General features: G+C 30.8%; 7 protein-coding genes across 8 annotated transcripts; 3 read left to right on the top strand and 4 right to left on the bottom strand.

Annotated features, from left to right (window-relative positions):
- Positions 1 to 446: 446 nt before the first annotated feature.
- LOC124932959 lies at positions 447 to 1,987 on the bottom strand. The gene is made up of 2 exons (XM_047473678.1): positions 1,569 to 1,987; positions 447 to 772 (listed from the first exon to the last, which is right to left on the bottom strand). Exons 1-2 carry the CDS (start codon positions 1,910 to 1,912, stop codon positions 721 to 723), a joined length of 396 nt encoding a protein of 131 aa, XP_047329634.1. The 5' UTR covers positions 1,913 to 1,987; the 3' UTR covers positions 447 to 720.
- An 845-nt stretch (positions 1,988 to 2,832) lies between these two features.
- On the bottom strand, positions 2,833 to 10,729 carry LOC124929450 (V-type proton ATPase catalytic subunit A). The gene is made up of 21 exons (XM_047469812.1): positions 10,594 to 10,729; positions 10,428 to 10,525; positions 9,573 to 9,699; positions 9,187 to 9,242; positions 9,041 to 9,097; positions 8,835 to 8,946; positions 8,692 to 8,729; positions 8,480 to 8,581; positions 7,379 to 7,435; positions 7,203 to 7,274; positions 6,995 to 7,096; positions 6,831 to 6,893; positions 6,614 to 6,746; positions 5,969 to 6,075; positions 5,167 to 5,361; positions 4,454 to 4,540; positions 4,237 to 4,341; positions 3,735 to 3,832; positions 3,581 to 3,659; positions 3,276 to 3,364; positions 2,833 to 3,194 (listed from the first exon to the last, which is right to left on the bottom strand). The coding sequence occupies exons 2-21, from the start codon at positions 10,503 to 10,505 to the stop codon at positions 3,080 to 3,082; spliced, it is 1,872 nt and encodes a 623-aa protein (XP_047325768.1). The 5' UTR covers positions 10,506 to 10,525; positions 10,594 to 10,729; the 3' UTR covers positions 2,833 to 3,079.
- A 4,805-nt stretch (positions 10,730 to 15,534) lies between these two features.
- LOC124930863 (putative GEM-like protein 8) lies at positions 15,535 to 18,509 on the top strand. Its single transcript, XM_047471232.1, has 3 exons — positions 15,535 to 15,894; positions 16,094 to 16,380; positions 18,109 to 18,509. Exons 1-3 carry the CDS (start codon positions 15,684 to 15,686, stop codon positions 18,289 to 18,291), a joined length of 681 nt encoding a protein of 226 aa, XP_047327188.1. The 5' UTR covers positions 15,535 to 15,683; the 3' UTR covers positions 18,292 to 18,509.
- A 624-nt stretch (positions 18,510 to 19,133) lies between these two features.
- LOC124930862 lies at positions 19,134 to 29,529 on the bottom strand. 2 transcript variants are annotated; one of them, XM_047471231.1, is made up of 9 exons: positions 29,077 to 29,529; positions 28,296 to 28,974; positions 23,741 to 25,058; positions 23,029 to 23,308; positions 22,098 to 22,205; positions 21,745 to 22,023; positions 20,608 to 20,751; positions 19,443 to 19,714; positions 19,134 to 19,353 (listed from the first exon to the last, which is right to left on the bottom strand). In XM_047471231.1, the coding sequence occupies exons 1-8, from the start codon at positions 29,443 to 29,445 to the stop codon at positions 19,526 to 19,528; spliced, it is 3,366 nt and encodes a 1,121-aa protein (XP_047327187.1). In that variant the 5' UTR covers positions 29,446 to 29,529; the 3' UTR covers positions 19,134 to 19,353; positions 19,443 to 19,525. The 2 variants fall into 2 exon arrangements, with proteins under 2 accessions (XP_047327187.1, XP_047327186.1); XM_047471230.1 differs by having other exon boundaries at positions 28,296 to 29,529.
- Positions 29,530 to 32,993: 3,464 nt separating this feature from the next.
- Positions 32,994 to 40,664, bottom strand: LOC124929525. The gene is made up of 7 exons (XM_047469910.1): positions 40,034 to 40,664; positions 37,522 to 37,751; positions 36,031 to 36,715; positions 35,039 to 35,396; positions 34,712 to 34,806; positions 33,888 to 34,082; positions 32,994 to 33,816 (listed from the first exon to the last, which is right to left on the bottom strand). The coding sequence occupies exons 1-7, from the start codon at positions 40,217 to 40,219 to the stop codon at positions 33,184 to 33,186; spliced, it is 2,382 nt and encodes a 793-aa protein (XP_047325866.1). The 5' UTR covers positions 40,220 to 40,664; the 3' UTR covers positions 32,994 to 33,183.
- A 649-nt stretch (positions 40,665 to 41,313) lies between these two features.
- Positions 41,314 to 42,302, top strand: LOC124929972. Its single transcript, XM_047470348.1, has 3 exons — positions 41,314 to 41,701; positions 41,848 to 41,923; positions 42,072 to 42,302. The coding sequence occupies exons 1-3, from the start codon at positions 41,691 to 41,693 to the stop codon at positions 42,300 to 42,302; spliced, it is 318 nt and encodes a 105-aa protein (XP_047326304.1). The 5' UTR covers positions 41,314 to 41,690.
- Positions 42,303 to 42,474: 172 nt separating this feature from the next.
- LOC124929971 lies at positions 42,475 to 48,534 on the top strand. The gene is made up of 3 exons (XM_047470346.1): positions 42,475 to 42,815; positions 43,652 to 43,743; positions 48,251 to 48,534. Exons 1-3 carry the CDS (start codon positions 42,763 to 42,765, stop codon positions 48,532 to 48,534), a joined length of 429 nt encoding a protein of 142 aa, XP_047326302.1. The 5' UTR covers positions 42,475 to 42,762.
- Positions 48,535 to 60,948: the final 12,414 nt, after the last annotated feature.

Genomic DNA, 60,948 nt, shown 5'->3' with positions numbered 1-60,948 from the left:
AAGCACATTCCAACTATAAATTATGTGTCCGTCCATGTACTTATATACAAATATTAATTAAGTTTAGTGTCAATAAGATGAGCCTAAAATATTTTATTATTCTATAAATACAATTTTATATAGTGTTTTAACTCTAAGGGTGAGATTAATATAATCAACCGTACTCCCGAGGACATAAGCACTTTGATCAAATCTCATTATATTTTTTATTCTTTCTTTTATTTTTCTCTATTATTAATCTACATGTTTATCGAATTATATATATATATTATAATACAAATATCATCTATATCATCTAAATCATCAAATAGCTAACCTATTAATTCATACCAAACAATTTAGTTCATAATTATAAAATTCTATAAATCTTTTAAAATATTTGTATGTTGTCTTTAGACAAAAATGGTACATTATTAAAGTTTTATCTTCCAAATTCATCTCCAACAATATTTTGTATACTCTAACTATATAATAATAATAATAATAAAACAGTAGTACTTAATTATCTCTTATAACTAATAGTGGAAAAGTAATTAACTCTTCCCCAATTAGTGTACAAAAATCAAGAAAAAAAAAAGAGAGCATTGAATTAAATGTATTCACAAATAGAGTCTCCAATTATTTGTTTGTTTGTTAGGTTAATTGGTAGCTAAGAAAGAAAGAAAGAAGACCGTCTGGTTTGAATTAATGATCATGCCTGCCTGCCCCGGTCAGTCGTCCTCATGCTGACCAAGAGTTGCAATTACAACATTTTAACACCACCCATTCTAACCTGCAATTTTATTTCATTCCAAAAACTTCTAATAATATTACAATTGCACAATTTTAATCAAATACCATATTTTCATTTACAAATCTACATTCAAGATATATTTAGTTATTGACTTAGAATTTATTAGTTCAAACTTTGATGAGAAATTCAAACCGATACGAACTGTTCAATTGTTATACCGATCCAATTCGAATTTGAACTAAAAATTCAATCAGCTCAAAATATAGGATTTTAATTAATGAAACCGATCTATTAAAATTTATTCAAATAATCAAACTAATTGAATATATTAATTAACCAAATTTTAGGTTACCTAAATGAAAATAAAAAATTTAATTTGTTCTATTTTTTTTCATTAAGTATATTTTATGTTAGGTTGAATAGTTATAATAATTTTATATTATATTCTAATTTATATAGTTAAAAGTGGGTTGATGTTGTTATTATTTAAGTGTTTTTTACTGGATTTAATTAATTTATTTAATTAATTATTATTATTTAAAGGTAGAAAGTTAAAATGACAAATATAACATTTGATATATTATACACTATTTCTATCATTTGACATATCTTAATGGATTATTTGAATAACTTATCTTAAAATTACTTTAAAAATATCAAATATGAATTATTAAAGTTATAAAAATTCAATAAAATTGAATTTATGGTCTTAACTCTTAATAATGTGCAACTTACTTAGATATAATTTAAATTTATTCAAAATATCGACATAACAATATCATTCTCGAAAAGGCATAGATCTACGTAAAGGAAATGAAAGGAATTAAGAACTCACAAGTCTTTGAGACAAGAGCTTTTGTTGGATTGCAAGTGATGATCATGATGATGATCCTGATCCAACCAAAATGGAGTAGGAACTGGTCTATTTTTTCTTCCAAATGAAGTGAGTGATGATATCCCTTGCTTATTATTCAGAAGTGGACCAATTTCATATTCTTCAGAAGCATCATGGCTTATAGAGAATGGCGGCGAAGCTGACGGCGGAGAAGGAGATGAGGATAGCGAGTACTTACGCTGCCCTGGTCCAATGCTTATCGGAAGTGGAGATGTTGGTGGAGAAGAAGATGACGATAAAGATGAAGAAGACGATAATGGTGATATTTGGTGTCCTTTTTTCATACTTTTAATTTCTCTTACCTTTCAACCATACCATTTAAGATCGATGGATGGGAAATGATGATGATGATATGATGATAAAGACAAAGAAGAAGATGGTTTTTGATCATGTTTTTTGAAATGTAGGTATGTGTTCTTCACCTAACGGTCATCATAGAGCTAATATGTTTTTTTATATTTTGATCCCTAAACTTTAACAAGATGTTGTCTAACTCAATTTTATTATTTTTAAAAAATATATTATTTGTTATCAGGCTAAAGAAGTTCGCTTGACAGTCTCGAGTAAAGTTCAAGTTCGACTCGAATATTGAACGTGTCAGCTCGACCTTAATTAAAGTCTAACTCAAGACGAGTTTTGACCGAGCAACTTCACTCATTTAGCACTAGCACTAACGACACTTAATTTTATTGTTAATTTGGAATCCTAAATTAAACTTGTCTCAATTTGAATATATTGATTTGCCATTATTAAGGGTTAATTTGAATATATATGTTAAAATTCAAGGGCGAATTTGTATTTTCAGCTACAGTCTCACCAGTTAAACAATGCATCATCACGTGCTCTTTCAACTTCCAGTCACCTATCACGTGTTTTAATTAACTGTAAACTCAACTCTAATTTTTCTTTATTTTAGTCTCTAAATAGGTGTTTCATCAAGATGGACAAATAAATAATGACTTTTTATATTTTAAAAATTTGTATATTAAAATATTAAAAACAAATTGAAAACACATACAACAGGAACGAATTTGTTTTTATTAATATATATAATTAGAAAAATTATAGCATTTAAATCAATATTCAAATGAGATACTTAAAATAAAATAAAATAATAATATATATATATATATATATTGTACTGTTCAAGCTCTTATTAAATTCCAAATTCGGGTTCCAAACAAAAATTAAAAATATATGTTCATCCGAAGTCCCAATTTGGGTGATAAATTAAAAAAAAAAAAGGTACAAAATAATCTCAAAACATATAAAAATGATGGCTGTCTGCCTTATTTACTGAGACTAAAACTCCATATCACTTATTTCAACAATCAAATAAATCAATAGAGCCACACAAAAAACAGACAAAAATAATGTAAAGTGATGAAAAAATACCAGCAAATAATGGAATTTCGGATAAAGAATTTACCCTTTTTTTCGGGTCTCTGATATCAACGAGTTTCATCCTCGAGGTTGCGGAAACCAGTAGTTAGATCCTCATGGAGCTTAGTGAACTTGGCCACTAAAGCTTCTTCACCTTCAGCTGGATCTTCAAACTTTTGAGATCTGCATTTACATGTCACGAGAATGTTTGAAAAGATCATACATTTTAAACTATATTTTAATAAGATTATAGATAATACATACACCAAGCGATAGAAAAGATCTCCTAAACGATGCTTGATAAGAGTGTACGATATCTTTTGTCCATCCATACCAGCTGCTCGCTCTACTGCCTGCAGTTTAACGGAAAAAAAAATCATCAACCAAAATAGTTTTAAGAATAAATGTGGGTAAAAAGGTCTTGCAAATTTTAAACAAACTTGGATAGTTTGACCCCGAAAAAAGAAGCAATGACATCAAATAAAAATGGGGCACTAAAAGAACATATTTTTATTGCATAAATGGGGAGCAGTTACAAGAACAATGAAGAAGAAGGCGAGAATTTTTACCTGATTTGCCAAATTATAGAAATGGATTATGTTACGCATCATCCAGACAGACTTGTAGAATGGGCAGAACTTGTCGTACCTGTGACAATGAGTTTAATATATTTATATATACAAATAAAAATGCACAATTGTATCATTATTTTGAAATATTTACGGCGTGAAAGCATTCTGGGCAAGATAATCCTCTCGCAAAAGTTTTGCAGTCTCTAAAGTGATTTTATCAGATTCTGCTAAAGCATCCTTTCCAACAAGCTGCAATAAAGAAATAAAAAAAAAATTATAAGTCTTTTTATTTAACAGACAAACACATAAAAATCTCAAACTGCAATCAGTTTCTTGCTAGCAAACATGATAACAATAACATACTATTTGTGGTTTGTCATGATAAATCAAGCCTGTTATCGTATTTGGATATGAATCCAAATCCAGATGAGAATCACCAATAAATTTTTTAATTTGTATCTATCTAACTAAGTTCAGTTTCCAAATGTGATCTCATCTAGATTCACATCCTGATAAGATATTTGACAAAAGAAAAAGTGTTTCCTAATGGGGCCACACTGTTGATGGACAGCAACTTTGTTGAGCAGTTTGAACTCATTTAACAATTTAAAAAACAGCCCAACAATGGTGCGATTCAAGAATAAAAAACATACTTGGACAATTTCGTTCAAATCATCTTCTCTCTGCAACACCTCGCGAGCTTTTGTCCTGATGTTGATAAAATCTGAGTCAAATTGCTCATAAAAGGATTCCAATGCCTGAAACATGATAAAAAATACATATTCCAAATTATGTTAAGGAAGGGGGACAAAACATATATTGGTTCATGTTCCCAAAGTGTATACAAAAAAAGATTGAGCTCAAACACACCGTTGAGTATTTTGAATATGAAATGAGCCAGTTTACAGAAGGGAAATGTTTCCTCTGTGCCAATTTCTTGTCCAGACCCCAGAAGACCTGCCAATGGGAAGAGCATCAAATTGAAAGACCGGAAACTTATGAAATTAATACTTTGACTCAGCCACCCAAAAATGAGAGAATAGCCAATAGGGAAGATGTGTTACATCTTCCTTATAATAAGGAGGAAATATGATGTATTCTATCTATATATCCTTAATAAATTTACTTCAGCAGCTAGAAAATAATAATAAAGACTAAAACATAATCTAGGTCTTCCATCTTCTGAAAATAGCATATAGCCTATTTGGAAACTAGTATTTTGTCAGTCTCAATGCCAAAGTTAAAATTGAAATAAATTTGTTTTCTTTTGGTATAAGATTTTCTTTGAATCATCATCAGATTATTTTTCGAATCATGATCCAGATTATAGTGTAATTTATTTTGTCAAACAAAATAAATGCAATTTTTTCCGGATCTCAATGCCAAAGTTAAAATTGAATAAAATTTGTTTTCTTTTAGTATAAGATTTTCTTTGAATCATCATCAAATTATTTTTCGTATCATGATCCAGATTATAGTATAATTTATTTTGTCAGACAAAATAAATACAACTTTTTCCTGATCATGATCAACATGTTTTTTTCTTATAACAAAACAGTCCATTGTTTCTGGTTTTGGCATACCTGGACAATGCTGAGGGTAGCAGATGTAACAGGATCAGAAAAATCTCCACCTGGGGGAGAAACAGCACCAACAATTGTAACACTTCCAGTACGTTCTGGCCCACCAAGACATTTCACTTTACCAGCACGTTCATAAAATGAAGCTAAACGTGCAGCCAGATAAGCAGGATATCCACTATCTGCCGGCATTTCTGCCTGAAACAGGTTAAGGGAAACATATATATCAGTGATGTTAAATCATCCAATTGAAACTTCACCAATTAACTTGATATAGTGCTATGATAGAGCAGGACTACTTAAGTACGGCCCGATTTGTCTGTACGAGTGGAGGAAACACTTTCTGGATCTGAATCTAGCTGAGAAACCATCAATAAAAAATTTAATGTGTTTGACTAAGTTCTGTTTCCAAACATGATCTCATATCCACATCACATGAGACTCCTCATAGAAAGAAAGAAAAAAAGTGTTCCCAAATGAGCCTGGACAATCAGGCAAATATAACACATGAAGACAAGAGAATAATAATTTAAGCAGCATTCTGAGATTGCTGATTGTTAAACAATACAGCTTACAAACAGTTAAAAGCTACTGTCAAGAGAAGCACGGTGCTCCAAGGTGCCTAGTAAAGAAATAAAAAGGAAAACATAAATAGCAAGTAAAAACTATAATATGAACACCGCACATGTGAATGGAATGAATTCCCTAAGACATGAAGAAATAAAATTTCTCATGGAATTGGAGAGGAACTCTCTGTGAGCAAAGGATAATTTGGGGAAGGAAAAAAGTTAGATCAGTCATTTACCAGTCGACCAGAGATTTCACGCAATGCTTCTGCCCAACGGGATGTTGAATCAGCCATCATGCTGACATTATATCCCATATCTCTAAAGTATTCAGCTATGGTGATTCCTGAGTATTCACATCGATGTAGTTAGGATTACGGCTTAATGGTTCTTAAACAATGTTTTCTTTTAATTTATATTTTTTGAAAGGAACCAACTGCATAACAAACTGCACATGAGATGGAAAAGTTAAAGTAGGACCTTGCTCTATAAAATAAGGTTGATGAAATTCATTGTGGATATAGTCTTGTCTGGAAAATTTAATTTTTATGGAAGACAAATTAAGATTACCTAATTCTTCAGACGGTTGAAAAGACAATAAATGGATGTGATGCATTTGACTTTAGTGCTAAAAATAAAGCTGCCCCTTTTGTCTCCATTTTCCTTGATTTTTTGCTTTTAATGTTAGAAACTTCCTACCTAGATTGCTTGAAAGCCTATTTTCAGGTCTTCTTTTTCTCTTTTTCTCTTTCTTTCTTTCTCACTCTCTATTTTTATTTTGTTTACTTGCTTGTAATTGTGAACTCACTGTCTTTTTGAGTACCCTTTATTATACAAGCTTTGTCTTTCCAAAAAAGAAAAGATGTTAACTAAGATAAGTTTACCTGTATAAATAGAAGCCTCACGAGCTGCCACAGGCATATTTGAAGTGTTCGCCACAAGTGTGGTACGTTTCATGACAGATTCTTCACGGCCATCAGGTAGTGTCATTGTCAATTGAGGGAAGTCCATAAGAACCTAGAATAACCAGTGGGTCCAAATGAGAAAAACTCAGTTCACTTTGAAACATAGAAATGAACAAAAATAGCAGCATACACAGACCTCTGCCATTTCATTTCCTCTTTCTCCACATCCAACATAGACAACAGTATCTGAGTTAGAGTACTGCATATGCAGATATAAGTTCAAAGTAAGCAATCAGAAAAAGGAAAAAAATATACTCAAGGAAATATCTAAATTTGAATCATAATTAAAAAATTCACCACCTTTGAAAGGGCTTGACTAATCACTGTTTTTCCACATCCAAATGCACCAGGAATAGCACATGTTCCACCAAGAACCGAAGGGAAAAGTGCGTCAAGTACACGCTGATATGAGTAAAGGTAAAAGGGTTAGCCAATAATATAATAACATATATGTGTGTATATGTGTGTGGAGCCCTATGGTGGCCAATTCAAATCTAGGCAAGTCCACCTGTCCAGTGAGAAGAGGAGTGTCCGCAGCAAGTTTTGCTGCAACAGGACGAGGTGTTCTTACAGGCCATGTCTGTAGACAAAAGAACAAAACTATGTAATTACACAGTTCATATGAAACCCATTAAAATTAATACTTTAATAGTATAGCAAGATATGCAGACAAAAGCTAATGACCTGAAGCATGGTAAACTTCTTTGTCACGCCTTGGAACTCAAGCTCTAGAACAGTATCCTGCGTAACATATTAACACCCAATAAGCAAACTTTAACAAAATAAACTTGTCCTACTAGTTGAAAGTGAACTCTGGATCGTAATGGTCACTTGGTGCCAGTTTGATGTGGGACATGTAGAGGATATTAAGGTGACTTCTATTCTACGAAAAATAGTACAATGAGAAGGACATTCCACAGAAAGTGGACAGGGAAAGAGAGGATCAAGAGGTTCTCCCTCCGCACATTACATTCGCCTCAATCAAGAAATAAGGATTTGCATGGGATGGGATTGTTTGACTTGACCGGAATCTAATATTGTTGTATCTTGTCTGTGCTTTTTTTTAAACTCCTTTTTTGGTAAAATCATTGCACGGTTTGCTCCTCGCATTCATAAACATTTTTAATACAAAGTTGACCCCTTTCAAATATACAAATATAAAATATAAAACATTGTACAATGAGATGACCGATTATTTTTTATGATTAATCTGTCATACTAAGAGGCATCCAACATGTAACTGTTCTGCATTATTGATTTTAAGATAGGAGGAGATTGTTTCATGTTAATTCCCAGAAAGAGTTGAAGGATTTCTTTTTAATAATAAATTTATAAATTAACCATAGTAAAAGCGAAAGAAGCATCGGCTATGTAGAGTTACAGCCTGGTGAACACAAATCATGACTAGTGCAGTCACGAGTTGAAGGATACTACAGTGACTTTACTTGATTAAATTTTTACCTGATTTAATTAAAAATAGCTATAAAAGAAGTACAATGTAACAAAAAGTGTGACTAAGAAGATGAAATATGTGTCATAGAATATGGGAGGAAAGGAGGATTAAAAATGACTCAAATTTCACAAGATTATTGTCAGTTCCCAAAGTAATACTGGAAAGGCCATGGCTCTCTTCTGTAGGTACAGGAAGAAATTGTTCAATGATTTTTGAGAACTTAGGTCAAGAAAGGATGATGTCATATATAGGAGTAAAAAGAAAACATAAACTAATCCATGACAGACAACAGAATAATAAAACAAAGATAAAGCAAAAATATTAATGAGTACCTTCAATGAATATTGTCCAGCGGGTGCTAAATAGGTTATCTTTCCCATTGCATCAGGAGGAAGAGCTACATGATGTTGCATTAAAGTATTTTCAAAGACATTCTGCATAAGTTCATGGCAAGTTTAGATGAAACTGACAATAATAAGTAGTATTCATGTGAACATACGGTACTGTAAAAAGGATTGACATTCACTGGGAAAATTGAACTTACAGCATATAAGTCTCCACCAGTTAGAAGATCTCCCTCGCCTGCCACACACATATGATATTAGAGTTAGACACTTAGACCACTGCTATAAGATCAAAAGCAACACAAAATAACAAATGGCCTCTAATAATTAGAAGAGTGGTTACCTAATTTTTTAGGCTGAAATTCCCAAAGTGTATCTTTATCAAGAGCTGGGACAGAAACACCGCGAGGAATATATACATCACCAGATAATTTTGCTATGGTTTTTAGGGGCCTCTGCATTGATTTTTGAAGAAGAAGAAGAAAACAATTCATAATCATGGAAACAAAGTAATAATGTTCAATCATTTGCAAACAGGAATTTCCTCACCTGTATACCATCAAATATATTCCCCAGGATTCCAGGACCCAACTCCACAGATAAAGGCTGAAAAATAATATCCAATTAACTCATTAGCTCAACATTCATTTTATCGGCAGAAAGATAGGTTAACTTAGATGACACTTTATGCTTACTTTGTGAGTTCGTAGAACAGGATCATTCACCGTTAATCCAGCCGTTTCTTCATAAACTGGAGTAGAAATACAATATGAATTTGTGAACATCTACAATTTTTTAAAATTTTCTTCCAGAAAGCTAGATAATAAAACAGTTTTGTTATCAACATTTTTCATGTTCATGATCAGGAAAAATCTAGATTTGTTATTGTTTGCCAAAAATCCCAATGATCTAGAAAATAATTTGATCAATATTCAAGATAGAGAAAAAAAAATCTTATATCAGTTTCCAAATAAGACTTTCCTTCTTTTTTTATTATCACAGAACATACTTTGTTAAGTCAAGTAAACATCAAAGGTAACATCTTTGATGATGCATATGTAAAAAGAAAAATGTGGAATACCTTGAATTGTAGCAGAATCTCCTTCTAAACGAATAATTTCTCCAATAAGATTATCATGTCCAACACGAACCAGTTCGTACATGGCAGCTCCTGCCATTCCATTTGCTATAACAACTGGTCCTGACACCTTAGAGAAGGCAATCAAAATTAGACATGAACTCATCGAGCAACAGTCATTTACAGACATTACAAGGGAACATCAAGGATATCAAAAGAAGAATCAGAAGAAACTCAAGGAAAAAGAAGTCCATTTGCAATAACACCAAAATTATTGATCAAAACATCAAAAGGCCTTATCTGTTTATGTGTAAAATCAAAAGAATAAAAGATTTGTCCTTCTTGAAAAAGCTTCAGAAATGCAAAATCCTATATGTTGAAAGCTTGCTTGACTATAGTATACAGAAATTTGAAAATGCTGAAGTCGAAACAAAGGGTTACTTACTGATTTGGTTATGATTTTTACATAAATCTCTTGCATATAACAACATTCAAACACCTCAATCGTCTTAATACTAAATAACAACCGAGACTAATACCAAAAATGATATAACATTAATCCTGGATAATGTTTTATACAATACAACTATATTATCATTTTCAAAACAGGAATGAAACATGTTTATTGATATTAACTCTGCGAGATTACTTAGATCATCCTTATATTGCTCATTTTCTCATAGATGAACAGAAAATGTACAGAAGAAAGTAAACAGAATTCAGAATCCATAGCTTACAGATCAAATCGAGCAGAACTAACTAAACAGTGAAAAATGTGCTTTATGAGGACGAATCGCATTTTAGAAACTAAAAGGAAAAAGGTGTATCAAGCTTTTGTAGAAAGAGGAGATGATATACCTTACGCACGTAGCCATACTCGCTCTCTTTTTCCGAATCTTCAAACGTTGTCAATCGAGCACCGTAAACGGACGGCATTGTCTCAGATCAGGATGAAACTGGTCACGAAAGTTCAAATCTAAGATTATTGAAGAAGATCCAGTGAGTTTACCAATCGAACACGTACCTATTCAGCAGATTGGAGAGGAAGAATACGAATCTAGAGCCTTGAAATGGTTTCTTCTACTCTCACAAAATTTACAGAGAAAACCAGTCTGACCCCCGCAACATGCAATATTGTCCTCAAGTTACTCAAATGTTTGTCGTCTACTAATTTATTTCTAATAATTTCATTCTTTATAATATGATTGGTTTTTATTTATTTATTTTATATTTTTTAATGCATTATATGATTGATTTGATAACAAAGAAAGTAACATAAGAAAGTGATCATAGCAATCCATGAGATTTTTTTCTAAATCATTTATTTACTTTGCCACATAAATAAAATAAAATGTTATCAATTTCTTTTATTTAATAATATATAAATATTTATAAAAAAATAGAGCCCAACTCAAAGCAGCGGAATAACTGACGTGCCTGAGCGCTAACGGAACGCACAAACGCGACGGAACGTCCAGGCGTTCGCATTTCAGTCTGAAACGACGTCGTTTCGCCTCTAGTTTGTCTTCTTCATGGTGACAAACAACCATCATCATCGCCCGAAACTTTTGATTTTTCAAAAGTGGAACTTGGTCGATACTCAATCAAAACGTCTGATTCGGAAGTTGAAATGATCACCCTAACACGATGATCATTTCACATACAATCATATATTTCATCATCGCCTATGTCTATCAATTGGACGAAGAACAGACAAAACGTCATTAATGGTTTTTGACTGAAATTCGATCCACTCGGTCGATCAACCGACCTTATGAGGCTATAAATAGTTTCCTCTATTAAAATTTTCAAGTTTTTCTTGAAAATTTGGAAATCTTGTGTAAGGCTGTAAAACTCATATCTAAAAAGTTATAAAGTTTCTAAAAGAGTTCAGGAGTCTTCTCTAACTCGCAGTAAGTTTCCAATCATATTGTAATTCGATTTACAAGTTCAAATTGAATTTTTTACATTTCAATTCGACCAGTTCTATATGCTGCATGATTGTCCAATTTTTTTATTAAAAAACGATCATTTGGATCATTTATTAGATTTCTGTCGAAACTAATTTAAATCAATTGATCCAAATCAAGAATAACGAAATTTGATTTTGAAAATTTTCAAAATCGGGTTTCTATTCTATAACTCAAGAACAACACCACAGAAACATTCCCAACACGTTTCTAAAGATGTTAAGAGTACATCTAGACCAATTTCAAGCAATCCGGATCATATTTGATCAAAAACTAACTTTTTTTAGAAAAATAGAAATTTTAGTTATTAAATTGGTCAAAATAAATAGTCAGTGTTCATGTTTTGATTTCATTCAATCATATGAAGTATAAGGAAATTATTGGCAGACTCTTTATGCTTCATTAAACCTTAAAAAACGATAACACTTTTTTCACTTCAAAACTATTATGATTTGAATGAAACATCATCCCGATCTAATAATGCATCGAGATGATGTTATAAATGATCATTGAGACTAGACGAAGCTTCTTATGCCTTTGGATCGAAGGATTATGGCCATAGTCGAATTCATCAAACATGCAGTTTGATGTTCTTGACACCGACCGAGGGCTTGACTTGGGTTCGATTTCTGACCGAAAAAATTGAACCCTCCCTATACTCGACCGAGGAACCTCGCAAACGACCGAGAAAATTCTAGCTCGGGCTTGATTTTCGACCGAAGATTTCTAGCCCCGACCAATGATTCTTAGTCTAGGACCAAGAGCTCATCGCGTCTCAACCGAGGAATCTCGCACCTGACTGAAGATTCCTAACCTAGGACTGAGATTTCCTCGCACCTCTACCGAGAATTCCTCACTCAGGACCGAGAGCTTCCCGCACCTTGATTGAGGATCTTTAGCATAGGGTCAAGAGCCTCCCGCACCTCGACCGAGAGTTTCCCACACCTGACCGAGAGGTCTCGACCCATGACCGAGGGTTTTAAACCGAGAGATAGACACCCTAGACCGAAAAGACTAGTCCTAGGGTCTATTTTGTTGAGATTTTGAATTTTAATTTTTTTTTTAATTTGAAGCTCTAAACTATTTTTAAAAAAATTGAAAATGTAGAAAAAAATTTCAAAATATTTTTATTTTTAGAATATTTTTATAAAAATATTTTGATAAAGGTCTGTTTGAGATTTATTTTTAGACCCTAATACCTTCAACTGATATTTTTTAGATACTTTTCTCAACAACCATCAACATCAATTGTAGGTACCAGCATTTAAATATTATTATATAATTTTAAATGTAAAAAACAAATATACATATTTAGAACTTAAAAAATAATTAGTTAAACAAAACATAATAAAACAAAATTTTATAAAGTAGAGAATATTTTTTAACGAGTACGGAGAATATAGTGCGAAAGTGATTTCCCGAGTATCACCGAACACCAAATTTAAAAGAATTTCTAATTAAATATACGTTTGTATACGTATATATTTGATTGATTTTAAATTTAAAAAAATTAATTGACAACTTTTTCATTAAATAAATAATTTTTAAATTAATTTAATTACATATTTCAATCAAATTATGATTTGATTATCCTAAATCTAAAAGATTGTTTAAAATTTGATAATAATTAATTATTATAACTAATTTCAAAATATCGGGACATATTTTTATAAAAAAAAATAATAATGTTTTATTATAAAGATTTTTGACATTTTATCCGATGTTGAACTTTCTTAAACTTTAAGCTATTCCGGGAGAAAGCGGTTTCCATGGTTACAAATATATTTTTTATATTTAAATTATAAAATTGAAATAATAATATTTTAATGTTTTAATTAATGAATTTAATTATTAGATGATTAAAAATAATATTGAGATAGTTAAATGTTTAAAATAAACGATTAATCCAATATCAAATGAGATCTTGCAATGTAGAAATGGCTTAACAAAGTTTAGTTAAAAACTATGTAAAAAATCTTCATGGTTAAAAACTGTTAATGTGAAAGTTAATTAAATGGACTTTATTCCTTTCATCTAAAAAAACGAGTAAATTGAATTCATATCCATCATTAAGTGCAAATTTATAGTTTAAATAAAACTTAAAAGTGGATTGATATTTTACCTTTTTTAAATTAAAATATAATTTATATTTAATTTAAAGGACTTATTTAGAAGTTTATTTAATGACAATTCAAATAATTACTCTTTTCCCTTAAACAAATAATTACAGACCACTATTGTTAAATAGTTTGCATATTTAAAGTAATTACTAAATTTAAAAATAAAAAATAAAAGTATTACCAAGATATTCTTTATTATTTTATTTGATATTAAACAAATTAATATACTTTACTTAGACAAATTAAGGTTCTTGATTTTTATTATATTATCTAAGTAGACAATATTTGAGATAACTTATTGGCTTTGTTTTGGAATATATCTTACAAATGGTCAACAAATTAACAAAATTTAATATATATATATTGAAATTTCAATGTATTAATGATACTGTATACTTATTTAAATTTGTATATAATTGTCAAAATAATATAATTTAAAGTCTTATTTGAATACAAAATATTTGACCATTAGAAAAAATATGAATTTAGAATATATTTATGAGATGTATATTAGCACGATAGCTATGTAAGATGCATTATGGTCTTCTCACATGAGCCTACCATACATAGAATAAATAATTATTAATCTTTAACTAACTACACTAACTCTAAGAGTTTGTTTGATTTCTTTTATATGATTTTTATAGTTTTTTTTTTATATAAATTTGTTCGATAAAATAATAGGTTATTGGAGATTTTGTAGAACCGAAGTATTAATTTTTATTTAATTAAAACTTAAATTTAATAAAAATAAAATAATAATATTGTAATTAATGAATAAAATAATCCAATGATTATAATTACAGTAGTGATATAATAAAATAGAAAAAATCAAATTAATTTATAATGTTAATTTTAAGAAAACTTTTATATTATATGAAAGATAAATGTAGTGTTATGAAAAAATTGTGCATGTCGAATTATTTATTTGATTTTGTGACTCTTTTATGAAAATAATTAAGAGTTAAATGATAAAAAAAAATGCTTTTAAAAGATTAAAAAGTCACCTATTCAATTTTCACACTTAAATTATCTAATTTTTTAAATAAAAAAGTAAATAATTTAATATTTTTTATTAATAATTTAATTGATAAAGTAATTTTAATAAATTTGTTCTTTTAAATTATGTCAGATTAATTCAAAAAAATTGTAAGACCGGTCTAATAAAAATAATACTTAACATTTTTCCCTAATTAACTCAAACAAATAATTTTTTCATAATTTCAAACAAATATATATATATATATATATATATATATATATATTTTTGGAATACTTTCAAATATTTTTTTAAAAAAAATTAACCGAACTAATTTGATACATTTAAAAAATATATATTATTAGTGATACAAAATTTAGAATTGGTTCGAATTTAAGTTAACTTAATAATATGATTATTTCAAAAAATAATAATTATGGATGATTTTAAAGAGATTAGTATTTTTTAAAATAAAACTTTAAAATATTAATATATATAATAATCTAAAATATAAATGAATTGATTGACGTAAAAGAGAAGAAAAAGTGAATAACATGATTCGAATTGACTGAAAAATAAAATAATTTATCACTCTTTTTTCTTACCCCTACCTTTTTTTTTCTTTTTTTCCAATTAATGTCAATGTAACTAATCGTAATTCTCTTTCTCTCAATTTCCTTCCCCGATATCACTCGTCATCTCAAAATAAAATAATTTGTTTTTAATTAAAATAAATAAAATTATTTTCTCTATATAAATAATGATGTTTATGTCAGCCAACCAAAGAAGGTTAATTATTTGACGCGGCATTTATTGGAAACATGTGGTGAGTTTTTGTATGTATCTTCAAATAAATGGAACTTTCTCTCCAAACTTCCCTTATAATAATAATAATAGGTCAAAAGGAAAAGGAAGGAGGCTTTTCAATTATATTTTCTAACAAGTTCATTCAGTATCTTCCAATCCATTCACCATTTTTGTGTTCATCTCTAAACAGAGAATTTGAAGTTCAATCGCACTGTTTCAGTTTGAAGCGGACGGGAAAATGAAGGTAGATCAGGAAGATATGCAGCAATTTGTGAAATCTCCGGCAGCGGTTAAGTCCTTCGAGACAGATCCACAGGTCTTTTCTCCATCTGAATCCAAAACTTCACCGCGTTCTTCATTTTCCTACGACTCTTCTCCTTTCAATCACAAATTAAAGAATCCTACCAGGAAATCTTCAAACGGTTACGTTTACAGAATTCGCGAGCACGGTACGTATATCTGTTCACTATCCACCTGAATCTGAACTCTAGATCTATTCTTCGATTAATCCAATTTTCAGAAGAATGAACTTCTTAATATCTATATAATGAAGAATGAATTGAGTTGAATTGAATTGAATTGAAGAGTTGTGATTGTATGGATGATTAAAGTATTTGTTAATTCATGATGATACATACATACATACAGTGAGAATGGGGACAACATTTACAGAGACTGTGAAGGGGAAATTGAGCCTGGGAGCGAAGATTGTAAAGGCAGGAGGAAGGGAGAACATATTCAAGCAAATATTTGGGATGGAGGAAGAAGAGAAGCTACTGAAGGCATCACAATGTTACTTGTTTACAACTGCTGGTCCTATTGCAGGCATTCTCTTCGTTTCGACATTGAAGGTTGCTTTCTGCAGCGAGCGTTCAATTCCTGTGCCTGCTGCTTTTTCGAGTCAATCCTCCGCTGGTACCGGGACACCATACAAGGTGCGTTACTAAACTACCTTTACTAAACAACTATCATCACAATTTTCATTCATATAATCAATCAAACAAGCTGTGTTGGGAATTAGATAACTCTCAGGTCTATTATAGATGTAAATAGGTGTATGAACAAACATAAAGGTAATCAAATCACACAAACTTCAAACAAGCTACATGGATATCAAACAAAACAACCAATAACTTTATCCCTTTATCTAAAAAGTTCTTACTTTTATGAAACAAATCTTTTACGCCTATTTCAAATTAAAGCGTTTCTATTGAAAATTGAATTTGGTTCTCATTCAGAATGAGAATCAAAGTTAGGGAATTGAATCTAAGACTTTTGATTTCTTAGCTTGAGATTATACAAACTTATATTTTGTTTCATTTTCGTAAAAAAAACTAAAATTTAATAACTTAAAGAGTAACTTCAATCTGTTTTTCTTCAAATCATATATTAACTATATGTTCTAATTATAAATATAATTCAATCATTTGAAAAGATCCTATGTCTGGTCAGAAATTCATTTTACAAATTTGTATATGGGTTTAAAGTTTAAACCAAAATCCCTACTTTTAATATCAATATAAAGATAATAAATAAATAAAAATGTGAAGAAAGTGATCTTTTATCAAATTTGTATATAATGGCAACTTTTTGCCAAATTAGATTTTCTATTGATTTTATGCAAAAATGGATTACAAAAGGCTCAATATTTTAAAGGATGGATATTTACTTACATGAAAAAAGTTCTTATATGAATTTATAATCAATTAAAGTAGTCAAATGTCATTTTTTGTTTTTGTTTCAAATTAAAAAAGCTAGCACTATTTTTATTTTCGTTTTTCAAATATTTTAAGACCTTTAATTTTTAAGGCAAGATTTTTGACATTTGAGATACCAGTGCTACATTTAAGTTACAAATGAACATTTTTTTTGTAGAAAAGGTTGAATGAAAAAATAAGTGAAATTGACTTGAAAACAAGAAAATGAAACTATATAAAATATTAAAATTTAAATGAACAAAATTTGAATAGAGCTGAAAATGAACATTTATAATAAAAGAAGCACTTCCCTTTGTACAAAGTTAAAATTTAAACTATGCTTTTTGTATATTTGAAAAATGGTATTTTGCTAAATGGCAAACTTCTATTCTAATAAAAAGTCATCAAAATTTAGAATTGTAAATGATATTTTATTTTTTGGTAAAACAAATGTGATTAAAGTTTTGCTCAAAGAAAAAAAAAGGTTACAGTTTACTTAACAACTTGGCTAACTTGTGATTCATATTTTTCACATTTGTAGTTTTTTCATTATTTTAATATATAGTTTTATTTTGTAATTTTCCAATTTCACTTTAATATATAATTTTGTTTTTGTAGTTTTGTTCAGTACTTTTAAGTTATAAAAATCATTTTATTTATCTTTATTAATACTGTACACATTTTAGATGTACTAATATAATTAGATACAAGTCCATACAAATAATATAATACATCTAATAGTTAAGAAAAACCCAAACAATATTGAAATGATACAACTGATCAAATTTCAATCAATTAGATAAATAGTGATGAATGTTCAAACTGATGAGTTGTGGTCATTAGGCTTATGATTCTATCACTTTGGATTAATAATGTTTTTTTTTATATTTTTGTAATGACATTCAAAAACATGTATATATTTTTTAATTATGCTCTGATTACAAAATGTGAAACACTAAATTGCAGGTTGTAATTCCAATTAGAAAAATAAAGAGAGGAAATGAGAGTGAGAATGTGAACAAACCAGCAGAAAAATACATTGAAATTGTGACAGAAGACGACTACGAGTTCTGGTTCATGGGTTTTGTTCGATTCGAGAAGGCTCTTTTCAATCTACACAAGGCCATCTCAATGTCCACCACCGTATGAAGAATGTGTTTCTTTCTTTATTAGGGTTTACAGAGATGAATATATGTGTTTGTGCTTCTTTTATTAGGGTTTAGAATCATGCGAGTCTAAATGAAAATTTAGGAATGTAATATACTTTCTTATTATTGGATCTAGTAGGTTAAAACATTCTTAAATGTTGTTTCAAATTGGTCTTTTAAAATTTAATTTGGTTGTGGTTCTCATTCCTATTAAAGTAACTTGCCTTTTTGAGTTCCTATTTTGCTACATCTTCATGTTGAACTCATGGAATAGCTTAATTATTTCACCATGCAAAAACTAAAATATATTTCACCCTTTTAAAAAAATACTAAATACTTTTTTGGTCTAACCTAGATTAATATCAATAATTATTTTTTTATTATTATTTAAAATATAAAAATAATAATAATAATTTTGCTTCTATTCATCTAAAATTCACATGAAAATGAAACTACAATTTTTGTTAATTACATAGCATTTGACAAATAATTTTACCAAATCATAAAACCCTTAAATCAAACTCAATAATTTGGTTGATGATGATCATAGTTAAAATTTAAAAAGTATACATAATTTGAATTTAACTTATATTCCTATTTCTTTTAATAATTAAGTTGAATTTGATACTTTAAATTTTAAAGGAACAATCTTCTAACCCATAAAACCGAACCAATCAATAAACAAAAACTACAACAAAATATTTCATAGTATAATCCGACCTAAAACCAAAACTTACTAATCAGCTAAATAACACACAACATACCATACAATACAATAAAACAAATCATCAGATGATAAAAAAAAAAGCCCCACCAGAATTTTGAGCAAAGCAGATAATCTAATACACAAAGCAGCTATGACTTGTGTATTACCTGAAGAACAAATTATCCCCTAAAAATAAAACACATCAATCTACTAATAATACCCCCTAAAGAATAATCATCATCACATGTACAACACATATAGAATAAAATACGTACCATCACGATCTTCCATAAACGAAGAACTCCAAAAATACGGGAACTACATACAAACCGACTCCAATGAGTAGATTCCCAAATTCTGTAGAAGAAGAAAAATACATAAAACAGTTCAATATTTAGGTTTGAGAAAGACAATGAGAGTGTCAGACCAGACCAGGCAAGGCCAACCTTAGCAATAACAAACATCAGTTCCAGATTTCCCCACTTCTTCTCTTCTTCTTCAAATATTAAGAATATGATACATGATTGTTTTACGATGATATGGGTTCATAAGGATACGATAGCCATGGATGTTTCAGAGCTTCCAAAGCCGAAGGGCGTTTCTTTGGGTTTATTTCTAGAAGATGAGATACAAAATCGATAAACCCTTGATCTCCCATAGGTAACCTGTGCCTTAGTGAACTCTTCTTAGGAATCAAATACTCTAGCCGATTACTTTCCTGAATAGATCAAGCCATTTCAAATAAGCGTTTAATGCACATTTTTAGTCCATAAATAAGGGATTTGAAAATTATGGTTAAAAAAATATATGGAGCAGCTATGTTAGTTTATTTGAAAATGGTCATCAACCTTATGATTATGATCATAGTGCTCTACCACTCGGCTAATCGAGCCTTCAGCTAAATTATGAATTTTAAATTTTTTATTTAAACTCTCCAAAGGCTGATGGGAAGGTATATGCACTACAGGTTCTATGCAAAATTCTGGAGAATTGGGTTATTTTGCTTCCTTTAACTTAAGAAAAAAAATTGAACTTTTTAAAATTCTTATAACATCTCTAATCAATTTATACATATCTTTAATCTCAATCATTGACCAAAATATTTATACATATACATATCAAGACATTAATGGAAGTTAACCAAAAAATGATGATGGGGAGTAATTTTGAGCTGTGTTTTAATGTTCATAAAGCCAAACTAAGGGGGGAAATTTACAAATGTTTTTAAAAATGATGAAAAAGACACTATAATTTGGATCATTTCTAAAATAATAATTTGTATACCAAATGAAGCAATAAAAATCACAATACATCTGGATCATGATTCAAAAATAATGTGATCATGATCCAGAAAAAATCCTTTACCAAACAAAAAAATATAACTTCCAATTTTAACTTTGACAGTTTTCCAATGAAGTCGTGATTGTGAAAATATATCAGTTTCCAAATAGTCTCAATAAAAAATTGTGATATGATTGAAAATTGTGACGAGAATGGAATTTATATCAAATAGAATGGAAACAGGAAAATTAGCGTTTATGTCCGATTCAAGATTTCCTGCATTCGATGAACACTTGAAAAGAAGAGATAAACAAGTAAATGAAATGATACCTGGTTACGCTCATAAAGCATATGATTTTTTGTGAAGAATTTGGAGGTATCTTTTCCAGTTGCTAGCATTTCTTGGTCAATTGAACCTATAATTCCAATCACTCGAGAAAGTAATGTAGCAGGTGAATCATTTTGGAAAAGTACCTGTTCATTGGAACACCTTACTAGCATTAGTAAAAGAATTGTTAATTACAAACCAAAAATGAAGCAAATTGCAGCAAAGCATTAAAAACCAAATACAAAGAAGGTAGCAAAATAACAAGAGATTAACATGAAATTTTAGACGAAGAGGCTACGAAGTAAATAGAAAGAGCCTAGTAAATTAAAGATAGATCGTATTGACACAGACTACAATGTTAAAATGGAATTATTTTAGAACAAGAAGAATGATGCCAACCCATCACAATCTATGTATTTCAAGAATGAGAAAAACTTGTGTAAGGTTTCAAGAAAGTGCAAAAAAGACAGAAATAATATTACTAAAAATGAAGGTCATGGACAAAACTTTTTGTCCTTAAATTTTGCACTTAATAATGGATATTAATTCAATTTACTCGTATTTATTTTAGATTAAAGGAATAAAGTCCATTTAATTAACTTAATAATGGATATTAACAAGGTTATTTGAAAATAACCACTTGGTTATTCAAATAATCCTAGATCAAACAAGGCGTACACAAAAAAGATTTAATGTACAGTGCGTAGGACGATAGGACTGGAATCAACTTATTTCTTCATGCAAGGGTACAATGACACAATTTGTCATTTTCCACAACCGTGATGATAATTTTGCTTGATTATAACAATAAATTAAGAAAACCATTTTCCAAAACTTCTTGAGCCCTAACTAAACTGGAAGCAGGAGGTAAGACCAAATTATCAAACAGAATACTCATAATGGCCGAGTGTAGCTTGTGGCGATAAAACCTAAAACAACGGGTGATTATCAGAATACAAAGATAAGGTACTCCAAAAAGTGGAGGCAAAGCATACAACATCCTCAAGATCATCGTATGGTCAAACCTCATAATAGTAAACCACCAATCCCTACTACTCAAGCCTTAAAACAAAGTAATGAAACAACCAAGTAATAGCAGAGATTCTTTTACTTGTTCATATGAATTTATAAGAACTCACATTGCCTGTACAAAGTTCTGCCAAGATGCAACCAAGCGACCATATATCGATCTTCTTGTCATATGGAACTCCAAGGATAACCTCTGGTGCACGGTAGGATCTGGACTGAACATATGAACATAGATGATCTGTCTCAAAACAACTACTACCAAGGTCAATGACCTTAATTTCACACCGACTGTAGCTCTTAACCAAGATATTCTCAGGTTTCAAATCACAGTGTATCAGCCCAAGGCCATGTAAAAATTGAAGTGCTTCTAGACACTGAATAGTAATTGACTGCAAAACCAAGTTGGACCCAGGTAAATAACAAGCACATAAAAAATAAAAAATAAAGGAACTCAACCACAAACCTGTAGCCTGGGCATTGTAAAGTACACCTCTCCTCCTGATTCTCTATTAAATTTGTGGAACTCATACAAGTTTGCCTTAAGAAGCTCACATACAATTAACAAATGCTCCTGTAGAGAAAGCAAGTAGTCGAGCAGAAAATTTAGTAGTCAGTGTAAGCGAGAACAGATTGAGGAGTGATTCTACTATATGAAAAGGATATCTAAGTTCTTCTCCAAACCTATATAGCCATGTCATGTCAACAGATAAGAATTGACTTTCGAAAATTGCCAGAATTCAATAACCAAACTCAGTGGTAGAGATAACTTTTGCAAGCAAAACCTAGTCGTAGTTACAAAACATATATTTAGTTGCTATGGTAGGTAAAGTAAATGAGTATTACACTTAAGAGGAGAGATGTTATGAGTTGCTTTTAGAACAATTACCAGTAAACGTAAAAGTACAATGGACATCCTCAGATAAATGCCAATCATTTGCAGACTAGGCAACAAATTGTCTTAAAGAACATTTATCAGACGAGGTCTCAACGTAAAATCTGTAAGGGTGTGCATACCCTTTACCAGCAAGTTTATGCAGTGTTGATTGATTCAAGTTATTTAACAGACTAAAACCAACAAAGTTTAGGAATAATGATATACTATTTAGAAGGAAAAATACTCCATAAGATCCAGAAATGGTAGCTGTTCAGATAGGGTGTAAAAAAAACGTGATTGGAGCCACATATATCCAAGCTTCTGAATAACACTTTAAGCATGCACCAGATAAGGATCATTACTTCCCTAGGCACGAGTAAGCTCCAATAGATGTAAAGGTGTCATACAAAAGAGTAAGACAAATAAAAGCGCAAAATAGATGTTGACCTAAACATGTCCATGCATAAAAAAAGAGCAAACAAGTATTGAAGGAAGAATACTACCAGAAATGGAAACTTACACGATAATAGAAGTAGTCATACAGCCGAAGAAGATGATACTTGTCAGCAGGATCATGCTTGTTAACAAACTTTAGCAACTTTATCTCATCAAGACTCTGATCAAAGAAATCTTTGTTGTTCTTTATAATCTTTACACAAACATCCATGCCAGTGTGAAGGTCATGAGCTTGGATGGCTTTACTGAATGCAGCTGATCCAAGATACTCAGTCACATGATAGCGGCCAGCTATAACTGAGTTCAGAACTACATGGAAATTCTTGTCTTCCTCAAAACCAGTCCTGATGAAAGGAATTTAAGATTGTAAAAGCATGGTCAAGTTCCTTATAGTAAACTTGAAAAATAAAGAAACTTGGATAGGAAGGTTATAGTTGTCTACAGAAGAAATCATTTTTTAAAACAAAATGAGGATAATTAACAGAAGGCCTTAATATGTTTGAATTGTTTTCAACACTTACTGCCAGCATTTATCAAGAATCTAACCCTAAGCTTACAATGTAATAAATGTGCAATAGCTATAATTTTTACACTGACAGCGAGAAATACATTAATAATTTAAATTTAACCATAACTCTCAACTCTTGAAAAATTGTATCCTGAAGAGATATCTATGTTTTAGACAAAAACCTAATTTGTGCAAACAGCATCTGTAACCACATAAAAAAATTAAAATACCAGGATTAATGTTTGCAAGTCCAACCAAGAAAATGTACCTGTTTTTCCTGTGGACAATCTTGAGATCAAAGGTTTCAAACTCCTCTTCCTGCATTTTTATCTGCTTTACCTGCTCTTGCACTGCAACTGCCTCTTCATCATCTAATAAGTCCCCTGGATCTTCCTCCCTCAGATTAGTATCTTCTTCACCCGTATCTTTCTTTACATGATCTTTTTCACCATGACCAAAATTTGAGATTGTTGATGGGGTTGAATCTGCTGATTCCACTCTGTTGGTAGTACTTTCATCAATTGATCTCCTGATAGGTGAGGAATCAGTGCTTTTCTGTCTCCATGAAGCCAGCGTTTCATCTGCTTCGGCTTGGTTATTTAAAGGTTCATCAATATCATCGTTACCAACAGCTTCAAACTTCTTTGACCTCAAAGATTTGCTAGACTGTTCCAACTTCCCATCTCTAGGGGGTGGAAATGAAAATCCCCCATCTGTTTGGCCTTTTGCTTGCTTACCCACATCCTCATCCATCTCCAAAACATACTTATTGGCATCATGTTTATTTGTTTTCTTTCCCCCAATATTTGTTTTTTCTAGGTATTTCCTATCTGATTCCTGCTGTGAATATCTAGATCTACTAACACTGTTGTCATGAAAGTAGTCCAAGTCACCCTCACTACTACCACCAACCAAACTTTCCCTTACACTTCCAAAATCTGCAGCATCACTGTTCATTCCTACACCAATGGATCTCACAGAACCATGCTGGTCATCATCCATGCAAATATCATCCAATGTATTTCTGCCACATTCACTTAGGATGTTTTCATCACCTAACATAATTAATTCATTTGCCTGAGTTACAAATCCTTTCCAGACTGGTTCAGACCGCATTAAGTTGAGTTCTACTTCATCTATCAGTTGTCCGTCATACTGAGCTATCAGATCACTTTCATCTGTTCGCCCATATAACTTTGTTACTGACAGATCCATAGGATCAGCTGGAACTGTAACCGTATCAACATTTTTAGAATGGAAATGTTCTCCAGAGATATAAGAGTCCTCTTCTGCAAATGATTGATCATCATCCTCATCTTTGTTGGGAACTCTCTCTTGAGGATCTCGCACACTCTCAATTTCATGGGCTAGGAACCATGTCTCATCTTCAATAGGCTGTCTCATGTAGCCGACATCATCATCATCATCATATTCATCAGAGTCCCAGTACTCATTGTGATAATCAACAGATTCACTCAATCCATCACCAATGGTGGCAAAACCAGACACTAAATCAGAATTATCTTCAGCAATACCTTGACTTACAGAGAGCCAACTGCCCCCTCCTCCGCCTCCTCTTTTTCCACCTGAGTGATCAGAATAATTGTATTCTTCAATAACTGTATTCTTCAGAAAAGTCTATAAAGCTTATTGCAAACATGCAACAGAAATTCATAAAGTTGAAAAAATGTACCTCATTACCAAGGTATAAAAGTTGAAATGTCAACCATAAAGGTCGTAATGGACTTTTACATAAATTTTTGCACACAAGTTACGTTGTGGTTTAGGAGACAAGAATTCAAATATAGTAGCTCCTTTTCTCCTAAGATGTAGATAATAGGAAAGCTTAAATAATCATATCTAAACTGAATATTGACCATCAAACATATGTAGCATTATAAAATTGAAAGTTGAAACATAAGCTAATTAATAAGCAATTGCTTAATTGGGGACATCCAGGACACCAATACCTCTTTTCCAAAACATTTCCAAGCAGTGAAAGGCCTACAGTCAGGAAAATTTAAGATTGCAAACAGTTTACGGTAAACAAGCCCTACACAATGCTCACGGTTTCCAAGTCTTTTATTATCTATTATCAAGAGGAAGTCGGTTAACAACATTTAGAAACCAAACTAGACATGTTCAATAATGTTTTATATTAAGCCTTGATCGTTTTGCATTATTTGAAAATAATTTTAAATAACCCACCATCCCATCATCATTCAAATCATCAATTGAATACCCTGTATTTCTTCTTTTTGAAAATCATTATATACTATTATTTTTTTACCCAAATAACCACATATAACTCACATTTTCATAATCCAAACAATGGGAATAACCCATTGGTTATTAAAATAACTGAATTTCAAACAAGGCCTAAGTCAGTTTGAAAGAGCATTGAAATTAAATTTTTAACTCCCCAATAATTGCAAGTTCCATAGCCAACTAAGCTCTAGTACTTTTGAAATAAATGTTGAACAATGAATATATTGAATAACCCTCTAATTTAGTCCAATTTCTTATAAACTATCAAATTAGAAAGCACACCAAGAAATAGTTGAAGCATGAAAGTGAAATGGGTCAATATGGTTATCTAAACATTCAGCATATAGAATGTTTTCAATTCATGATTTCTTCTCAATTATACGACCTTTTACAGAAACCAAGATGGCCTCATCTTGCGTCTTCAGGGAAACATTTGACTATGGACAAGACATTTAAGTTCATATTTATGAAAAATCATTAAGTTAAACAAATTATCTGATTTTCATGTCTATGGAAAAAGATTATTTAATTTTCTTCCAAGAAGGGAAGATGTAGAATGACTTCCTTTAGAATAGGCATAAATAGTAAGCCATTGCTGAAAAAGATCGTAATATGATGTCATCGAAATATAAAATTCCCAACATATATAGACTTCAACTTATAGATTATGATTAAGCTACAACCACTCACTAGCCCAAACTGACCCAATATCGGTGGCAAAAACAATAACACAGTGTACAAATTACAAAAGTAAAGGGAATTATGCACATTTTACAACTTCAGTTCCTTGAAGATGGATTAGTAAAATATATGTAAAAAAGAACTACCTAACATCTAAGGTTATAAGAATCAGATAAACATGTTTAATGTTCAACATGTAAGCAACAAAGTTATTATAGTTGTCCCCAGTCTTCTTTAAAAAGGATCTTTTATTGTGAAACTACTCATTCAATTTAATGAAGAGATGAGGCCCGGAAGTCAATAAATTAAGTCTAACTTGATATTATATTGAAGACATAATTTGAAACCAAACAAAAGATGCCTTACAAGGAGATGCTAGACAAGTTATGTATAATTCCTTCTTGGCAGATCCAGATTTAGATGATAAGACTGGTTGACTGATCTTTAATCATGCAGTAGCTCTATTTCAAGATAAAATTAAAATGTAAATGTCAGTTTACGTCCTTTGTGAAAGAACTAAACTTGCCTTCTTCTACTTCAATACTTTGATTTTAGTATTTTATCTCAGGGATAAATAAAACTTTCTGAGATATACATATTGAACCAAAGCTTAAGTGATAAAAATGAAACAGCAAGAATGAATCTTAAACTGCTAGAAAGCAAAATTTATTTTTTTAATGTTTTTCCTTCATTTCCTCTATGAAGTAGATAGAGACTTCATTAAACTTATAATTTAAACTTACTAACAATTGCATTTGTGTTGTTCTTTATGCTTAGACCTCTATTCAGAACATAGACGATTCACTAACAAGTATAACTAGTCTATCCCTTTCAGTGATTTTTATCTAATGACCCTAGCACTCTTGAGAAACTAAAATTAGAACAAAGCAACCGACAATACTAAATAAGTGTCAAGTTCTTATGCATTAGGATATTAGCCTTCAAAGGACAGGATACAATCTGTTGGAATAATTAGAATAATAAACGGTCAAAGATAATAATTTAGGACTTCGAAAAGCCAGGCAGGCAAAATGTAAGATAGTTTACAGTTAGGAAAAAACGGAAATTTCAGGTTGCAAATAAAGTTAGCATCTAAGAAAATGCTGAATAAGAATAAGAGAAAACAGTAAGATGATAAGATCAACAAACTGTGATCACTTGTTTCTATCATTTAGGTTGTCTTTAATGTTTGCATTCCACACTAATCTGAATATATACTTTTGTGTCAAGTTGATTGACAACATCACTAAATTATTCACTTGTCCTTAAACAGAACTAAGAATACATATAGAACTTTTAAGTCAAATCAGTTGTGCATATTGGTTGTTGCAAACAGTTACATACCCAAGTCTTGAACTCATTAACACAAAACAACTCAACTATCAAAGCATGTTGAATAAGATATCCTATAATATATGATTGAGAATAATTATATGTAATTACATTTCATTAGGATATTAGTTCATCAGTGTTAACATGTATGATATCCAATAAATATACAACTCTATATATATCACATACATTATCATACAAGTCCTCTTTAGCTTACTACAAATACCATTCATTAACATATTCAACCATCTATTTCAATGTTCAGTTTTTAATATCTAAAGTCAGTTGTAGTTTTCTAAGTAGTTTGGAATTAAAATTTGAGTCTAATTGAAGGCTGATCAAAAGATAATGAATAGTGTAGCCAGTGTACTAAAAGTGGATGTTTAATTCTGCAAATTCCAAGCTTCTTAGAATTGTTGTTTTGAAGTCTATAATATGGCAATGGTAAAAAAAGACAATTGGATACTTCCTCATATATTTTATCTACAAAGTTTATGAAGGCTGATAAGTATGCATAAGCTGGTGAGATCGTATAAACAAACCTGCAAAGTTAAGGTCTTGTCCGACGGGAACATCTAGATATGAGCCTATAAAGAAAGCATTGTCAGAATTTGAAATTTCTGAAACCTGAAGATCATTATCAAACTTTTCTTCCCAAGACTTGAGTCTAACAGGAGGCAATCTAGGAAACTCTTCCTTTGGATACTCGGAAGCAAGCGGAAAGCCCAAATTAGTGGCGTTATTTTGTTCAGCAGCAATTTTCCCAAAATATAAAGCCCTTCCAACTTCATCAACTTCCGCCTTGATTGCTGCCTTTATGTCAGTGAATTCAGTTTTTCTCTTTACCTCCCTCTTGTCACCTACATTGTCAGTGATGTAGCTGGTTGAAGCTTCCACGTCAGGAGATGGAAACACCGTTCTAATTGAATTGTCCTTTGTCATATGAAAAGAGTTTTTTGTAGGTTCTATACTTCTTGACCATGGGTTATCAACAAACGAAAAGCCATCTTCAAATGTCACAGAACTTATCTTCTGCTTTTGACCTAGTTCCTTTGTCTGACTAACTTGATTTACATAGCTATCTGTCTTCACTTCTTTACTAGTATTTCCAACCCATGATTTTATCTTCTCATCATTAGAACCTTTCTCTTCCCTGGACGTTGGATTGAGTTTTCTAGCATCAGAAACCTCAGTTGCAGAAGGCCTTTGATTACTGGAAACCTGAAATTCACAAAAGTTGTCTGTGTTGAGGTTTCCAACATTCTGAAATTTGTCAACAGGGAAATTACTGGGGCTTAGGTTCCATGAGAATGTGCCAAGTACCGTATCCTCATACGCTTTGGATATACCAAAGTTCTTATCACCCTGACCCTGTTTAGCTTGTTCCCCAACAGAAACATCAATTGATTTCTGCCTACAATCAGTTCCACAGTCTACCTCTTTAACAATAAGCTCCTTTGAAAGTTCACCACTGCTCCTACTACTAGCCCCTTGCTTTTCAACAATTGTTTTGTTCCTTTTCTCTTGCTCTGACTTCTCACCAACATCTTTCTCTTTAAGGTTGAGTTTCTCAAGTAAACCATTCAAATCAGTATGGTTAAGAAGCTCGTTACGAAAAGCAGCCTCTGCACTCCCAAAATTATTTTTCCGCAGAAACTCTAATATGGAATCAATAGAGCTAGAATCCGCCATTATCAACCAACAGTAATAGGGCAAACAAGTAGATGATGCTATATATAATAATAGTCCATTATACCTGAGAGACAGAATACGAATAAAACACATCATACATTTTGCTAAAATGTGAAACAGAAATCACTGTATAATAAACAAGTTATGCAGAAACAAGCTGGCTAGTCACATCAGTAAAGAGATCGGAATCCTCGAAGAAAATCAAAGAAGTTCACAATACTATCAACTTAATCAATGATTGAGCATTAAGGAAGTATATCAAATCCGATTCAAGTAAGGAAGATGCAAATCGAATGAAATAACTTACGAATCGAGAAAGAAGTCAGAAGATGAAGAAGCGATTCAGAACGGCAACGGCGGAGAAGTCGTCTGTGGTAAGATTGGATTCGTCGTCCGTGAATACAATGAAAATCTTCTCCTTCCTTCCTTCCGGCCGGCGTCTTTTATGGAAATGTGATCTCCTCCCGCTACAATCGAGAGGGTTTTACTCTCCAGATGCTCTTCTTTCTTTCTTTCTTTCTTTCTTTCTTTCTTTCTTTTGTCTGTCACCGATTTATATATTTTATTTATTTATTGGTCCCGGTCGATACTTGACACTGTTGTGGCTTTGGTTTTTTGTTGTTTTTATTATTCAAACTCATTTGAATTTTAATTTCAAATGGATCTACTTTTATTTGAATTTTTTTTATTATTATTTTTTATTTTGAATAATTTCCTTATTTAATTAAAAAAAAATCACATCATTTTATTCAAATAATTTTATATTATTTTAATATATGAAATGAATGTTTGGTGATATTTATTGACATTAATCTATAATACAATATTATCTCAGATATTTATTTTTAAAAAATTTATTACATTCAATACACATTAAGATTTCTTTTATCCAATCATATAAATAATTTATAAAAATAGAACTCTCAATACAAAATATTTTGAGGTTTTTCTATAACAAAATTATTCGAGTCTTGAACGATAAGTAGTGAAGTAGAGCAAGCTGAACTAACCAGTGAAACAGTGTTAGAAGAATCTTTATAAAATATTTTGAACGACAGTTAAAATTATCATTAGCAGAGAGTTGATAAGCAACGCCGAACAAAATTTTGCCAAGTGAAAATGGATCATCCATATATTGAAAAGTAATGAGAGAATCGAAATCCTCCATATGAAAAAACAAATACAATGAGAAATAACTATTGATTCGATTATTGTCTCATTTGTTGTTAAAGGACGGACACGGACTCGAGAAAATGATCATCAACACAATCGAATAGTATAAGCAGTAAACGACTCATCAATATTATTCGAATTATAAAAATTCGAGACGAAAGAACCGATCTGACTAACAAGAATGTCAAACAAAACAAAACGCAACATCAACTCAAATATGAGGAATAGGAAAAAGAAATGAGAAATCATCCTATACTAAAAAAATATTGAAAGAGCCCATACAAATTGATCATTTAACTTCTCTATAGTTTATTTTTCTAGAAAGATAAATTAATTTTATTAACATTATTTTTTTAAGTTAATTAAATAGTGTTGGTAAAATATATAAATATTATAATATATTAGACATGTTTGAAACACATTAAGTTGACTAAAATTGAATTTGAATTTAAATGAAAAAATATTATTAAATTTGTTAATATATACATACTTAAAGTATATTTCAAAACATTATTACATCTAAATCAATATACTAATAATATATTAGAAAATTAATTTTAAATTATTTTTTTTTTATACAAATTCAGATCAAACTCCAAATTTGTGCGTTTACAAATAAATTACTCACATATTAGAAATCTTATAAATTTGACGCGATAAAATTATACAATATAATTGATTAAATGACGTGTTATCATTGTACTGACACGACTCCTTAATTTTATATTTTATTTATTATTTATTATTTCCCTTCTTTAGTTTATACAAACAAAAAAAAAATAATAATAATTAAATAAATAAATAAAATTCACATTCATTCACTGTTTAATTTATAATTTTTTCCCATCAATTTACTTCAAATATTTTTTAAGTCCACTATAAGTCTAATTTTTAGATTCGATAATCTTGTTAATACATTTTTTATTTATATGTCCGTAGTAGATAAATAACAATATTTTTTTTCAAATAAATCAAAACTATTCAAATAACCTATCATTGAACCAGACCCATATAATTAAGGATGTGGGTCGGGAGTTGGGAGTCGTGTGGTGTCATATAGTTAAATTTCTCAATTAATTTTGTATCCATAAATCCGGCTAATTATACATTACTCAGATAAAGAAGAAAAATAAAATTCCACATATACATGGTTTTATTTTAATTTATATCAATTATCTAAATAAATAAATTTAATTTTATATTAAAAAATCCTACATTCTTCCCATTTGTCATTATATTATACATTTGATAATTATTTAGATACAGGAGATTATAAATTCATTAATTTAGTCACAACTTAAATTTAACTAATTTATCTACCAAAGGTTCAGTGGTAAGAGTTGACTTAAAATACCAAAATGTTACTAGTTCGATTACATTTGAAAGTGTTTTGAGTTTAAGCGGATATGAGGTGTCAGACTAGTTCTCCTTTAATTACGAAATAAAAAAAATCAATTAATTTATTTGACATATACAAACATAATCATAATAATAATTTAAAACATTTTTTTAAAAACAAATTTATAAAATTCAAGTTGTTTGTTTGTAAATTTTATTAAGTACATCTTAACATTAAATAATATATTTCAATTAACTTTATCAAATTCAGTCAGTTATTTAAACCATAATATCACACATTAATAAATTTATTTTTATTTTATTAAAACCTTATTTATTACAAAGTATATATTTTTTTGTCCGAATAGTAGGTAGAAAAGTATACCAATTCAGATAAATTTAAATGCTATAATTAATATATTTGTTAATAAATTAAATATTTAATTATTATAAATTAACAAAAATATATATATTTAATAAGGTTTAGACCCATTTGATCATGTGTTATTTGAAGTTTTTCAAAACAATTATCTCTCTCATCATCCATCAAATATCAAATTACTTTTACCCTTTTTTTTCTTCCAGTTATTTAATTCAAATAATGCATCCTTTTGTGTGTCATAATCTATATTTTTTTAAACTTCCCACCCAACTCATACAACCTGGCACATGGCTGGTTGGGATTGATTTTTTTAATAATTTATTTTATTTTTTAAAAACAAATATGATACACAAAAGGAAAACAACAAATTACTACAACAATACAAACACAAAATAAATAAAAATTACAAACACAAAGGAATAAATAGTAAATACAATAAACACAAGATACTGTTTTTTATTAGCGAAACAATAGCCTCTTCAACTTAAGATATTCTTGAACAACCGAATTTTTAAAAGAATGAAAGAAGTGTTTTCAAATATGCACATCGTCTCCACAACATCTATAGAACTAAGACATAACTAGAAATTATTGCGGGCTTAATCGCAATTCACAATAAGGCATCGAGACAAAGCTAAAAAAAGTAAAAAATTTAAAGAAGCAGAACACACAATTCAGCAAATTTTATAACAAAAAATAAAACTAATCTTTGAATATTTGTATGAACTATGAAGTAATCTCCCAGCCTGTTCTTTCAAGCAAACATTATCAATTATGTTTATACAATAAAATGAATGCTTTACATTATCTTTATAAGTAACCAACAATAAAACTTCAATTAAGACTCAATTAGGCCCTCTCATCCTCTCCACCATATTTCTTCCCTTCTCTTCAATATGCCTTTTTTTCTCTTCCAGCTTCTCAGTCATTCTTTTCCCTAACCCACGCATCCTCGCTTTCGTACTCTCCATTCTCTTCGGCTGCCTCAATTCCTGATCTCGATAATCTCCACCCATCGTGTAACCCTGACCCTCCGATACAATCGAACGGTCCTGATTCTCCTCATGATCGTTACTATACTGTGTTTCATTATTTGTTAACAGCAGTGGCACTTTGAGTTCCCTAACACGAGTCTGATCCGATGTACTGGCAGAATAGGAAGACGAAGAATTTGAGCACAACTGATCATTTCCATGGCTGCTGATTCTTGAAGAATCAACCTGTAATTCGTTTGAAGGATGATCATCATGTTCTTCTTGCGATAAACTAGAGTTGCTTTTCAAGCTGAAATTACTTCTAGTTGATTGAGAGCCTGTCGATGGATCGGGTGGTGGCCCTGTTCGATCGTTGGTTTCTTGATTGTTGAGCCACATATAAGGAGAATCTTTCCGTGGGACCCAGTCGTCCTTTTCAGCCAACATCCATGGAAAAGAAACACACTCACAGTTTGGAAGCACTAGTGTTGCTCTTATAGCTGCCTATAATAAATCAACCAAAAGTAAAGCAACAGATAAATAGAATAAGGTGGCAAAAGGGGTAATTTTCTCACCTTAAAACGGCTTATCAAGAATAAAGCAACATGCCCGCTGGTAATCTTGCGGTCACCAACAGAAGAGTCCAGATTAAAATCAATATCGGGCATTGATGTGAAGCCAAACCATAGCTGATCCGTTGGAGGTGGTTTTATATGTAACCGTAATGTTCCTCTAAAAGATACTATCCTTATTGCCAATTGAATAGGTACCTACAATCAGAATTAATCCAATTTTTTGTTAATAAAAACATTGTTCGATGAAAAAGTTGATTGACTAAATCATACTTTGTACTAAATATTTTAAAGCCATATAAAGAATAAAGGCTTATTTGATACTATTCAATTTCAATCAACAACCTACTTATCAATCACATCATTGAATCATGAACCAAAATACTAAAATACCCTCAATTATTTTTTTTAAAAACAAGGTTATTTAGATATAAGCACTTAGTTATTCAAATATCCCTTGATCAAAGAAAGACTTAAGGGATTATTGCATTAAATTCAAGTAACCCTTCATCAAACAAGGCCTAAGAAGGAAGGTTGGATGAACTTTGAATCCATCTTCAACATGAAGCACAAGCAATCCGATATAGTTTATAGTTATACTACATTATCCAGCTCGATAAATCTCAACCAGACAAGATCAAATTGAGACTAAGAAGAAAGGTAGCAGGAAATTTCAAAGGTCCATTAACATAAAGCACAAACAATTGAAAAGCTTATGTCATTTTAGGTCTCCTAATTCATGAATAAGGACCTCTGTAAGAAGTATCACATCTAGATGATTTGCTCATGAATTTTAATGAAAAAGAAATGAACAATGCTTTACAAACCTGTGAGACCTGCTTGGCTATGGTGTTTATAATGGATTTCCATCTCGAAGCAGAAGGTGGTCCCTTGTTAGAGCTTTTACTGCTTTTTGTCCCATCTGCAAGGATTGGATAATGTATTTTAGAAATGTCTGATAATGGCATTCAACAACTTGATTTGGAGACTTATAATACTTTTCTACTAAGTTGGTTTAAAAAATAGAACTAAATAAATCAATTAATTGATAGACAAAAGAAGAAAATAAGTATAGTTATAATTCACATTTTAATCCTTGGATATCCTAAAATTCAAATTCACAGAAAAATAAAAAAAAATCTTTAGGTGGCTACCTTGTTTAGAATCACCAACATCTGTTAACTCTCCTTTGTCTTCTGAAGCTTCAAATTGTTTTCCGTAGTTCTCAAAACTTTCTAAGAGATCTGAATTGACATCTTCCTCCGAGCTTGGATTGAAATTTGATTCAATTATGCCTTTCTGAAAATCTGGTTCATGAACCTCGAGTCTTGTTTCAATATTCAAACCAGCACCACCAGAATACTCAATATCAATGTCTATGGCCCATACCTCATTCATGTCTAAAGGAATTACCCTCATACCATGTATATGTGGGGCAAGCTGCCCTAATTTCACAGATACACAGTTGACATCACCCATGAAATTGGGAATCCTCATGTTTGATAACATTCTCTGTCAGACACAACAAACAAAATAGTCAAAAAATTTAGTGCATTTCTCAAATCTACACTGCTGATGATGAAAATGAAAGATTAAAGGTCTAGTTGATTTTCTTGGAAGGGAGACTTAGATGTCTAAGTGATCTTCTGGAAAAGCATAAAAATAATTACTAATTAGAATAAGTTCACAATCTGGAGGAATATACAAATGCAAAGATAAACATGATGATGAGATGAGTAACAAGTGAAGTTTAGAGGGAAACATATGTAAAGTTCTTCAATAGAATACTAGAAAAGAACAAGGTTTCTTTGCAGTCAGCAGGACATTTTGCATGTTTGTGGAACAAAAGCTCAAAATTCAGCATATTCATGATACCTAGCAGAAGAGTTAGAAGAAAAGAATATAAAACTAAAAGGCCTGTTTTGGTGTAGGTTTTTGCCAACTTGATTGGTATTTTAAGATCTACATTTGCCTCAATCACACTTCTGAACCAAACGGAAAAAAAACCACATATCAATTTTTTTTTGGGGGTGATTTTCCTATCTGATGGTGACAAAACACTAGTTTACAAATAGACTCATTATGTTCCTACAGGAAGAAAAGGGCTCTTATTCAAGAACCAGGCAAATGGAGAACATATACGCACCTGAACGCGCTTTTGCACAAAATCTCCAGTATCTGCATTGTTTTTTACATCAAAAAACAGTCTTGATAATAACAAGTTCAAACAAAGTGTCCCTTCATCACTAATGATCTTATCATCATTATCCACATCTGAAGAAACACAGGCATCACTTTTGCTATCTGATCGAGATAAGGATGCTTGTGATGATGATCCTGCAATTTTATCTTCATTGGGAACTTCACATACCTTCCTTGTTGAAACATTATTTACCAGATTATTTCCATGAACAGTATCTTGAAATGATCTTGATCTCTCTGCAGTCTTTTTCTCTTCGCGGCTTACAGTTGAAGTCAAGGTATTCTTATTTTCCACATTACCTTTAGAAGCCTTTCTGGCAAGCTTCTTGAAGAAGAACCGAATCTTGGATGATGAATTATTAGCTGTTTTGTCTGTAAGCTCATTATTGCCCGTAGAGGGTTTCATAAAGGTGGGGTGAGCTGTATTTAGGGTTGCAAGGTATCGTCGAAACTCTTGACTTAAATCGCTGAACCATCCAAGTTTTTCGATGTCATCACAAGATGCAAACCTGAGGGCTTTACACCATGACTCCTTCTCCCAAGAATTCTCGAGATAAATATAGACACTTTTATTGCCATTGTACAGAATTGAGTTCCTGCTCTCCACTTTAATAGGATATCTTTTTGCCCTGTAATCACATGAGAAGAAAAATTACAAAATAAAATATCTATAATGAATACATATTAGTTACATTTCCTAATAATTGATAATAAAAAGACAGGATTAGTTTCAAAACTGAATTAGTGTGAAAGTTTGTACTGCAAGAATTTTCATGGTTAGTAACAAAAGGTACTTCTAACTGAATCATAACTAGATCATTTTTTAGAACCAATACAGAAGCGAGAGCACTCTGGGATTAGAAAATTGTAATGGTAAGCATTATTTGTAGACTATACATATTCGCAATCCATATGTATGCCAAATGAATACATATTCAAATAGACGAAGTAGCTAGATGCAATTATTCAATTCGCTCCCTAACAATGTAAGACTATTGATGAGTTGTTAAATAAACATGATATCAGATAATTGATTCTAGGAGGTCTCCTGTTCAGTTCCTTGTTGACTGTCAACTTGCAGTTATTTAAGATGTACGAATGGCGGGCCAAAGCAACCTTAAAAACATGAAAACAACCACTGTGGGATCTTAATCTTAAACAATGATAAGATGCAACAAGAACTAGTTAGTTAGGGTTCTTTCTTCTCTTTAGAGGTGGATACTGGAATATGAACCTGTTATGCCACCATAGACAATGACACTATTTTTGTTTCATGTCATTTGACATATTTTACCCAACCTATTACCGTTTTGAAGGACTTATAAGAGTAATTTTTAGAAAGAATATTATGCAAAATAATTCAAAAAAATATTAAATGAAGCATTAATAATACTAGCTCATCCGCTCCAAATTAAGATTTCATAAGATGGCTCACCATTTGCGTGAGGATAATTCTGATGCAGAAACAGCAACAACTTGACACTCCTTCAGTTTAATTTCCTTGCAGGAATCATCTGACTCGGTAAGAATAAGAGAATGACCACTGATTTTTGCATGTACTTTGACAGGATTGACCTCAATGAACTCTTTCTTCCCTTTTTTATCTTTTGATGGCTTATCAGAAGGCTTTGGAACCTTTTTGGACTCCAGGATCCATAAAGCACCCTAAAAACGTGAATGGTTAAGTTCACCAAATTAGAACCTCATGAACTTCAATATGAAAGGCATTGTCCAAGTTTCACATGAACAACTATTATTTCAATTCAAGGGATGAGATGAATGTCCTTTAGGTGGTTTAATTAAATAAAATTTTCAACTGCCATAAGGTTCACGTTTTAATCATCATAGGTAAGGAAAAACATACTTTATAAGAAGATAATTTCAAGGAAGCGTCAATAATAACTATAGTTATACACAATATAGCTATATCCATAAGAAACTCCAGTTCAAACAAAATTCATATAAATCTAATTAATCTTGTAATTAAATCGATTTGTTTAAGATTCTATCATTTCCACAACAAAGACAAGTTCATAACCCCAAAATATAAGTAGAAGGAAATCTAAATGAAACGAAAACTCATCAATCAAATTCCAGAACTTAAGAATACTATGTTATTAAGAATTATAGCAGTTGTATTTGGAACCTTATTAAACACACTAGAGGGAGTCAAAAGATGATCCAAACATGAATACAAGGTCTTTTCAATCTCCCAGTACATAATATAGCCTTGGTAACATCGCTATAATCTTACTTTCTCAGGCCTGTAATTATGTAAACACGTATTGCAGAACCTTTTAACATTGTGTTGTGGTAACAAACATACGCAGTCATGGCAAATCATTCAGGAGTATACAAGATCAAATGAACCCATAGATTTAAGAGGTAAGAAAGTGCTTTTGAATGGTTCTGGTGCAGACCAATAGTTCTATATGACATCTATTGGCTGCTATAATTAACAACCGAATGACATTTAGGTGCATCAGGTATTCAAACACTAAACACAACAAACTCTTCTAAATACAGCACCCAAGAACAATGAGTTGATTCCATTTTCTAAAAAGCAAAATGAGTAGCTTTTCTACGGTAGAAATCTAACTATAAGATTCAAGAATTGATCAAAGAAATGTATTATGCAGCCAAGAGTGCTTACAGGTTTGTGTTCTCACTTGCAAAGGAAGAAGAAACTCCCAACTTTTATGATGTTCTTCTACGTCAGAATCTTTGTAGCAAAAAATGATTGTTTCCAAACTTTCAAGTAGGTCTCTTGGAGTTGTCCAAAAACAAAAAGAGGACTCACCCATGTAATCTTATCTCTATGAATGTAAGTAAACAAGGGCTTGGCCTTTTATATAGGATCCAACATTTGTATATGTATTATATTACCTCCTTTCCTATTTCATTATTTTTCTTTTGGTTCTGCTATTCATTTTATGTTCTTTCTACAGTTCTGAAAACAGCTTGCTGTCTTACAACCACATACAGGGAGAGAAATAGTAATACCATTTCCGAACGACATTAACAAAAGGTCCTTTCTTGTGAAGACAAAACAAGTCTATAGAAGAAAAAGTTTCAGTTAATGCATCAGTTCATACAGGAAGAGAAAGAGTAACACCATCTCACAACAACACAATACTTTGTATGAGAAAAATGAAAAAGAACCTATTGGTTGACATTGAAAGGCTATCTTAGAGTGTGACTAAAACATTGTAAAGATAGTTTCATAACTTGATCTGGAGATTGATTACAAGTGCCTCCTTATCACATTATCATGACTATACCCACTAAAAAGAAGTGAAAGAGTAATTGAAGAATGAAAGTAAGTTGCAAAATTAAAAGTAATTGAGGCTGGACGACAAATGAATTTCTTGGAATCCTAATGAGGGAACGTTTGAAATGGGATTCCCATTGGTTATTTGTACGGACTTCAATGTTGTGTATTTATCCTAGTGAAAGAAAGGGAAGTCAAAGGATTTCGTAAAGTTTGCTTAAGTTTTTCGAGTTCAATGAGGATCGTCGACTCACGATTTGGAGCTCTATAACGCAAAGTTCACATGTGAATCCTTTCATGATTGGAGATAAAACCTTTAGATGAAATCATAATCAAAACTTTAATGAGAAAAATACATGACTCAAGTTTAGCTAGTTAAAGAATCGATCAACCATAAGCTCAGCAATGTCACATCTTTAGTTCCCCCAAGTGTAATCTTGCAACTATTAGTCAAGCCATAAACAAAGCAAAGCCAATTTATGCTACAATCTAACCAGCAAAGATATTGGAAATGTGTATTTAGCGCACATATCAAGATTGCAGCCACAAACCCACACACATACATAAACAAGCAAAGCATTTTAAAGAAAGAACAGTTATCTAAAGATCAAAGTATAAACCTATCTATGCATAGCAGAAAAGAAAATTGGACGGTCCAATAAATCAAAGTATAAACCTGTTTGTTACATAAAGATGGATCGAGATCAGTTAACCCTTGAGAAGATCGCAATGCAGCCTCTTCTTCTTTTTTCTTGGTTCTCCGACTGAGTCGGGCAATCAGAAAGACTAAACCGAAAGCTTCAGCAGCAACAACCGTCAGTGCTCCAAGTAAGAATCCAAGAAAAAGTGTTAACAGTAACATTCTCCTCCCACAGATAGAGCTAAGGAGAAAAGGAACGTTTGACTCAAAGTGGGATCGGATGATATCTTCAAATCAACACGATCATCCTTGACCATTTCAAAACGCGGAATTATTCCTAATGTTATCTGAAACACGACGCGACGAGAAAGACGAAAGAAGGATCGATTCGGATATCAAATTCTCAATTTTTTTCATGCTGACACAAAAGGAAAAGAAAAAGGAAGACGAAGAAGGGTAAAATTATACACCTTTACACAACCCAGCAAAGTAAATCGAAGCCTGAAGACGATTAATCGCTTCAGATTCTATAAGAATAAGGTCGTAGATTGGCGATTCAACTCAAATTGAATGATGAAATCGGATAAACTTCTCCATTTCTTTGTATAATCAAATGAATGATCCATGGCAATTTGAGTTCATAGCTTAAGAACTAGCCACATTCGTGTTTCAATAATCTACCCCCAAATAGTGCCTTGTTTGGAATACCTTGAAAAGTATTATTTCAATTTTAATATTTTAAATAAACTTATTTTCAAATAAATATTTCAAATTATTCACTTTTTTCTTATTTAATTCAAATAATTCATTTTTAATCAATTTTTTAATAAAATTTGATTCTATAAATCTCACTGAATCTGACCCTTTTTTTATTTTAATAAAATATAATATTTTATTAATAAAAAAGTTAAAAATAATTAATTACTTTTCTAATTAGGTAAAAAGTTAGTCAAACAATTTTATAATTTTAAAAAATTATTAAAATAAAATAAAAAATATTTTTAATTATATTTTATGACCCTATTTGAAAACATCTGAAACTAGAGTTATTAGTAGTTGAATAAACAAATATTATTAAATTTATTAATATATACGAGAAATGATTTAGAGAAGGAATTTAAAAGACATTGTATTTTTTTCCACCCAATAACATGATGACACGTTATTTTCTCTCGTGTTTTATTAAATTATTTTATTTTTTTTAATTAGATTAAAAATAAATTAAATAAAAAATTAAATAAAAGAAAGTTTGTATTTTAGGCTCGCTTTAAGTTTTACCCTTAAAGAAGGGGGAAGCGGCGAAAAAGCAAAGACTGATGGAGACACGATTCAAGAGGTTTGGCTTGACCGAGGGAGACAAGGTTCGAGAGGGTGACGGAGCCAAGATGGACTCGATAGCGCCGCATGGATGCATAATATGATCAATAGGAAATAGGTAAAGAGAGATTGAATCGAGTCGCGAGAAGATAAACGTTAAAGCGATAAAGAAAGAGAAAGAAAGAAAGAAAGAAAGTCGGGAGACTTTTTCCGAAAACGATGAATGTAAAGATACTGCTGGAGTTGATAAAGGAGAACTTCTTCAGACACCTGGTAGAGAAGTGGCGTATACCTGCCACGAATTCAAAGATTACGACAATATGCAAAGAAAAACGCTATCATTATGACGAGGACATGATAAACATGACCGAAATACATGCATAGAAGGTAACATGACCGCATAACATTTGATTTTAGTATATCAATCTCAGAAAAGCAGAGATTACGTTTAGAATTGTGCATGTTCATTTGAGTTGAGACGAGGATTCAGGCTTAATTTCTCATCGTTTCTAGTTCTTTCTTCCGTGATTCAGAATGAGTTCCCGATCTAACATCCAACGTTTTCTTCGCTCTGTAACGCCGACTGTTCCTTGCAAGTCTGTTCCTCGTGTAAGCTATCTCATTCTCTTATCTGTATCCGATTAAGTTGCGCACAGTTTTCTGTAATTCGTATCATGCTTGTGTTTGTATATCCATTGATTGTTTTCTGTAACTTCAATTTGATAAACTTGTGTTGAAATGTATGTTATTTCCACAGAGCTGCATTCAAGGTCTCAACAAGACGTGGTTCCCTGGAAACAAGGAGACTGTTGAATATTTTGAACTTTCAGATCTTTGGAATGTCTTTGACGAGTGGAGTGCATATGGAGCTGGAACTTCAATTGTCCTTGGTGATGGTTCTGACAATATTATTCAGTACTTTGCTCCTTTCCTATCTGGTATCCAGATTTATACCGACAATTCAGCTTTATCCTACAGGTATATATAAATATTAGAAAATTTGGAGCTGTAACAGTTTCAATAAGCAATTGTCAAATGTTTTTATGTGAAGAAGAGTTGTTCTCTAATAATTGAGTAATTGTATGTATGACAGTAAAACAGATGAGCAAGTTGTTGAAGGGAGTGTGGTAGGTGAGATGGATTCTGGTAGCGAAAATGATAAGCTTTCGAGGTCACCAAGCAACAATTCTGTTAAGATTTGGGATGTTGAGTCGGCAACCAAGTGTCGTGGCAGTTCATCTCAATCAAAGGATCGCCTTGGATCCCTTTGCTTTGAGAGATATGATTCGGCGTCTCCTTACTGGAGGTCCCCACTTATGGAGAAGGTAATAATAACAACTAAATGCATGTTTTTTTCTTGACTGATTTGTTATTATTGACGATAATTCATGATATCATATGAATGTTTGTTTTAGGTTGCTGAACTGGCTGTAGATTTTAAAGGACTTATGACTCTGAAAAGCATTGAACTTTCTCCTGCAAGTTGGATGGCCATTGCATGGTATGTCTACTCAATATTTCTTTTATTGTTCCTTCTCTTATGGTAAAAGTAAAACATTGTTGAGTATGTTCTGGAAATGACAAACAAATAAAAAAACACATTGTTGGAATTATTCTCATCCTAGGCTTTACCAGTTTCATTTACAGTGATTGAAACAGTAGACCATGGAAGTATTTTCCCACTATTAGATGCTTTTTAATGTTCCTGTCATTTCTTTATGAGTTTCTCATCTTATACAATGATCTGGACTGTGGCAACTTCTACTTGCATAGTACTTGATACTTTTTTTGCTGCCGTTCTTTTTGACTTTAATGTGTGCTAATAGCAAAATAACTATTTTCAAGGAGTTAATGTACACTCTTCAGTATGCATCAGTATTTACCATTTTTAGGATGAAATTGGAATTGGAGGTTTTATTCTAATTACATTGTTTGTTTGTTCACTTAAAATAAGGATTTTAAGTTTCAGTTCCACCATTCCTATTTTGGAATTACAATCCAAGCATTTCATTTCCATTTCTTATAGAATAAGAATTAAATTTGTAATTCCAATTCTAACAAACATAGACTTAAGTTTAATACTAAACATGTTTAACGAAGTTTAATTGTAAGAACTAGAAAACCTTAATTTTCCCTCATGTCTGGATGATACGATGCGTTATCTGCATATTTAGTGAAATTTCATTTTCCTTTCTTTTTGTTGGTGCTGTTATGAGTGACGTGGTTGAATATTTAGGTTTAGTCTATAATCTTTGTTTACTTTTGGTTGACCTGTTATGATATGTACAATGTACATACACTTATTACCTAATGAAGTTTTTATTTTGCATTGATTAGGTATCCTATTTACTATATACCAAATGAAAGACATCTGGAGGATTTGAATACATCTTTTCTGACATATCATACATTGTCCTCATCTTTCCAGGGTATGTTTTGCTCTTTCTTTTTTTTTTACTTATTTGCTAGAAAATTCTTATTCCATTGAATCTCTATTTGTCTACAATTTTTCCTCTCTTGCTTATATCCAAAATTGATTGTGGAAGATCCTTAAACAAAGTTGATATTAAATGTTGTTGTTTTGTCAGTTTGATATTATCATTTTCTATATGATTGGTTTGAGGTGGAGTCTAATTCCATTGTTTGTTTAAGAGTATGGTGAATTTAATAAATACATTGAAATAAAAAATTTCAATAAACATATATTAATAAACTATATAAAGATATATATTGGAATTATATTATATATATTCCATTTTTTTTTTGAAAGAGGTCAACTTTTAATTAGAGAAAGAGTGCAAGATGCATTCAAACATTACAAAGTTGTGAAAGGGGAAGAAACCACAATGACACAAGAGAGCTAAATGCCAATAAGATGAAAATTTTCATCCGGTACAAAATCCCTTTTTATGAATAGAACCGAACACATAAGCATAAATCCTTTGATTCTTCGAGCACCGAAACTTTTCTATTGAAATGTTCTTCATTTCCTTTCTTTCCAAATTGTCCACCACATGATGAGGGGGATAGCCCTCCAGTAATCGGCAATGTTATTGCTTGCTCCCCATCCGATCCATTTTTCCCAAAAGTCTTCAACGACACATCCCAATGGAAGTTGAGGATGTTTTGCAGAAGGGCCGCATGTCTCTGGCTAGGTCGCAGTGAAGAAAAATGTGATCGATAATTTCCCCGCTCCTCTTGCCGAGACAACAACTACTAGTCAAGTGCTTGACAGTAGTCAGAATTCCCCTGTGAATTGCTTCCCGAGCAAAGAAAGAAATCCTAGATGGGATGAAGAAAAAACAAACGGAAAAGAAAGTTAGATTCCGATAAGTTCAAAATAGTCTCATCCAGTGCACATCCCCTTCTTCTTGATTGACGTAAAAGTTTGAAGAAGAAAACATTTAATCCTATCAGCCTCGAAACTCTTTCCTTGGAAATTTCTCATATTTCATTCTTTCCATAAAATGCACCACATAATAAGTGTGATGTACTTCCATTCATTGTAAATAACCTCTCTCGAGTATCTCGAGACCCATTGTTCCCAAAGTCCCTAATGTTTATATTTGACCCATGAATGATTGAAAACGTTCTGAAGGAGGCCCAAATAGAGTACGTCATGGGACAATGAAGGACAATATGATTGGAGCTCATGGGACAATGAAGGACAATATGATTGGAGGTCATGGGACAATGAAGGACAGTATGATTGGAGGTCATGGGACAATGAAGGAGAATATGATTGGCTGTTTTTTCGACACGTAGACAGAGACTATATTTGTTAGCAAGGGAAACCTTTTCTTTTAAGCTTGTCGAGAGTAAGAATTCCTCTGGGAGGGAAACAAATAACTTTTGGAGGGGATCATTGGCTTTCAAATCTCCTTCCAAGAATTTCCCAATGGCTTCCAAAGCTCCTTCCAAGAATTTCCGACAGATGGATTCTGATTCCCTACCGTACTTCCATCTATAATACAAAAGTTTATCCTGATCGTTCCTACCAACAATTGCCGATGACTTTGATAAATTTGATTACATGCCCGAGTTAACCCCTTACTTTCATTCATGACTCTAAAAGCATACAACTGCTTAGATAGTTGTAATACCGCACAAGGTTTGGTAATTATGAGTTTGTTCATGCAAAAATTCTTGAATCCAATTTTTTAAAGGCAATTATGATCCAAACAAATTATGTTTATTTATCTCACAAGATTTCCAACCTGTTTCTATCAATTTACATCTGAAGATTTGAAGACATGTTCAATTGTTTCAACTTCTTCGTGACTTAGGTAACATAATGAAGATTTTGTCGCTTTCCAACATGTTTAATTGTTTCAACTTCTTCGCGACATAGGGAACATCTTAGAGATTTTGTCGTGTTCCTGTGATACAAATTTTCCTCCGTAGGAAGGAAATTATGACAAACTTTCCAAATAAATGTCTTCATTTTTAGTAAACATTGTATTTGTCAAATCCTTTTCCAAAACTTCTCAAAAAGTTGATTTTGTTGCTTTTCAACATGTTCAATTGTTTCAACTTCTTCGTGACATAGGGAACATATTGGAGATTTTGTCGTTTTCCTGCGATACAAATCTTCCTTCGTAGGAAGGAATTATGATAAACTTTACAAATAAATGTCTTAATTTTTAGTAGACATTGTATTTGTCAAATCCTTTTTCAAAACTTCTCAAAAAGTTGATCTCGTCGCTTTCCAACATGTTCAATTGTTTCAACTTCTTCGTGACATAGGGAACATCTTGAAGATTTTGTCGTTTTCCTGCGATACAAATTTTCCTTCGTAGAAAGGAAATTATGACAAATTTTCTAAATAAATGTCTTCATTTTTAGTAGATATTGTATTTGTCAAATCCTTTTTCCAAAACTTTTCAAAAAGTTGATTTTGTCGCTTTCCAACATGTTCAATTATTTTAACTACTTCGTGACATAGGGAACATATTGGAGATTTTGTCGTTTTCCTGCGATACAAATTTTCCTTCGTAGGAAGGAAATTATGACAAACTTTCCAAATAAATGTCTTAATTTTGAGTAGACATTTATTTGTCAAATCCTTTTCTAAAACATCTCAGAAAGTTGATCTTGTCGCTTTCCAACATGTTCAATTGTTTCAACTTCTTCGTGACATAGAGAACATATTGGTGATTTTGTCGTTTTCTGCAATACAAATCTTCCTTCGTAGGAAGGAAATTTTGACAAACTTTCCAAATAAATGCCTTAATTTTTAATAGACATTGTATTGTTAAATCCTTTTCCAAAACTTCTCAAAAAGTTGATTTTGTTGTTTTTCAACATGTTCAATTGTTTCAACTTCTTCGTGACATAAGGAACATATTGGAGATTTTGTCGTTTTCCTGCGATACAAATTTTCCTCCGTATGAAGGAAATTATGACAAACTATCCAAATAAATGTCTTAATTTTCAGTATACATTGTATTTGTCAAATTCTTTTCCAAAACTTCTCAAAAAGTTGATTAGAAGTAAAAGCATCATTCATTGTGGAATCTTGATGATTAGTAAATTTACCATCCAGTTCATCATTTTGATATGAGAAATTGATTTGAGTTTGTAAATTTCCCTAGAAATATCTTCATTGAACATCTCACGAACAATGTCTTCATCCAATAATTAGAGGTTGATGTCATAAGATCATGAATTTTCATTTCCTCTGCTAAGATGGGTGAGTTAAGAATCCTACCCGTAGCCACCCATTTCTGTCCCATAATCGGAATATCTTTTCCATTATCAAATAACTATTTATCATGTTTATTAACCATATCCTCCTACCATTAGGCTATGCCAACACCATGATCTGAACTCGGTTTTTCTCAAATAAGCCCCCTCTAGACCCAAAGGGAATCAGGTTTATTAGCTTACCCAAAAAAGCTAGATTTGAAGATATGATTGGAAAGCTTGGATAGATCTAGTTAAACCACAATTTTAATTCTTAATTCATTGTTTTTCAAAATATTAACCTCCAATCATAAGTTGGAACTAAAGTGTTCTAAATGGCGTCCGAGGAGGCAGGCCGCCTAACCTTGAAAGGAGGCCGTGATGTAGGCAAACTTTTTCCAATTTTTCATGTGAAAGCCCATTTTGTTTAATGGGTCTACTTTCTTTTAAAGAACTCAAAAGCTAAAGTCGCATGAATGAAATGCGATCTGCTCTGACTCAAAATTAAAAATAGAAGCTCATCGCTACAGCAGGTCCAGTGGGATCAACTCTTTCTTCCTCTGCTCTGTTGTCATCGTCTGTGACCGTGTCTGGACGAGGCGGTATGTGTCATTGACCTCCCTGCCATTTATAACACTGGTTAGAAGAGAACAATCTAGTTAAACCACAAGCCCAACACAGTCTTTTTGTGCTCTAGATAAAGTTTCTCATATTAAACCACAATCTTATAGTCTTTTTGTGCTCTAGATAAAGTTTCTCATATTAAACCACAATCTTATAGTACTACAGTTAAAGTGTTTATTGTAAGCATTGAGATCCACTTCAAAACTAATTTCCTTGCCTTTTTTCTTTCTCCTTGACTTTGTTGATGTTTACAGGGATCCATTATAAGATTTATCTAAGGTCTTGTTTGATATGGGTTATTTGAATAATCACCCTGTAATTTTCAAATAACTTTGTTTGATGTAGGTCATAGAAATCCAGGCTATTTGGGGGTTTTTTTAGTAAAAAGAAGGGTATACATATATAATGCTCAAGTGGAAAGACTAAAGAGTCTTCACAAAAGAGGCTAGATGTTTTGATTGAAAAAAAGAAATGATGGTAGATTATAGATAGTGGGTTATTTTCAAACAAGGCCTGATATCTGCCACTTAGTTTGTTAAAGAATTGTTGTTTGGCAAGAGAAACTTTAACAAACCAAATTATCTGATTATTCATGTGTATTGATTTCCTTTTCTATGTATGTGACAGATTCCATTGTGCATGAATACTCGGAACAAAAGGTGGCAAAAAACAAGAACAGTTGTTTCACAACCCTTCCTCCATTTGGGCTGGCTTCTTATCGTTTGAAAAGAGATGTTTGGGTAAATGAAAAATTTGCTGATGGCGATAGGATGTTGAACTTGCATAGTGCGGCTAACTCCTGGCTGAAGCAACTCTCGGTCCAACACCATGATTTCAATTTCTTTACTCAAAACTCTCTCGAAACTGGTGGGATCGCAACTCCTCCTGTTGCTTCTTCTAGCAGGCCTTGATAAGGTATAAACAAATGCATTTGTTTCCTTTTCCTGTTTTCTCTTCTGCAATCAAATATTTGACATGAAACGAAAAGGAAGAAACTAAAGATAGAAAATAATTATGTGGAGTTCAGAATTGTCAGGTTTTAAGAAGTTTATTTTGTCTTTTTTTTGTTCAGTAGAGATTGTTTTCTGGATTTACACCTTCATTTATTTTATAATTATGGATTAGCTTTATGTTGGAAACTGCATATCTTTTGAGTTTGTTAGTTTAATGTCTATGGTTGATTTTTTTTCATGGTGGTTTTGGTTAAATGGATTTGTGATATGTTTTTTGAATTCGGTAAAAAACTCGCTTTATTGTGGATTATTTGGCTTGAGCTGAACAAAAAATGCAAACTCGGATGTCTTGAACTCCATTTTTATGTTTTTTATGTTTTTTTAGGTTTGATTTGGGTCACCTTGCAACTCATTTAGGGATATTATTGACATTTTAGAGAATTTGATAGTTTGTTATGGCTCTTTTGCATAGTCCCTTATATTTATTTGTCTCATTTTAAATATTTGTATTTGTTTTAGGAAGTTATCATGATTTTTACTGTCTTTGTTTTTATTTCAACTCTGTATTTTTAATAGGATTTGAATATAAAAAGTCTAATTAAATTTTTTTAGGTAAAATTATTTTTCCTATGTGAGTTATCTTAATGGATTTGTAATTTTTTTGGATTAAAAATAATGTGCTATGATTGCTTTCTTAACTTTTACGTATACTCAATTAATTAATTTATACTTCATGTGTTGATATGTAAAAGGGTTGAGATATAATTTCTATGATTAGTATATTTGTATATATTATTTATTTATTTAATTAATTTTCTAAGTTGAAACTGGAAATCATGATACTGTAGGGTTAATGTTAATCAAATAAACTTTTTGATCTTACAAATTTATAATAAACTTTTTGATCTTACAAATTTATAATTTATAAATGACTAACGATTTTAATTAAATTTTTGATTTTTACTATCTTGATTAAAACTAGTTCATCATGGTATTGCTCTCAAGGAAACAATAAAAAAACTATTGGAGTGTGGTAATTTTGGAATAGAAAATTAAATTGTGAGTGAAATTTAAATTCTTATGACAAAATTATATTCCAAATGAAAAAAATGTAAGGATTGAGACTGGACAGAGTGAGTACTATTAGCGATGACTTTTATGACACAAATTATGAATTGTGCTATCCAAATCTCATTATTAAAGGTTAATTTTATTGATTAAAATTTCATATTCAAAATACAAAAAAAAAAAAATCAATCTTATTTTATAACAAATAAAATAAAAACTTCTTTTTTTAGACTATCACAAATTATTTTTAGGAATTCGAGACCACTTAGAATTTGTTGAGCTTAATTATGACAAAAGATCTCTCATGTCTCAAGAAAATCAATTAAAATTAAAATTTGGAGAACAACTCTTTTATTAGATTCTGAAAATATCTTTATAAATCAAATTGTATGTACTTTATGTGCTAAATTACTCATTATCTCAAATAAATAATGTGATTATGAAAAAATAATTTATTTTAAATAATTCCATTTGAAGGATGCTTATACAAGTTCATTAAAAAAAATGATGTACTAAAAATAGGAATTAGGTATTACAATCAAATATGACACCAAAAAATCTCATATATGTTAAAATATCTTTAAATGTTTATTTATTATCATTATTCTTAATAAATAGATAGATATTAAATTTGTTATGATCAATTTAGTTTAATGCTTGAATTAGGTTAATTCAATTCTCAATATGTCTTATCATTTATTATAATATTATACTCAATAATAAATTCAACTATTCATTACATTGTATCATTTAGATTTCTTTTAAATATATAACCTCTTAATATTCCTCATAACTAAAAACTAGGACAATAAATGAGGAGATTGTTTTTATTGAATTCTTTTTAAGATTTCGTAAGTGATCTAAATTTCTCAATCAAGTATGGAGGAATCAAGTAACACTATGATGATACAACAATATATAACAAGTAAGAATACAGAATCATCCAAAAGAGAGTCAACAACAACTTACAATGCAGCTGGGAGAGTTCTTGCAACAAAAAAAGAAAATAATTTGTAAAGGTGATTACAGAAGGCGAATAGAAACACGGCAATCTGGTGATCCAAAAAAGAGAAGACAACATATTCTCTTTCACTTTAATAAAGAGAATGATCGAAACAACATCAACAACCAACTGATGATAACAAAGGAATGTGGGTGAAGATGACCTAATTCAAGATATTGACTTCACAAAAATACCGATCTGGATGTAGATCTTCAGTCTCACACAAAGACTAACTACATAAGAATCAAGTAGACGAATAGTAAAGAATATCGGCCCAGTAATAAGATGGATGATAATTTTTTTCATAGAAAAGACATCTCAGACTTTGTTAAACTCAGAATCGAAATAGATGTCACATTATCGAGACAAACCATCAAAATAACTAGATATGGAAAAACAAGTATTTGGATAGCATTCATGTACGAAAAACTCGGAGATGTATGTATGTTTCAGATGTGGAATAATAGGGCACGATGGGAAAAAATGCAATTATCATGCAGAATCTCCATACGAATTTTGGATGAAAGCATATTTTATTAGTCATATTCTAAATTATGCCAAAATAATGAGCTAACATATCACTTTTGTCAAACAGGGAATTAGTTACCTGCACGGAAGGAAAATAAAATAACACTTGGAGAAGAAGAGAAGCAAACCTCCAAAGAACAAATAAAGATGAAACAACATAGAGAGATATGTGATCTAATTAAACCATCAGAAGATTCATCCTCCTCCACAAAGTTCAATAGTTCAGAAATTGCAACTATTGTCAAAGAAGTAATGAAAGGATTGCTCAAAGAAGGAAATGGCAAAGAGAAATATTATCAAGGTATGTATCACTTTTCTGATAACATTACTAATGCATGTAGTTTTAATGTGCATAGTAGTTATAAAAATAAATCTTTATGGATATTAGATAGTGGTGTTAGTTGTCATATTTGTTCAATCCAAATATTATGACTGAAATTAAGAAAATTGATGACATACATTTGTTTTTATCCTATTGCACAATTAAACATGTTAAGCTAATGGGAAATGTTAAACTTTCTGAAAAATTAAAATTGTATGATGTAATGATCATTAAAGACTTTACATACAATCTAATTTCAGTGTCTAAACTTAAAAAAAAGAAACAAAGTTAGTTGTCAATTCTCTTCTCCGGATTGTTTATTGCAGGATGCTAAAGATAACTCTATCGTAGGAAAATGAGACTTTAGTCAAAATCTATACTTATTTGATACAGATATAGTGAATATGACTTTTAAAAATTGTATAAAATAAAACATGATTTGAATAATCTTAAAGTTTTTGGGTGTTTGTGTTATGCCAAAAACAATGCACATCATAAAACAAAATTCGAACCTCGAGGTAAAAAAATGCATTTTTATTGGATACTCTTTAGGACAAAAAGGTTTTAGAGAATTTGACATTTTTAATGAAACCATTTTTGTCTCTAGAGATCTATTTTTTTTTATGAAATAGGTTTCTATATCAAAAGAAACATGAACAAATAAACAAACAAAATATTTATGTAGATACAGATTACTTGTTTTCAGATTTTGATGATGATTCATCTTTTTTTAACATAAATGATAGTAATATTTCTGATGATCAGTTAAACCAAAATGTTGAACACAAGTTTTATCACAACCGATTTTTTTAGAAACTTAATATCAAATTTTTTCAGAAACAGGACAAAGAAAAAGTGAAAGGGAAAGAAAGACACCTACTTGGAATGACAATTACATTGTCAACACAAGCACTGCTTTAAAAATAAAAACTCGTATACGCCCAACACTTTTCCTTGTGTTATAAAATGTAAAGATGTTAAACATTTAAAATTTGGGGGAACATCTCTACAATTAAAGAACCATTTTTTGAAGCATCACAGATTGAACACTAGAAGAAGGCTATGAATGAAGAGTTGACATCTCTTAAAACTAATAATACTTGGGATTTAGTTGCACTTTCAAATGGGAAGAAACCAATCGGTTTCATGTGGATTTACAAGACCAAACTCAACTCAAACGGTTCAATAGCAAAGTGTTAAGATCGGGATCAACGATAGAGACGGGAATTTGTTTACGTTGAATTCTTACACACACTTCGGTTGATATTAACTCTGTTAGAAGTTAATATCGGTTTCTATTCTTTGCAAGTCGTCACAAACTCTTGAATCGAGTTCAAGTGCGGAGATGTTTGTTTCGACTTGAAGCAAAACAATAAGATTAGAATGATGCGATAGAAGAGAACACAAGACACAAACGATGTTTATGGATGTTCAGAGTCAAAGCTCCTACGTCACTCATTCTTCTCAATATTGAGAATGATATTCACTAGAAGATTTGGTTCAATACAACACTTGTACAAACCTAGTCGAACAATCAGGACTTAATTACTGCATGTTTTCGAACTCCTAGCACATACACTTTATTGAACAGAAATAAATTCTGTCAACTTACAATGCTAATCAACTCACACAAAATGGCTAGTATTGTAATATACTTTTAACACTCTATTATGCTTGAATGCTTTTAAAACTTGAGAGCTTGTAAATCTTGTAAAGGCCGGTTGTTGAGAAGAGGATTTAAGGTCGAAAAAATTCGTTATTAAGTAGGTTGACCTCTATTTTCTTAAGTAGGCAAATGTTAACGGATATATTTGCAGCTCAACGGCTATATCTACTTCATAAGACATCTGTCTTGATCTTGATAGGTTGAGTTCCAGAGGAGTACATCAGAAAGGATTCTCTTTGATCTTGTTTGTACTTAGATGATAATAAGCCAAGATATTCATTAATGTGATTTCAATATCCGAGGAATATGTATCTTAGAATGTTTGACTTGTCTTTGGTTTTCTTGGCATAACTTCTCCCAAAAAGGTCTTCATCAGTCTTTGCACATAAATGGAAACAATTGCTGGAGACTCATAAAGCTAACTTCTGATCAAACCGAAGCGTTCTAATTTAGCATCGAAATGGCAAAGTACCGGACGCGCTCTAATTTGATATATAGTCGAAGTCATAAAATACCGGAAACTTTATTATTATAAAACTGATTATATACTATCGGACGTGTGTTTATATAAAACCAATTATATAAACTACCGGATGCATCCCAGTTAAATGTAAAATTGGAAGCTATAAACTACCGGACGCGTGTTTTGCAAAATGTCGATTTGCAAAATGTCGATTTGCAAAATACTGGACTTGTTAGGAAAAATACCGAAATGATATAAAACTGGTTACGTGTTTGTAAAATGTCGATTTCACAAACTATCGGAAGCGCTTATTATATAATACCGATTATACAATACCGAACCTGCTTCTTATATAACCGAAGTTATATAATACCGGAAGATAACAACGGACGAGTGTTTTGCAAAAAGCCAATTTGCAAAATGCCGGACACGATCTTAATATAAAACTGATGTGAATAATGCAGACTCCTCTTTAATATAAAGCCGAAGTACAAACTATCGGTTAACTTCATATAATACCGACTTCTCAAAATACCGGATACGCGTCTTCACAAATTGTCGATCTTGTAAAATACCGATTTTGCAAAAAATATCAGAAGCATTTTTACATAATACCGAACTTTGATTAAAACTAACTTTAATCAAATACCAAGTATCTTTTTCTTTCTGATTTTCTTTATTCGAGCATCTTTTTCTTTCCGGTTTTCTTTAATCTATCTGCACATGATTAAATTTACACAATTAAATTTTTATTTAATATTTAATTAGCACTAATAATTAATTAACTATTTTACTTAACAATTTCTCCCTTTTTGATTATTTAAATTAAATATTCAAAACCTAGTAATTTTATAATCGTTGGCTAATTATCCTAAATTAATTAGCTAGTTTAATTTAACAATTTCTCTCCCTTTGATTGTTTAACATAAATTATCAAAGTACGTTATCTATTTCTTAGCAATTTCTCTCTTTTTGATTGTTTTATTCTAAAACTATCAAAACCAGTAATCAAAACATTATAATCATGTATTTAAACTTCATTTTGACTTTTATTGTTTGATAACCGAAGCAGGTAATGCAGTTAATCAAAAAACCAATTGTTCAGCAAAAGTATTTTAATGAGTTCGAAACTTGAAAGACAGAAAGAAAAACATAAATGAAAGTAGAGCTTTAGCATCTCCCTTTTGAGGTTCTCTTTTTGATGTCCTCTATCATCACCCTTCCATTAAAGTGTTATTGGGTTGACCCCTGGTGTTACGCCCACGACCCCTTCCTCTTGGCAGAGTAGGAACGTCGTCAATAGCAGAATCATCACCTCGACGTGGCCTACGTGTGGAGCGAGCGCTGTGTGGAATTTCTAGTTACTGTGACATCTGACTAAGGGTTAGGTAGTCTTCATCATCCTCAACTTGTTTAGCAGCCTCATCAGCTGCATTTTCTTCATCTTGAAACCGTTGGGCAGCTGCTTCTGCCTCTCTTAGTCTTTCAGCATCAGCATCATTGTGAGACTTGACCATCTCCATTATTTGAGATGTGAGAACCTCAACGACAAACTTGATTTCATTTTGGAGGTGGAAGGATTTGTTGTGAAGATTGAAGGATTTATTGAAGAGAGGCTCCACTTTTCTAATTAACTATTTTACTTAACAATTTCTCCATTTTTAATTATTTAAATTAAATATTCAAAACCTGGTAATTTTATAATCGTTGACTAATTATCCTAAATTAATTAACTAGTTTAATCTAACACAAAGTATAAGGCGAGACTGTAGCCAAATGGCACAATCAAAAATATGGTATCGACTTCTACGATAGTTTCTCGTCGGTCGCCAAAATTGTAACGGTAAGGGTTTTAATTGTGTTGACTATGACTAATAATTGGTTTTTAGAGAAGGTTGACATAAACAATGCATTCCTTCATGGTGAATTGGGGGAAGATGTATATATGAAAGTACTTGAGGGGTACAATGAAAAAGTTGATAACAAGGTTTGTTGTTTAAATAAAACATTGTATGGTTTAAAACAATCTTCCAAGTAGTGGAACAAATAATTAAATAAATGGTTGAATTTGTTTTTTTGCAATCTGTAAATGACAATTCAAAGATGTAAATTTGTTTTTCCATAAAAGACTTAGGAAAAGCTAAATACTTTCTAGGATTATAAGTGTATTGAAACTGTGAAGGCATATATATGAATCAATAAAAATATGTATTAGATATTTTAAATGACACAAGTTTATCCGGTTGTAAACCAGCTCAAGTTCCTATGACTAAAAGGACAAAGCTAAATAATTCCAATAGCCCTGTTTTTACGGATCCTTAAAAATTCAGAAGGCTAATAAGAAGATTATTATATTTAAATTTTTCTCGACCAGATATTAGTTTTAGTGTACAACAATTAAGTCAGTTTATGCATAACCCCTAAATGATCACTGTGAAGCAGCTTTATAGATTGTTAGATATCTGAAAGGCACAACTTCTTTGGGGTTATTCTATCATTGTAAATCTGATTTATTGCTTGAGAGTTTTTCAGACGCAAATTAGGTAACCTGTACAGATACACGCAGATCAGTAACTAGTTATTGTGACAAAATTGGAGATGCACTTGTATAATGGAAAACGAAGAAACAAATGATTGTATCTCATTCTTCAACGAAAGCAGAATATTGCAGTATGGCGACAATTGTTTGTGAACTAAAGTGGATCAAGTATTTGATCAAAGACCTACATATTGATGTCAAATTACTTATTTCTTTAAAGTGCGACAATCAAGTTGCTATCCATATCACGGAGAACCCCATCTTTCACGAAAGAACAAAGCACCTAGACATCTAATGTCACTTTGTTCGAGATAATTTCAATTAAGGTTTTATCATACCAAAATATTTTTACAAAGCCAATGGATTGCACAACATTTTATAACTCTTAGAGACAAGATGAATTTTAGAGACATTCATCTTGAGAAGGGGATGTAAGAATTATAAAATAGTGTTTAGAAAGTTTGATGTGTTTTTGTGTATTAATATAAAGTTCAAGACTATGGTAACTTTATCCCTTTATAAAAGGGAAGTTTTTTAATGAAATTAACCGGTGATTTTATTCTCAATCTTCAAGATTCTCTTTTACTTATCTTGAGTTCTAAACCCTAACTCAAAGAAACAAACGATTTCAGAGACCGATTAGAATTTGTTGAGCTTAATTATGACAAAAGATTTATCGTTGGTTAATTTGGATTTCTTTTATATCCATACCACCTTAATATTCTTCATAATTTATATCTTATATTTACTTAAGTTGTAATTTTCATTAATAACATTTTTTTAAATTAAATAAACTTTTCATAAGATTTCTCAAATCAACAAACAAAAATCATCATCTTTGAATTGTTTTTTATTTTATATTTTAATCGATTTATTCCAACTTTCACGATCATGTGTAGAAACTTTATATATGATTGAATTTATCTTGTTCCATACTTTTTTTTAATTATATTTAACTTCTATTTTTATTTTCATTGAAATGAAATAAAGTGGGGCTAGAAAAAAAACTATCATTTATAAAAATAAAAATTTTAGTAATTTTGTTATCTCAACTTTTAGTAGATATTCGTCATTATCGACTAAACTAAAGTGTAATTAAACGGACGAAATAATAGATATTATAGGTATTGAGGACAAGTAGATTTTGTTTTTCTTCTAACTAACTTACTATTTTTGTTATAAATAAACTACATATAGATTATAAAACATCCTCATGTTGATGAGAAATAAGATGCCTTATTTTAAATAAAATTATAAAGAAAATTGGTTGTAAAATATTTTATTTTAATTAATTATTTTTTTGGTTCTAAACTTGCATATGTTTTTGTATGCTTAAAATTCTAACAACAATATTTAAATATTGATACATATTGTTGATGATGACGACTAAGAATGAATACACTGGTAAGAATAACAGTTTAAAAGACATTAGAGTTTAAAAATAAATTCCAAACAAACTCTAACTATTTTTTTTTAGATAATATTTTGAAATAATTTTTATTTTATTGAGATTTTTAAAAAATGGTTTAGGATCCCAAAATTAAAAAAAAAAAATTTAGAAATTAAAAAATGCAACCAATTAGACTAGAGGTCCTCAGTCTTGTGTGTGTTTTTATGGGTCGAAGTCTAAGACCCACGATCCTGGGTCGAAAGTCTCTCGGTCGCGCTGAAGTCCCTCAGTCGGGTGTGGAAACCATCGGTCTTGGGTTAGCCTGGGGATAACTTCATTGGTCACGGGTTTAGGAGTTCTTGGTCGGGTGCGAGACTCCTCGGTCCTAGGTTAGAATTCTTGGTTGAACCTCTCGGTCCTGGCTGGAATATCTTGGTCAGACCTCTTGTTCCTCAAGAACATCAAAACTACAAATTTTGCAGTTTTCATTAAGGCTCGGATCCTTTGATCCAAGGGCATGAGAAGCTTCACAAAGCTCCTAAGATCATTATAAACATCATCTCAAAGTGACATTCAATCGGGATGATGTTCCATTTAACCAAAACAGTTTTGATGTAAAAATCGGATTTTTGATTTTTTAGGCTTTAATGAAGTGTAAGGAGTTTGTGAATAGTTTCCTTAATTTCATATGATTCATTGAAACCAAAATAAGAACACTGACGATTCGTTTTAACCAATTCAAGAACTTCAAATTTTCATTCTTTTTGAAAATTTAGATTTTGATCAAATATGATCGGGATGGATCAAACATGATCCAAATAGGTTCTCAACATCATTAGAAACATGCTGAGAAGTTTTTTTGTACTGTTGTTAGAATAGAAAACCTGATTTTATATTTTTCCAAATTCAAATTTGGGGTTTTCTATTTTAGATCGATTGAGCGGTTTTAACTACAACAGAAAGCTTGCAAATGATCATATGATCAAATGATCCTATGATCGTTATCCAATCACAAAATTCAACAATCATACAGTAAACAAACTTATGAAAACTGAAATATAAAAATTTCAATTTCAATTGGAAGTTTAAATTAGACGATGATTGGAAGCTTATCAAGGATTAAAGAATACTCCTTAAACTATAGGGAAGCTTGAATTCGAGCTTTAAGGCCTTATACGAAAATTTCAAAAATCTAGAAGCTTGAAGATTCCATGGAAGATTTTTCTGAAAATTTTAATTGAGAGCTTGAGAGTTGATCCATAACCACCTTTAATATTTCTCGTAATTTATATCTTATATTTGCTTAAGTTGTAATTTTTATTAATAACATTTTTTAAAAATTAAATATGTTTTTCATAAGATTTCTCAAAACAACAAACAAAAATCATCATCTTTGAGTAGTTTTTTATTTTATATTTGAATCGATTTATTCCAACTTTCATGATCATGTAGCAACATCTTATATGATTGAGTTTATCTTGTCCCATATTAATTTTTTTTTAATTATATATAACTTCTATTTTATTTTCAATTAAAATAAAATAAAGTAGGGATAGAAAGAAAAAAATTATGATTTTAAAAAATAAAAATTAACTTAGTAATTTTGTTATCTCGACTTTGTAGTAGATATTCGTCATTAACGACTAAACTTGTGTAATTTAACCGACAAAATAGTAGATATTATAGGTATTGAGGACAAGTAAATTTTGTTTTTTTTCTAACTAACTTACTATTTTTGTTATAAATAAACTATATATAAGTTATAAAAACATCCCTCATGTTGATGAGAATATGATGCCTAATTACTTCAAAATTTTCTAATTAGAACACAATTGTTGCCTAACCCATTTTCCTTTTTCTCATAAAAGACCAAACAAGGCATACAACTGGATTTTTTATTTGTTCAAATATCTGATCACTAAATTTGAATCTATTTTGATTTTTTTTTTCTTAATTTTAAATATTAATAAATCAAGATAACGTCATTAGTCAAAAGCAAATGTAACCGTGTATAAAGAGGGGAGAGTTAAAAGAAAAACCTTAAAAATTGTAATATATTTGTTGTAAAATAAATTTTATTGAATAATAATGTTACAAATTCAAGTAATTATGAATAACTTCTTAAAATATTCTCGAAATAGTTTTGAGAATATTAGAAAGTAGAAAACTGAAAAGAGGCATTTTTTCAACTTTGAAGTCATTTACGGTCTAGAAGATCTTATTGGGTTTTTAAAGATGAAGTCCATAATTTTGTGTTTTTGAGTTTCCATTTTAATGTTAGTTTTTGTAATTGATAGTATATCATTTTGACATATAATTACATATAGTTCTTATCATAATTGTTCAAAATTTGTGTTTTTGTAGAATTTTTATCATTTTTTGTGCATTTTACAAAAAACAATTAGATTAATTCAATTAATTTTGTTAATATAAAAAAATTTGATTTGTGACGAGACTTTCTTGATGACATAAGATTTAACGATAGAAAAAATAATTAATTTGCAGTTTAATTTTATATAAATAGAAAATTAGTTAGGTTACTTTTATCCAAATTTAAAATGAATTAATCACTTAATAATTATAGAATAACAAATTTAATGTTTATTTAATGAATAAAATAAAAATAAGGGATAATAAAAATTGTATTTAAGAAATAAATATTCATAATTATATAAAAATAATTAATTATTATCTACCATTTATATGCTTATTTTTATATACCTAATTAATAAATTAAAAGTATTGAACTATTTACCATTTTTTTTATTAATTATAAATTCATTAACATGTTAGTAGCTGGTTAAACGACAAATCAAAGATTATATAAAAGATGGAGTCCGTGAAATTTTTCTTAACGCAAAAAAACAATCGGCCATATCAGCGGAAACAATATAATCTCGTATCTGACTTTAGCAAACTCATTAAAATGATGCTACTAAGGAGCGAACTAGACGACAAGATTGTGATTATAAATATTTATGACTTTTCTTCGAACAAACAATTCTTAAAAAAAATAGTATGAATAACCACCCAATTTTCCACGATCCTTTTTGATAAATTTGTTGAATATGAATCTCTTACAAACCAAAAAAATAATTTTTTGATTTGTTGTCAAATTTATAAAAACATCTTAGTACAAATAAGATAGATGACTTTATGAATAATTTATAAGGTGGTTACATATTTTTGTAATGGTCTTCGCTTCCCAAAAATGTCACTTTTACATTTATTGTGTATTCAAAAAGTATCCACATTTTCCAAAATTCTCTACAGCCTAGTCTATATAGTATAATTGAATGAATGAAAACGTACAATATTTTTAATTTATACAGATTACCTAATTATTTGAAAAAAATAACCTCAACTCTTTGGACATATATATATGGTTGCTGA

Source organism: Impatiens glandulifera, chromosome 3 (genome assembly GCF_907164915.1).
Source record: "Impatiens glandulifera chromosome 3, dImpGla2.1, whole genome shotgun sequence".
Lineage (NCBI taxonomy): Eukaryota > Viridiplantae > Streptophyta > Magnoliopsida > Ericales > Balsaminaceae > Impatiens > Impatiens glandulifera.
This window is presented reverse-complemented; position numbering and strand designations above follow the sequence as displayed.

Bases quoted from the DNA above. Each gene is read 5' to 3' on its own strand.
- LOC124932959 (XM_047473678.1), bottom strand. From the start codon at position 1,912: ATGAAAAAAGGACACCAAATATCACCATTATCGTCTTCTTCATCTTTA. The intron at 773-1,568 runs GTGAGTTCTTAA...ATAAAATTGCAG, and splicing joins AGCTCTTGTCTCAAAGACTT to GTTAGAATGGGTGGTGTTAA.
- LOC124929450 (XM_047469812.1), bottom strand. From the start codon at position 10,505: ATGCCGTCCGTTTACGGTGCTCGATTGACAACGTTTGAAGATTCGGAA. The intron at 7,275-7,378 runs GTCATTAGCTTT...TTTTGTCTACAG, and splicing joins AGAAGTTTACCATGCTTCAG to ACATGGCCTGTAAGAACACC. The intron at 6,076-6,613 runs GTAAACTTATCT...GTGAATACTCAG, and splicing joins TGAGGCTTCTATTTATACAG to GAATCACCATAGCTGAATAC.
- LOC124930863 (XM_047471232.1), top strand. From the start codon at position 15,684: ATGAAGGTAGATCAGGAAGATATGCAGCAATTTGTGAAATCTCCGGCA. The intron at 15,895-16,093 runs GTACGTATATCT...ACATACATACAG, and splicing joins TTACAGAATTCGCGAGCACG to TGAGAATGGGGACAACATTT. The intron at 16,381-18,108 runs GTGCGTTACTAA...ACTAAATTGCAG, and splicing joins GTACCGGGACACCATACAAG to GTTGTAATTCCAATTAGAAA.
- LOC124930862 (XM_047471230.1), bottom strand. From the start codon at position 29,445: ATGGCGGATTCTAGCTCTATTGATTCCATATTAGAGTTTCTGCGGAAA. The intron at 25,059-28,295 runs GTTTGTTTATAC...CTGATCACTCAG, and splicing joins ACAAGACCTTAACTTTGCAG to GTGGAAAAAGAGGAGGCGGA. The intron at 22,206-23,028 runs GTAAGTTTCCAT...CTTTCTCTACAG, and splicing joins ATGACTACTTCTATTATCGT to GAGCATTTGTTAATTGTATG.
- LOC124929525 (XM_047469910.1), bottom strand. From the start codon at position 40,219: ATGTTACTGTTAACACTTTTTCTTGGATTCTTACTTGGAGCACTGACG. The intron at 36,716-37,521 runs GTGAGCCATCTT...ATGTGATTACAG, and splicing joins GAATTATCCTCACGCAAATG to GGCAAAAAGATATCCTATTA. The intron at 35,397-36,030 runs GTGCGTATATGT...TGTGTCTGACAG, and splicing joins TTGTGCAAAAGCGCGTTCAG to AGAATGTTATCAAACATGAG.
- LOC124929972 (XM_047470348.1), top strand. The intron at 41,924-42,071 runs GTAAGCTATCTC...TTATTTCCACAG, and splicing joins CTTGCAAGTCTGTTCCTCGT to AGCTGCATTCAAGGTCTCAA.
- LOC124929971 (XM_047470346.1), top strand. From the start codon at position 42,763: ATGACTCTGAAAAGCATTGAACTTTCTCCTGCAAGTTGGATGGCCATT. The intron at 42,816-43,651 runs GTATGTCTACTC...TGCATTGATTAG, and splicing joins AGTTGGATGGCCATTGCATG to GTATCCTATTTACTATATAC. The intron at 43,744-48,250 runs GTATGTTTTGCT...TGTATGTGACAG, and splicing joins ATTGTCCTCATCTTTCCAGG to ATTCCATTGTGCATGAATAC.